We start from the raw sequence: 72,089 nt of genomic DNA on the forward strand, positions 1-72,089 counted from the left end.
ATGGCCCAATAAAGCCCATATACTCCCCGGCGAATTCCCGTAACTCTCTGGTACTCCAAAAAATACGCGAATCACTCGGAACCTTTTCGAACTCCGAATATAGTCGTCCAATATATCGATCTTTACGTCTCGACCATTTCGAGACTCCTGGTCATGTCCCCGATCTCAATCAGGACTCCGAACTCCTTCGGTACATCAAAACTCATAAACTCATAATATAACTGTCATCAAAACCTTAAGCGTGCGGACCCTACGGGTTCGAGAACTATGTAGACATGACCGAGACACGTTTCCGATCAATAACCAATAGCGGAACCTGGATGCTCATATTGGCTCCTACATATTCTACGAAGATCTTTATCGGTCAAACCGCATAACAACATACGTTGTTCCCTTTGTCATCGGTATGTTACTTGTCCGAGATTCGATCGTTGGTATCTCAATACCTAGTTCAATCTCGTTACCGGCAAATCTCTTTACTCGTTCCGTAATACATCATCCCGCAACGAACTCATTAGTTGCAATGCTTGCAGGCCTAAGTGATGTGTATTACCGAGAGGGCCCAGAGATACCTCTCCGACAATCGGAGTGACAAATCCTAATCTCGAAATACGCCAACCCAACATGTACCTTCGGAGACACCTGTAGATCACCTTTATAATCACCAAGTTACTTGTGACGTTTGGTAGCACACAAAGTGTTCCTCCGGTAAACAGGAGTTGCATAATCTCATAGTCATAGGAACATGTATAAGTCATGCAGAAAGCAACAGCAACATACTAAACGATCAAGTGCTAAGCTAACGGAATGGGTCAAGTCAATCACATCATTCTCCTAATGATGTGATCCCATTAATCAAATGACAACTCATGTCTATGGCTAGAAAACACAACTATCTTTGATCAACGAGCTAGTCAAGTAGAGGCATACTAGTGACACTATGTTTGTCTATGTATTCACACATGTATTATGTTTCCGGTTAATACAATTATAGCATGAATAACAAACATTTATCATGAAATAAGGAAATAAATAATAACATTATTATTGCCTCTAGGTCATATTTCCTTCAAGTGGAGCATAGCGAAACTTGGCAGCTTCTGGATGTGCCTGTAATCATATAGCACCACATGTTAATACCAAAACTGAAGCAACATGACTTGTTATTTAAGAAATTACATGAAAACAACAATAACTTTATCTCCAATGCCCACCACTCATTTGTAGATGCAATAGTGTGTGTATGCTCATCTCTTCCATAGCCAGATGCTTGCTGGATCAATGTCTTCCTTGTGTTGTACTTGCTTCTACATACACCCCACCTATTTTTGATTTGCTGGGTCGAATAGTTTCTTCCAGAGAGTACATTGAACTTTTTATGCAAATTAGCTTGTCCTATATCCGACAAATAACCACCGTTGCGGTTATTTGCTCGAACCTCCTCTACGCATGCATTCATAAAAATTGTATGAGCAGCACTGTCCCAATTTGCTTTGGGTTCTTTGACTTTCTCCATCTACCATTACCATTCACCATTATCACATTAGCATTCTACCATAAAATAAATGTAACAACATCTTCAGTAGCAATAGCACCAATACAACCATCCATCCATACAGTAGCAAGTAGCAAATACCATAGTAGCATTGACAGTAGCACACAAAAAAAATTAGCACCATCCATCCATCTACCAACATCAGCAATCAATCCATCCATCTATGTAACAAATCCGAGCATCAATCCATCTACCTATGCAACATAAATCACTCTAGCTATCCAATTTAGCATAAGAAAAAACAAGAACAGAGAGATAGGGAAAGAGGATGCCTCACCGTGGGTGTGGTCTGTTGATACGTCTCCAACGTATCTATAATTTATGAAGCATTCATGCTATTTTATTATCTGTTTTGAATGATTACGGGCTTTATTATACACTTCTATATTACTTTTGGGACTAACCTACTAACCGAAGGCCCAGCCCATATTGCTGTTTTATTGCCTGTTTCGGTATTTCAAAGAAAAGGAATATCAAACGGAGTCCAAACGGAATGAAACCTTCGGGAGCGTGATTTTTGGAAAGGATATGATCCGGGAGACTTGGAGTTCAAGCCAGAGAAGGTTCGAGGAAGCCAGGAGATAGGATGGCGCGCCCACCCCCTGGGCGTGCCCCCTGTCTCCTGGGCCCCTCGAGCACCCCCCGACCGACTTCTTTCACCTATATAATCCCATATACCCTAAAAACATCGACAACAAAGATAGATCGGGAGTTCCGCCATCACAAGCCTCTGTAGCCACCAAAAGTCAATCGGAACCCTGTTCCGGCACCCTGTAAAAGGGGGATCCCTCACCGGTGGCCATCTTCATCATCCTGGTGATCTCCATGACGAGGAGGGAGTAGTATACCCTCGGGGCTGAGGGCATGTACCAGTAGCTATCTGTTTGATCTCTCTCTCTCTCTCTCTCTCTCTCTTGTTCTCTCTATGGCACGATCTTGATGTATTGCGATCTTTGCTATTATAGTTGGATCTTATGATGTTTCTCCCCCTCTACTTTCTTGTAATGGATTGAGTTTTCCCTTTTAAGTTATCTTATCCGTTTGAGTCTTTAATGATTTGAGAACACTTGATGTATGTCTTGCGTGGGATACCCGTGGTGACAATGGGGTATTCTATTGATCCACTTGATGTATGTTTTGCTGATCAACTTGCGGGTTCCACCCATGAACCTATGCATAGGGGTTGGCACACGTTTTCATCTGGACTTTCCGGTAGAAACTTTGGGGCACTCTTTGAAGTACTTTGTGTTGGTTGAATAGATGAATCTGAGATTGTGTGATGCATATCGTATAATCATGCCCACGGATACTTGAGGTGACAATGGAGTATCTAGGTGACATTAGGGTTTTGGTTGATTTGTGTCTTAAGGTGTTATTCTAGTACGAACTCTTGAATAGATTGATCCAAAAGAATAACTTTGAGGTGGTTTCGTACCCTACCATAATCTCTTCGTTTGTTCTCCGCTATTAATGGCTTTGGAGTGACTCTTTGTTGCATGTTGAGGGATTGTTATGTGATCCAATTATGTTATTATTGTTGAGAGAACTTGCACTAGTGAAAGTATGAACCTTAGGCCTTGTTTCCTACCATTGCAATACCATTTACACTCACTCTTATCATTTGCTACCTTGCTGTTTTTATAATTTCATATTACAAATACCTATTTCTACCATCCATATTGCACTTGTATCACCATCTCTTCGTCGAACTAGTGCACCTATACAATTTACCATTGTATTGGGTGTGTTGGGGACACAAGAGACTCTTTGTTATTTGGTTGCAGGGTTGCTTGAGAGAGACCATCTTCATCCTATGCCTCCCACGGATTGATAAACCTTAGGTCATCCACTTGAGGGAAATTTGCTACTGTCCTACAAACCTCTGCACTTGCAGGCCCAACAACGTCTACAAGAAGAAGGTTGTGTAGTAGACATCAAGCTCTTTTCTGGCGCCGTTGCCGGGGAGGTGAGTGTTTGAAGGTATATCTTTAGATCTTGCAACTGAATCTTTTTGTTTCTTGTTTTATCACTAGTTTAGTATATAAAAGAAAACTACAAAAAAATGGAATTGAGTTTGTCTCATATGCTTCATCTTTTTAATATCTTTCATGAGAATGATGGTAAGGAAAATTGTGCTCAAGTGCTAGAAGAATAAATTTATAAAATTTTGTCACTAAATCTTTGAATGATGAGCATGAATGCAATGTTATTAGTATGAATTCCTTGAATACCCATGTTGCTAATTATATGCAAATCCACAAGCTTGGGGATGTTATATTTAATGAAGATGATATTTTTAGCATCACAAGTTTTGATATGCAAAGTTGTTATGATGAAAGCATGCCTCTTACTTATGATTATACTGATGAAAGTGGGTTTGGAAGAGTGTCAACTTTAGGAAGTAGTGATCCCGCTATTTTGGAGGATGTTGAATTTTATTGTGATGAATACGAAAGTGGATTTGGAAGAGTGTCAACTTTATTTAATGATTCCACTATCTTGGGAGATGTTTCAATTGATTATCATGAGAACAAAGTTGCTACTTATGATGATTATTGTGATGAAACTTATGCTATAGAAAGTAGTGATGATTATATTTATAAAACTTGTCATGATTATGATTACCCTTTTTCTGAACATTACTCTTTTAATGTGGAAACAATTTTTAGTGTTCAAGTCTCTTATGATACTCCAACCATTCCGAATGAGAAGAATTTTGCTTATGTGGAGAGTAGTATTTTTTCTATGCTTGTAGATCATAAAAAGAATGCTTTATGTGTCGGTTATATTGTTGAATTCATTCATGATTCTACTGAAAATTATTATGAGGGAGGAACATATGCTTGTAGGAATTGCAATAATATTAAGTTTCCTCTCTATGTGTTGAAAATCTTGAAGCTATGCTTTTTTTGCCTTCATATGCTAGTTGATTATTGTTCACATAAGTTGTTTTCTCACAAAATCCATATGCATAGGAAGTGGGTTAGACTTAAATATGCTAGCCATATTCTTCATGATGCTCTCTTTATGTTTCAATTCTTACCTTTTATGTGAGCATCATTGAAATCATCATGCCTAGCTAGGGGCATTAAACGTTAGCGCTTGTTGGGAGGCAACCCAATTTATTTTTGCTCCTTGCTTTTTGTTCCTGTTTAGTAATAAATAATTCATCTAGCCTCTGGTTAGATGTGGTTTTATGTTTTAATTAGTTTTTGTGCCAAGTAGAACCTTTGGCAATACTTGGGTGAAGTCTATATGATCTTGCTGTAAAAAAACAGAAACTTTAGCGCTGGCGAGATTAGCTGCCATTTTTTTACTGGAGAGTGCTTTTAGGTTGATTCTTTTTGCAGATGATTAATAGACAAATTCCTCAGGTCCACCAATTTATTTCAGAATTTTTGGGGTTCCAGAAGTATACGTATGATACAGATTACTATAGATTGTTCTGTTTTTGATAGATTCTGTTTTTTCTATGTGTTGTTTGCTTATTTTGATGAATCTATGAGTAGTATCAGAGAGTATGAACCATAGAGAAGTTGAAATACAGTAGGTTTAACACAAATATGAATTTAGAATGATTTCATTACAGTACCTTAAAGTGGTGATTTATTTTCTTACACTAACGGAGCTTACGTGTTTTGTGTTGAGTTTTGTGTGGTTGAAGTTTTCAAGTTTTGGGTAAAGATTCTATGGACTATGGAATAAGGAGTGGCAAGAGCCTAAGCTTGGGGATGCCCAAGGCACCCCAAGGTAATATTCAAGGACAACCAAGAGCCTAAGCATGGGGATGCTCCGGATGGCATCCCCTCTTTTGTCTTTGTTCATCGGTAACTTTACTTGGAGCTATATTTTTATTCGCCACATGATATGTGTTTTGCTTGGAGCGTCATTTTATTTTACTAGTATTTTCTTTCTGTTATTTAGAATAATGTTTTGCATCTTTATTTTCAATAGAAATGTCAAGGATAGCCTTTACCATCCTTATTTTGCAAGTATACATGTTGGAGTTTCAAAACAGAAAGTTTACTGTTGTTGCAAAAATTCCATAGAAAAGTCAGAGAGTGATATAATGTTGAATCTTTTTGCATATTGAGCTCTGATAAATCTTCTACATCATAGTATTTTTATAATTTTTGGAGTTAGGGAAGTATGATGAATCTTGCATTCTTTACAGACTATACTGTTTTGGCAGATTGTTGTTATGTTTGCATTGTTTGCATATGCTTGCTTGTTTAATGATCCTATTTTAGGATAGGAGTATTAAATATGCAGAGACATTTAGTATGCAATGTTGAATAATAATGTTAGTAATTTGTTACAGTAGAAAATGATAAGGTTTTTGCATTGTTTTATACTAACTTATCTCACGAGTTCTTGTTGAGTTTGGTGTGAATGAAGCTTTTGAAATTTAGGAAACCGAGATATAAAAGGAATTAAGGAGACACAAAACCTCAAGCTTGGAGATGCCCAAGGCACCCCAAGATAATATTCTAAGAAGTCTCAAGCACCTAAGCTTGGGGATGCCCCGGTAGGCATCCCACCTTTCTTCTTCAACAATTATCGGTTAGTATCGGTTGAACCTAAGATTTTGCTTCTTCGCATGAGTCGTGCTATCCTTGCAATGCCATTTTGTTTTGTTATGCTTCCTGCTTGAATAAAGTACTTAAGATCTGAAATACTTAAATGAGAGAGAGTCCTCACATAGTTACATAATTATTTAACTACTCATTGATCTTCACTTATATATTTTTGGAGTAGTTTGTCATTTACTCGTGTGCTTCACTTATATCCTATGAGCAAATGCTTTGAGTGATTTGAATGTCATAAATCTAAAATTATATATGTTTCATATGATTATCCCATGGGGAGTAATGACTTCACATATAAAAAGTAGAGGTTGTGAATTTATTGAAGGTTAGCAAACATTGTATTGGTCATTTGAACAATTCATGAAATAATATTGAAGGAAGATAGATTTCACATATAAATATACTATCATGGACATCTTTTGTAATTGTGAGAACTCATTAAAATATGACATGCTAAAAGGTTGATGTTGGACAAGGAAGACAACGTAATGGGTTATGTTTTCCTATAGCTGAAAAGTTATATTGTCTTGGATCATCCAACATGGTGAGCTTGCATTTCTCCCTCATGCTAGCGAAATTCTTTGCACTAAGTAGAGATACTACTTGTGCTTCCGAATATCTCTTAAACCAGTTTTACCATGAGAGTCCACCATACATACCTACGGATTGAGTAAGATCCTTCAAGTAAGTTGTCATCGGTGCATGCAATAAAAATTGCTCTCTAAATATGTATGACTTATTAGTGTGAAGAAAATAAGCTTTATAGGATCTTGTTATGGAAGCAATAAAAGCGACAGACTGCATAATAAAGGTCCATATACAAGTGGCAATATAAAGTGACGTTCTTTTGCACTAAGATTTTGTGCATCCAACCATAAAAGCGCATGACAACCTCTGCTTCCCTCTGCGAAGGGCCTATCTTTTACTATTTATCTTCTACCCTTGTACAAGAGTCATGGTGATCAACACCTTTCCTTTTTACATTTTTTTTCCTTTGGCAAGCACTTTGTGTTGGGGTGATCCAGATATATATATCCACTTGGATGTAGGCGTTCATAAATTATTATTGTTGACATTACCCTTGCGGTAAAGGTTGGGAGGCGAAACTATAAGCCCCTATCTTTCTATGTGTTCGATTAAAACTTTGGAGCCATAAATATCACGTGAGTGTTAGCAATTGTGAAAGACTAAATGATAGTTGAGTATGTGGAGTTTGCTAAATCAAAGCTCTGACATAGGCCCATATTGCTTTGTTTTATATGCATCAAATCAAAAATACAAAATATGTACAATGTGTGACTATGATTGAATAATTATATAGCAATGTGTGATTGTAATTGAATACAACCTCAGATGCCATATGAAGTTACCCCGAAAAAAGCACCCTATTATGTGCAGATTTTTTTCCACCATCACATGACCATTTAACAACAACATGCAACATGCAAAAGATAAATATGTGGTTAGATGATGGCAAAAGATAAATTTGTGAAGGGAAAAGGAAGAAGTTAGTAGGGATCCAGTGAAGGGGGGGGATATGCCATGAGGGCCGCTAAGGGCATGTGAGGAGATGGGTTGTCTCAGCCCGAGATGGGCGATACAGAAGGTCTGCGTCAGCGGAAGGGATTTCACAAAAAACAGGACATCAAGTCCAATCTCATGAAAAATCTTCTGTCTCTGATTGCAAAATTCCTAACTTGTGATTTCCCCCCTTTTATTCCCCCTTCCAAATTCCAACTTCATGAAAAACTAATATCATGTTGGTAAAATTTAACATGCTCCCTTTTAACTCCTCTTTTTACATGAGAGGTAAGAGTAGATAATAGATCTGAGCCCTTGATTTCATTAAGTAGTGGGTTAGAGTAATGAATAATACCTTTGGAGCACGGCATTCAGTGAGATGCAAATCCTTGCCGCTCGCTCCTGTTTGGATCTGTGCCTCACATTGATTGCAAACTTAGTGATGTTCACCATTGAAAACTACTCCATCTCACGTGATGATCGGACATGGTTTAGTTCATTTGGATCACGTGATCACTTAGATGATTAGAGGGATGTCTATCTAAGTGGGAGTTCTTAAGTAATCTGATTAATTGAACTTAAATTTATCATGAACTTAGTACCTGATAGTATTTTGCTTGTCTATGTTTGTTGTAGATAGATGGATCGTGCTATTGTTCCGTTGAATTTTGAATGCGTTCCTTGAGAAAGCTAAGTTGAAAGATGATGGTAGCAATTACACGGACTGGGTCTGTAACTTGAGGATTATCCTCATTGCTGCACAGAAGAATTACGTCCTGGAAGCACCGCTAGGTGTACCACCCACGACGGAAACTGTAGACATTGTGAATGCCTGGCAGTCGCGTGTTAATGACTACTCGATAGTTCAGTGTGCCATGCTTTACGGCTTAGAACCGGGACTTCAACGGTGTTTTGAACGGCATGGAGCATATGAGATGTTCCAGGAGTTGAAGTTAATATTTCAAGCAAATGCTCGGATTGACAAATATGAAGTATCCAATAAGTTCTATAGCTGCAAGATGGAAGAGAATAGTTCTTTCAGTGAACACATACTCAAAATGTCTGGGTATAATAATCACTTGATTCAACTGGGAGTTACTCTTCCTGATGATAGTGTCATTGACAGAATTCTTCAATCACTGCCACCAAGCTACAAGAGCTTCGTGATGAACTATAATATGCAAGGGATGAACAAGTATATTTTCGAGCTCTTCACAATGCTAAAGGCAGCGGAGGTAGAAATCAAAAAGGAGCATCAAGTGTTGATGGTTAATAAGACCACCAGTTTCAAGAAAAAGGGTAAAGGGAAGAAGAAGGGGAACTTCAAGAAGAACGGCAAGCAAGTTGCTGCTCAAGAGAAGAAACCCAAGTCTGGACCTAAGCCTGAGACTGAGTGCTTCTACTTCAAAGGGACTGGTCACTAGAAGCGGAACTGCCCCAAGTATTTGGCGGATAAGAAGGATGGCAAGGTGAACAAAGGTATATGTGATATACATGTTATTGATGTGTACCTTACTCGAAGTAGCACCTGGGTATTTGATACTGGTTCTGTTGCTAATATTTGCAGCTCAAAACAGGGACTACGGATTAAGCGAAGATTGGCTAAGGACGAGGTGACGATGCGCGTGGGAAATGGTTCCAAAGTCGATGTGTTCGCGGTCGGCATGCTACCTCTACATCTACCTTCGGGATTAGTTTTAGACCTGAATAATTGTTATTTGGTGCCAGCGTTAAGCATGAACATTATATCTGGATCTTATTTGATGCGAGACGGTTATTCATTTAAATCTGGTTGTTCTATTTATATGAGTAATATCTTTTATGGTCATGCACCCCTGAAGAGTGGTCTATTTTTATTGAATCTCGATAGTAGTGATACACATATTCATAATGTTGAAGCCAAAAGATGCAGAGTTGATAATGATAGTACAACTTATTTGTCGCACTGTCGTTTGGGTCATATTTGTTGGAAATATGCCCTAGAGGCAATAATAAAATGGTTATTATTGTATTTCCTTGTTCATGATAATTGTCTATTGTTCATGCTATAATTGTATTAACTGGAAACCATAATACATGTGTGGATACATAGACCACAACATGTCCCTAGTGAGCCTCTAGTTGACTAGCTCGTTGATCAATAGATGGTTATGGTTTCCTGACCATGGACATTGGATGTCATTGATAACGGGATCACATCATTAGGAGAATGATGTGATGGACAAGACCCAATCCTAAGCATAGCACAAGATCATGTAGTTCGTTTGCTAAAGCTTTTCTAATGTCAAGTATCATTTCCTTAGACCGTGAGATTGTGCAACTCCCGGATACCATAGGAATGCTTGGGTGTACCAAACGTCACAACGTAACTGGGTGGCTATAAAGGTGCACTACAGGTATCTCCGAAAGTGTCTGTTGGGTTGGCACGAATCGAGACTGGGATTTGTCACTCCGTATGACGGAGAGGTATCTCTGGGCCCACTCGGTAATGCATCATGATAATGAGCTCAATGTGACTAAGTAGTTAGTCACGGGATCATGAATTACGGAATGAGTAAAGTGACTTGCTGGTAACGAGATTGAACAAGGTATTGGGATACCGACGATCGAATCTCGGGCAAGTAACATACCGATTGACAAAGGGAATTGTATACGGGATTGATTGAATCCTCGACATCGTGGTTCATCTGATGAGATCATCGTGGAACATGTGGGAGCCAACATTGGTATCCAGATCCCACTGTTAGTTATTGGCCAGAGAATGTCTCGGTCATGTCTGCATGGTTCCCGAACCCGTAGGGTCTACACACTTAAGGTTCGGTGACGCTAGAGTTGTTATGGGAAATAGTATGTGGTTAATGAAGGTAGTTCGGAGTCCCGGATGTGATCCCAGACGTCACAAGGAGTTCTGACGGTGAAGATCGATATATTGGACGAAGGGTATTGGAGTCCGGAAGTGTTCCGGGGGTACCAGGCTATGGCCAGCATGACCGAAAGGTGTTTCGGGAGCCCCGGCAAGTGTTGGAGGGCCTCATGGGCCAAAGGGGAAGGGGGAAACCAGCCCACTAAGGGGTGGTGCGCCCCCCACACCCTTTCCCACATTATTTGGGGAGGTGGGGCGCCTCCACTTGGCTTGGGAGGCAATCCTCCACCTGCTTGGCTTGGGGGGCAAGTCTCCCTAGGATTTTCCCTAGGGAGATCCAATCTGCTTGGCCGTCGCCCCCTGGGGGAAACCCTAGGGCACCTCCACCTCTCCCCTTGCCCCTATATATAGTGGAGGGGTGGGAGGGCAGCCGCACCTCTTCCCTGGCGCAGCCCCTCCCTCCTCCAACACCTGCTCCTCCTCCGTAGTGCTTGGCGAAGCCCTGCCGGAGAACCACAAGCTCCATCACCACCACGCCGTCGTGATGTCAGAGTTCTCCCTCAACTTCTCCTCTCCCCTTGCTGGATCAAGAAGGAGGAGACGTCCCCGGGCTGTACGTGTGTTGAACGCGGAGGCGCCGTCCATTCGGCGCTAGATCGGATCTTCCGCGATTTAAATCGCCGCGAGTATGACTCCATCAACCACGTTCTTGTAACGCTTCCGCTTAGCGATCTTCAAGGGTATGAAGATGCACTCCCTCTCTCTCTTGTTGCTAGAATCTCCATAGATTGATCTTGGTGATCCATAGAAAATTTTGAATTTCTGCTATGTTCCCCAATAGTGGTATCAGAGCTAGGTCTATTGCGTAGATTCTATGCACAAGTAGAACACAAGTTGTTGTGGGAGTTGATTTTGTTCAATATGCTTACCATTACTAGTCCTATCTTGTTTCAACGGTATTGTGGGATGAAGCGGCCCGGACCGACCTTACATGTACACTTACGTGAGACACGTTCCACCGACTGACATGCACTAGTTGCATAAGGTGGCTAGAGGGTGTCTGTCTCTCCCACTTTAGTCGAATCAGATTCGATGAAAAGGGTCCTTATGAAGGGTAAATAGCAATTGGCATATCACGTTGTGGGTTTGGCGTAGGTAAGAAACGTTCTTGATAGAAACCTATAGCAGCCACGTAAAAACTTGCAACAACAATTAGAGGACGCCTAACTTTTTTTTGCAGCATATGTCGTGTGATGTGATATGGCCAAAAGGATGTGATGAATGATATATGTGATGTATGAGATTGATCATGTTCTTGTAATAGGAATCACGACTTGAATGTCGATGAGTATGACAACCGGCAGGAGCCATAGGAGTTGTCTTAATTTATTGTATGACCTGCGTGTCATTGAACAACACTGTGTAATTACTTTACTTTATTGCTAACCATTAGCCGTAGTAGAAGAAGTAATAGTTGGCGAGACAACTTCATGGAGACACGATGATGGAGATCATGATGATGGAGATCACGGTGTCATGCCGGTGACGAAGGTGATCATGCCGCGCTTCAAAGATGGAGATCAAAGGCGCAAGATGATAATGGCCATATGTCAGGACCCCGATCCTAAGTCACACCGATCTAGCATGTAACACATCATATCACTTTGCGGCCTCACGCACGGTATTCCCACGGGTGCCACCTTACCTGGCCCGGGACCGTTTGCGCCTTTTGGCTCACGTATATGATAGTGCCGCTAGCATCCATATGACAAAGAACCCGGGCTGACATGGCTAGTCGTGAACCCAAAGTGGCACTAACTTACAGGGACAGGCATACATTACCCAGCAACGAACGTGTCGGTCATCAGCGAGTGAATCCAGGCTGTACCACTAGGCTAGCAGGACTCCGGTGAACCGGGCTATAGCGGGCTAACAGGACTCTAGTATTCATCGCGTGACATTTCCCCGAAGGGACAGACACAGGAACGAAGAAGGACACATGCCGGCCAGCCTAAGTGTTCCGGAGCAGTAGCAAGCTACCATGGCTCAGTGGAAGCACTAGGAGACATTTCCCGGTAAGAGAGGCTACTAAGGATAAACAACTAGATAGTCAGATCCCACACATACCAAGCATTTCAATAACATACACACAATATGCTCGATATGTGCAAATACAACATGGCATCACAACATGACTCTACAACTCAAAGTATTATTCAATAGGCTCCGAGGAGCAAGATATTACAACATGGGTCTCACGACCCAACATTCAGAGCATACAAGTCAAAGCACATGCGGAAGCTTAACATGTCTGAGTACAGACATCTACAAATGAAAAAGGCTGAGAAGCCTGACTATCTACCAGATCCTGCCGAGGGCACAAGATTGTAGCTGAGGTAACAAGCTAAACATCGAAGTCCACGCGGTACTACTAGCGAGACTGAAGTCTCTCTGCAAAAACATAAATTAAGCAACGTGAGTACAAATGTACCCAGCAAGACTTACATCAGATCTAACTACATATGCATCATTATCAACAAAGGGGATGGTGGGGTTTAACTGCAGCAAGCCAGCTTTGACTCGGTGGCTATCCTAAACTACGACTGCAAGTAACTCTTTTGAGGTGGCGCACACGAGTCCACATATTCACCATATCAATACACCACTATGGATCCGCTCCCGTCTCCCTACGAGAACGCCATCCATAGCACTCACGCTTATCTTGCGTATTTTAGAGTATCCACTTTCACTTGTCTATGAACTGTACAGGCAACCCAGAAGTCCTTTACCGCGGACGTGGCTGTTCGAATAGATAATGTTAACCCTGCAGGGGTGTACTTCTTCACACATGCTCTCACCACTTACCGCCGTTTACACAACATGTACTCGGCAACCTTCAAGCGGAAGCCCAGCGAGGGTGTCGGCCACGACCTGACTAACCACACAAGTCTCTCGTCCAGGTTTATCGCCTATTCGGGTTCCATCCGCAAGGAGATCCGGCCGGGGTGTCGCTCATAGCCCCAAACGATGTGTGCAGGGTTCCCAAGTCCACCATCCGGGTGCCACTTGGTACACCGGTCCATTGTGCCTAGTCTGTCCCAAGCCCACCTGTACCGGGTGCCACTTGGTAGACTACTAACACTACCTACAAACACCAGAAACTAGGTGCAACTCCTGGACAGAGATCAAGTTGATTAATAAGTCGAGAGAGTCAATTAAGGATCCCAATGTGTGGTAGTAGCTGTTCATGGATCACAAACACAGAACTCAGTTCCTGAGGACGGCTGCAATGAGACAACCCACCATGTACTCCTACATGGCCTCTCACCGCTACCTTTACCAAATCGTGTTCACACACTTAGCTCTCAACAGTAGGACATGTTCACACACCTCCAATTCATTCCCGATGAATCAGACCTGACTCAACTCTAAGCAGTAGCAGGCATGACAAACAAGCATGAATTTAGTAGGCACATCAGGGCTCAAACAACTCCTACTCATGCTAGTGGGTTTCATCTATTTACTGTGGCAATGACAGGTCATGCAGAGGATAAGGGGGTTCAACTACCGCAGCAAGTAACAGTTGAATCGTTGTTGTCCTAATGCAGTAAAAGAGAGCAGGAGCGAGAGAGTGGGATTGTATCGGAATGAACAAGGGGGTTTTGCTTGCCTGGCACTTCTGAAGATAATATAGTTCTTCATCGGCGTCATCGATCACATCGTCGGTACACGTCTACTGAGAGGGGACAAGCACCGACAAACAAAGAAGAAACACAATCAATGCAATGCAACAATATGATGCATGAATGTGACATGGCAATATGATATGGTTTGTGCTAATGCAACTAAAACCAGATTAAATGAAGTTGGTTTGAATCCAAGATTCAAATTCAAACTCCACATGTGGTTATTTAAATGCCATTTAATTGAATTGTCCTAAACAGTAGTCATAAGTTGTTCTAACATGCATGAAAATGGTACAGATGGATAGATTGAATTTTTTTGATCATTTTTCATATATAAATTATTTGATTTGGAGCTACGGTTGAATTTCTATGAATTTTTAAAGTTTAAATCATTTTCTGGATTTTCCTGGTTATTTAGAAATAAAACAAATCCAAAAAATGACTTATTGCGTCAACATGACGTCACTGTGATGTCAGCAGTCAACAAGGTTGACCCAGGTCAAACCTGACGCGTGGGTCCTGCATGTCAGTGACTCAGGCTGGTTAGTCCCACAGACAGGTGGGTCCGGTTAACTGCCACATCAGCCAGTCAACCCTGACGCGTGGGTCCGCTGGTTTTGTTAACTAAACTAACTTAAAACTAATAGCAGTTTAATTAGGCAGTAGGGCCCACTGTCAGTGTCCAGGGAGTGGGGTTAATTAGCGTGTTTAGCTGCTAAAGACGTTGCCACGTCAGCCCATCGGAGTTTCACCGGCGGTGACCAAATCCGACGACGGGAACGCCACGGGAAAGCGCTACAGGGGATGGTTTCGGGCGTGGTTTGCGGCTATGGGTTGCTGGGCTTCGTGCATATCCAGGGGTGGCAACAGCTCGAGCTGGGGTGGCCGGAGCTCACCGGAATGGAGCTCGCGGCGGCGCCGGAGTTCGGGCAACGACGGCTACGGCACTACGGTGCACGGCAAGGCGAGCTAGCGGCTGAGTTCGAATTCTGGGAGCAACCCGAGCACGATGACGAGCTCAGGTGCAAGCTACGGCGAGCTTCGAGGCTCATGGGGATGGCATCTACGGCGAGAAGCAGACCACGGGGCCAGGGGAAACGGTGGAGGAGCTCACCGTGAACTCGAGGAGGGGCTCGGCTTGCTCGTGGACGACCTGGGGCAGACGAATCGGCCGGCGGCATCTCGGATGCCTGAGGTTGAAGAAGACGGCGGTGACGGCGGAGCAGGCCTCCCGGCGACGCTTGGAGCGGTGAGGAGGAAGAGTAGGCCGAGGCGGAGCTTTGGGACACGTCGGGGAGGTGAGGCGGTGGATGTGGCCGCGGTGGTACTCATCGGCGGCGACAGTTGCGCTCGGTGGTGAGAGGGAGAGAAAACAGAGGAGGGGAGAGGCACGGGAGAGAGTGAGAGAGAGAGAGGCAGGGAGGTGCGTGGCACCACCAGAGAAATCCAGGGCGTCGAGGGGAGCGGCAAGCAGGAGGTGGCGGCCACACACCCTCCTGCCCACTGGCAGGAGGTGGAAGACGACAGGGAGGAGCCCCTGGTGGGCTGGGCTGGTTTTGCCCGGCTGGGCTGCTACAGTGTCAGGCCAGGTGGGCTTTGCTAGGTAAGTGCCAGGTAAGTTCTCTCTCTTTCTCTTTTAATTCCTGTTTTCTATTTTTCTGCAGCTTTGTGGCTTTATTAAAAATACTAAATCAATCCCAAAAATCATGCAACTGCTCATGACCACTGTTGGAAATATATCCTACAGTAAACATTTCAGTTTGGGATTATTTGAGCATTTTAAATATTTTATAGTATTTAAATGCCCAAATGCAAATAAGTAATGGTTTAATTCAAAAATCCAGAATGGCCTAGGAAAATGTGCACCATTTTTGGGAGAGGTTCTAGACCAATCCAAAAATAATGAACTTTTCTGAAGAGCATTTTGAGAATATTTTTGTTTGAACCTAGTTGATTTGATCTGGTGCTAGGGTTTGAGCAATCCCCATTTCAAATTTCCATGAAAGTTAAACATGATGCAAGCAAGATGCAAGCACTAGGCAGCACCAGAAGCTAGGGATGTGACAACTCGCCCCCACTAAACAAGAATCTCGTCTCGAGATTCAAGCGTAGGGTAGGATGAAGGGGAACGCAAACTAACATAATCTTCACGATCCAGGTGGCACTTCATCAGAACGTTGAATCGATCACCATCTTTGACTCGATGTCTTCCTCTGAGAACTCCAACTAACATGACAAGAAGAGGAAAGGAAAACTCTAGAAGAATCGATCTTCTCGAAGATCGAACAACTCAGGATAAACTCACGGAATGAGACATAGAAATCTCTCTCGAGTTGAGACACGAAATATACGCCCGAAGGGATGGAGTGAAACAGATGACAAAGGTTCACTAGGTAGACAACAATTCCACACTTGAGGTGATGGTGAATGGTTTTCAAGACAGCGATGAGATAATTGCCATGTTTCCATAACGGGGCACCTTAGAGAAGGTGACTTGTAGAAATATCCCCTTAAGTGGCAAAAAGAATTACCTTTGATTTAGAGATCATTAAGATTCTTTATACCAACCTAAGGCAATTCTCAAGCGATCATTTGGAGGGGGTCGGTAGAATGGCATGCTTGGATTAGAATGGATGATGTGGATTACCTTGTTGAAGACAACACAAGGGATGACTTTAGTAACTGGGGAGAAGCTCAACAGTAGAGAGTGAGTCCACTGTTTAAGAAGTTATAGCATAACCGAGGAAGCTGAGAGCAAACCCAGTTAGTGCCGATGATAACACCTAGCGGTTGCGCGTGCTCTCGAGAACTTGAGCATTTCCATATTCATCAAGGTTTTACCAATATCCGTGTCAAGGATCATGGCAACACAACTTACTACCATGATGAATGGTGATGGAGGATGCAGATGCAAAGGAAGATAACACCTTCTCAGATTTCACCTTGGCGAGGCCAAGGAAACAAAATCTGGATGATCGACCGAGAGACATTTAGCACTCCGCTTCTAATGTTCTCCTTGATGTGCTAGCGTAACCCATTCATTAAGACGGTTTGATATCTAGAACATCAAGTAAAAGGTCGGACTTCGGGAACACAAAAATCCATAAGGAACAACTAGGAAGTAGATCCTACGAAATCCTTATGGGGAGGTGGCCAACTTCCTCAAACAAGATACTACAATAATAGGTCTTCCGGCTGGGTGTGTTGGCCATGACATCCACTTTACCGGTTATCAAGGGACCAATATTATAGTTCTTGGGAAATGTTCCAACCATCATATCTGCCTGAGATTCAGATCTGGCTGGTGTCAAGATATTCCAGACTCATCGAGTCTAGGAAGAAAAATAAAGTTTGCAACACAAATCGACGAAATGACGTTGCGAGATTCTCGGGAAATGAACTACGATAGCAAGCTCCAAAACATGAGCTGGTTCTGCTACACATGTGTGAACACGCTGTCTCAGACAAACATGATCACATGGTAGTCTTACAATAAAACACTACCAAGTTCTGGTAGGGAACCATCATTGAGGATATAGGAATCTTGTGCATGAACTAGTATTTGCATAGAAACTCCTTTTCCTTGAACAAATCAATCAGTGGCTTGGTGTGCTAGGGATACATATAGACTGAAGGTTGCAAATCTCCAAACCACAGAATACTTCGCACATGTGCATGACTGACTTGGGATGATTCCATAGGAAGCAAAACTAACTTTCTCAAATTCACGGCGGCAACTTTCACCAAATGCACGTGTATAAGAGGAAGTCACTCCTTTCATCAAACAAATACTTCATGAGCTAGCATGAAGAAAATGCTTTCAAAAGTTTCCAACACTAACTTATTGTCCAACAAGATCTTGGAGAAGATAAAATGATGTTGATGGGCTCAACAACAAATCATCGAGATTTCCATGAAGACGGAATTCCACGACTAGGTGAATAAGGTGATAGCATTGGTCAGACCAAAAGATGTAATGGTGTATGCCCGAGGATTCAACCACGAATAAGACAACATTACAAGCATCGTTGGTTCTGACTTGATTTGAGGATAGCCCACGCCCAAATCAAAGGTTGGACAAGACAATAGATCCAACAATTGACCATGAGGATCAACCAATGAAGATATCATCTTTCTTCAAACACACCAACACCAGGATATCCCTTTGAAACGAACTAAGTTAGGTAAGCTTTTATCTTCCAACTCTCCAAGTTGTCGTTTAGCTTAACCAACTAGCTCAGGGGTATCCAACACGGATTCTTGGAGAAAGGGTGGTTTCGAAAACCAACTTGGTCACGAGCTCAACATAGCAGTCAGGTGACCTGGTAACACTTCCGAGAAGATATTCGGAAAATTACGAACAACCGATATGTTACTAAGCTCGAGAACAATCTTGCTTTTCAGGGCAAGACGAGATGATCAAAAGAGCGAGGGACCGATACGATCCCAACTCATTGATCAAAGAGTGCACCCGGAAATAAGGACTAGGTAGCACGATCTATCTTAGAATGATGATTCAAGAACGAATACGCAAAGAATGAAATTATTGTCCTTTAACTACCAAGCAACGGGGTTGCTAGCAGTATTGATTTCACACATCAGGATTCACTTGTCGGCATTCTGATTCAACAACACGGGGACCGAGAAATGAATAATGATGGCGAGAAGTATCACTGCACCAAGAATTCATAAGATGGTGTGTAATTCCTATGACTTTCTTGACATAAAGAGGGTAATACTTCAGGGTAGAACAGAACAAAAACTGGATTAGTATTTGATCTGCGGAGTATGACTACTTTGACCCAATCCTAGATATGGATGAGGTACTGGAGTTCATTTCTCCTAGTCATTCTGGGATAGAATGGCTTGACAGAACACAAGAATAATAAGCATCGATGAACGATTGCATGCATACTCTTGACTATCAATTGGTAGACGAGGGTCGGAAGACAACTAAAGCGGGACAACTCAAAGGAACATACGTTTTCTGAGTAGTGGATGCATAGGTTAGTATGTCGAAACAAGTTCAACAAGTTTCTTCCGAATAACCCATGCAGAAAAGTAGAACTGGCAGAGTCGCAATATAGGATGGAGAACTCATCGAGGGCACTCCTGTTGTGATCTTTTGATCCAACAAACTTCTGCCATAAAGTGGTTCATAGTATTTGGAAGAAGGAAATACCACGAACTTCGAGGACTATTGCAAAGGTTGCTAATAACCTAAAGGAACGAGCAAAAACTATCAACATGAAGCAAGTAGGGTGAATCTCGGGTTCAAAACCCAGGAGTAGAATACCTACTACTAAGTGGCATCACGGGATGCTGTCGAGAATGATGGCCAGAATCATCACACTAGGAACATGGCTAGATTACTAGGTGATACTCTAGACACCTAGGGTCATAATAATAACTCCAACATATATGTCGAGGTAATAGAGTACCTCAACTCAGCAATTAGTGTGACTAACCTGGCCTAAAAGAACATCGAAACCAGAGGAAAAGGATTTTGCAAATGCATCAGACTATCTAGAAACCTGGGATGACTCGGACAGCATAACGACTGTAAATGCTCGAGAAGGATTTGAGACATCCTACAGAATGGTGGCATAACCACTTGATCATCATAATATCAAGGTTCTGAAATCAATAGTTAACATACAGAGGTAGTAGAAACTGAGCAGAGGCTTAAATCCAACAATCTTACAAGTCTACAGATGTCGGGGAAACTGATCCACGAACACCTATGGGACCGGCGGACCGAGCCCCTTTTGGTTCGGCGGGGGGCGGAGATCGCACGAAGAGCAGATCGAGGCGAAGCACACGAGCGGTTTACCCAGCTTCAGAGCTCTCCGGAGAGATAATACTCCTACTGCTGCTTGTCTGATTGTATTGAGTTCTTGCTCGGGAGCGCTGAGTGCTACAGTACACTAGCTGCTAACGAGACCGTGCGTGAGTGTTTTCTGGCTTCGAACCTTCCGAACCCCCCTCTACGTTGCGCATGGGCCTCCTTTTATATGCTCAAGGGGTCACCGACAGGTGGCAACGTAGACAAGGGTAAAAATGGAAAAGGACTTGCGGTTGGTACAACAACCTGTACAGTGTATCATACCTAACCCTGACGGCAGGGGACAAAGGCATTAAATGCCCGTCTACGTCACCCAAATAGTGCAAACAGGGACCGTCAGGGACGCCACCGCTCGCCACGATGGCAATCTTGTCAGCGCCGCTTGCCACCGCGCACCGCTGGCTGCACAGCCTCTCGCCACGCGCGCCTGGAAAGGCCCCAGGGCGACACGTTGGTGGATGCGCTGGAGCGTAGGTACAGGGTGGTAGCATGCCGCGGCAGGTGCCTTGCCGCGGTCGTTGTCTTGTCGCGTCCGGAAGCTTGTCGCTCCCCGGGCCTTGTCGGGACGCGTGGCGCGTCGCGGCAAATTCCTTGAGATGCCTTGGTGGGCCTTCCCGGCAAGCTCCTCTTGCCGGGGCCTTGTCTCCTTGGCTTGGATACTTTGTTCTTATGCCTTGGTTAGCCTTCCCGGCAAGCTCCTCTTGTCGGGGCCTTGTCTCCTTGGCTTAGATACTTTGTTCTTGAATGGCTCCACAGGAACCGCGGAGGACCTTGGCGGTCACCCGGCAAGCCTTGCCGCGGGTGGCTGCAACTGCCCGTGCACAAGTTCGGGATACTAGGGTACCCCTACTCTAGTACACCGACAGGAGCCCCTGGGCCTGGGCCACACACGGTGCCGAGCGCTGTTGGGCCAGGCCCAAAACAGGGCACGGGCACGCGCGGCCTGGGTTACGCCGTATCTTTCTCCGTATCCACCGCGCCCTCCCCCAACGGCACGCGTCGAATGCGGCGTCGTGGGGGAGATCGTGGGTGGTTTCTTTATTCAGAAGGACGAAACGTCCGCCCCCTCCCCCTTTATAAGCAGGGGAAACAGGGGTAGTTCGCCCATCTCGCCGGTTGTTACTCCAATTTCACAAGTCTCCGCCGCTCCCCTCTTCTTCTCGAAGCTGAAAGAGAGCAGCGCTCCGCCCCCATTGCCACTAGCGCCACCAACGCCGTCGATCTCCCCCACCACCTCCACCATGGCTCCGAAAGCCGACAAGGGGAAGGGCGTGAAATCGGTCGAGGCGCAGTGGCTCGCGGCGCTGTGGAAGGAGCGGGCCATCTTCCCCCCTCAGCTCGGTGCTAAGGAGCTGAGGGAGTACTACTACCTCTTCTGGTCGACGGAGACTCGAGCGCATCCGCGCACGAAGGTACTCCCCGCTGCTACTTCGGAACTGGCTCCGACCGGGTACCCCTTCTTCGCGCTGTTCTTCTACTGCGGGCTCTGCCCGCCCTTCTCTGAATTCTTCTGTGACATCATGAACACCTACGGGTTCCGCCTCCTTGACTTCACCCCCAATGCTGTTCTGACCATGGCAGTTTTTGCACATCTCTGCGAAAACTTTGTCGGAGTCCATCCAAACGTAGCTCTTTTCCGCCACTTCTTTATGCCCCGAGTCGAGAGAGGAGAGCCTTTAGCCGGCGGAATCGCCTGGATCTCGAGAGCTGGCAAGAAGGAGACTTATCTGGAGGGAGAGCTCCGCAGAAAGTGGGAGGAATGGAGAGCAGAGTGGTGTTGGATTGTTGAGGAGAACCCGCAGCCATTTACCGCCCTGCAACAAACCCCAATAGCGCGCGGCAACGATTGGAGCAACGTGGCCCCGGAAGATGATAGGATGAAGATTGCCGTCACCCGGATCCTTCGCCTCAGGCTTGCCGGGCTCACCGTAGGCGCCGTTGGCGCAGATTTTCTTCGCCGCCGCATCGCCCCCTTGCAGGAGAGGAGGAGACCCGCCTGGGAGTTCCAGAACTCGGCGGATATCATGAGGCTGCGCCCGGGCCTCAACTTCAACTTCACTGTCCTGGAGCTGGACGCGATGCTCCTGGAACTATTCAAGCGCGATCCTCGACATCCATTCATGTTGCCGAGGGGCGTCGTTCCACTGTGCAACAACTCTTTGCTCGACCGCATCCGTGCAATGATGCCGCTGTGCGACTCGCATGGAATTGTCCCAACTTGGCAAGAGCCGACAGACGTTGTCGTGCAGGAGTTCTTTGACAGCTTGGCGGAAGTGGCCATCCTCTCCGATGAACAGAAAAGCCTCACCCGCGACACCACCGATGCGGAGATGCAGCGCATCGCCACCAGGCTGGAAGAGGCGGCGGCAGCAGCTGCCGCGGGCGAGTTTGGATTCATCATGGAGGAGGCAGAGGCAGCAAAGGCGGCAAGCCTTGCCGAGCGCGAGGAGTTTGCCAGCGAGGAAGAGCTTGTCGGGCCCGAAGAGGATCCGAGCGAGCCCGGCGAGGGAGAGCTTGTCGGGCTCGAACCTTCAGGTAGCTCGTCGCAAGTAGAGCCCCCAGCTCCACAAAGAAGGCGTCTCCGCAAGGCCCGGGACGTAGCAGAGCGGCAGACGAGTCAACAGCCGTCGTGCCACGCGACACGCTCTACCGCGGCAATCACTGCTGCCGCGGGAGCGCCTCATGCCGCTGCGGCAACTGGGGCGGGGTCTTCCCGGTCCACCGCTACTGCTCCTGCCAAGCGGACAAGGGAACCTACTCCTCCGCCTCGTCGCACCGGAGGCGAGCCGGACTTCGATCTCTCCGAGCTCAGCTCCGACGAGGAAGAGGAAGAGTAAGATTCTTTGCTATACTTGTAGTTCTTCACTTTTGTTGTTTTGTCTTGTATCTGACTTGCTTCCTTCTGAACCCATTCCTTTTCAGGACGCTGGCCCAGAGAGCGGCGAAGAGAGCCAAGGTCCCGGTGATTGTCATCGAGGACGAACCCACTGCGCCAGCCTAGGGTGCGTCCGAGACCACCTTGCCGGACCCGGCAACTACTCCCCAGATCAGCCCCCAGCGCAGCCCCCAGCGTAAGTATATGGTTTACTTCTTGCTGTTAGGCGCACATGGGTGCTTTTTCTTTGTTGATATCTGACTTTGGCTTGTGTAGGAGCAGAGCAGCTTCACCAGGAGTGCCCGGAAGCCGCTCCCGAAATGCCTTCTGCTTCAACTACACCACCAAGGGAGAATTCTCCGGCAAGGGATCGCTCTCCGGCAAGGGAGAACTCTCCGGCAAGGGACAGTTCTCCAGCAAGGGACAGCACGAGCGACCCTCCGGTGGTTGAGACCACGACTGCAGGCCCTAGCACAGGTAATCCTCTTGCTTGAAAACTTCCCTTGGGTTCTTCTTCTTCTGGTTTTCTTTTTGAATGTTCGCTTGATTTCTCTCCCTTTTTCCGTTCGCCAGATCCATCTGCCACGGAGCCGATGGAAACCGAGGTCTCCGGTGAGGAGAACGCGTGCAGCAGCATTGACGACACCGTCACCACCGAAGGAGAGGCCGGTGCTGATGATCCTGCCGGCGAAGAGGCCGCCAAGGCTGCCTCCGCAGAAGCCGACAAGGGATACGGCAATCACACTAACGGCCCCGAGGCCGCAGGAGCGCCAGGCGCTACGCCGACTGCCGATCCCTCCGCCGCTGCTGTAGCGCCAGGCTCCGAAGAGCCCTAGCCCGGCGCCTATCTGAAGGCCGCCGATGGCATCTTCATCAAGCTCCCCTGGGCTTCAAGCTCCAGGGCGCTGGTCGAAGGAGAGATGCTGGACGGAGAAGTACTTGCCTCCGCTGGGCTGAAGATGGTTGACGCGCCAAGCAGCAGCAGCGACGAGCCTGAGGAGGAGCGGCTGCTGCGGAAGCTGTTGTCGCTCTACCGCGCTCGACAAGCCAAGCTGGTATCCCGAGAAGCGCTTGTCGTGAAGGCGGGAGTGGATATCGAGAAGCGCGCGGAGGAGCTCCAAGTTTTCAGGCGGGAAGTTCTCCAGGCTCTGGCAGAGGAGTGGGAACAAGTCGACAAGGAGCGGAAAGCCTTCCTCCTCGAGAAGGCCGAAGTTAAAGAGCAACAGCGACTTGCTGCCGAGAAGATATCTGCGCAGGAGGGTGAGTTGGCGCAGCGCAAGGTCAACCTTGACAGCCACAAGGAGGAGCTTGTCGCGCGCGAGCAAACACTTGGCGGCGCTCTCAAGGAGGCGAAGGATGCTACCGCAGCTGCCGAGGCCGCCAAGGAGGAGCTGGAGACGAAGGTGGCGCAGCTGGAGGCCGATCTCAAGGCGAGCGGCGAGGAGCTTGCCGCGCCCAAGCGCGAGCGCGAGAAGGACGCCGCCGCTCATGGCGAGCTGCAAGGTCGTCTCACTGAGAGGATCAAAGAGCTCAGCGCCGCCAAGGACTCCAATGCAGATCTGGAGTTGAAGCTGGCCACATTGACTCAGACGCTGGACGGCGCCAGGGAGCGGGAAGTGGCCTTGTCGGAGAAGATCAAGGCCGACGAGGCGCTACTGGCGAATGCTACTACCGCCCAGAACACTTTTAGGGAGACCGTGGAGCACTGGACCGAGAGTCTTGTGGATGCTGCCGCGGCCATCGACAAGGAGCTGACGCAGCTGGGGATGGAGGATTTCGGGTACTCCTTCGATGAGCACCTCCAGCCCAGTGCCAAGCTCAGCTTGTTCTTCGAAGGCGCGGCGACGGCTCTCCAGCGACTCCGGGAGAAGATCCCAAAGCAGCTGGCTGACGAGTCACGCAAGATCTGCGCGGGAGCTCTCCAAAAGGTGCTGGTGAAGGTGGCCTTTCGCAATCCAGGCCTCAACCTCACCAACGTCCTCAGGTCCTTGCCGCCGGATGCCGATCTGGAAGCGCTCAAGGCCCTTGTCGCACCCATTGTGGACAAGGTGAGCGGGATCAAGAGGGCTGAAGGCGATCGTGTAGATTAGGCCGCCCGTTTTCTCTTTTTCTTGTTGCTGCTGGTCATGTCATGAAAACAATCTATTAGAGGCGCGACAAGCTGTCTTGTAATATGACTCTATTTTGGGTGACAATTGCTATGTTATTTCCTTTACTTGATTCCTTCCTTTGTATGTTTTTGCCCTACGCTTTTAGGGAACTTGTCGGCGCAGGCACCTTTGCCGCGAGCGCTGAGTGCGGGACGTCAGTAGCCTGCTGGTGGTGCCGCTACCGACAAGAAACCTTGTCGCAACTAGTCGCAGCTCACTTAAGTTGTTGAGCGGACTCGAAACAAAGTAAGGGCGCAACTAGCTACGAGTTGGTTCCTCCGCGCACAGGTTTTCCATACAAATCAGGGTCGTTCGAGGAAGATAACTTAAAAAATTTAACTGATTGCTCAAACTTTGGCAACTTAGCTTTTCTGTCGTTTGCTTTCCAGCAAGGCGAAAACTTCCTTGAACGACGCCTGGTCCACACCATTATCTTCTCCTTCCCCCCCCCCTGGCAAACTTGTGTGCGAGGGAACCTTCCTTCCTTTGAGAAAAAAGAAAGAAGAGAAAATAATGATACGGAGCCTTACGGCTCGTTATTGCTTACCGGGGGTAGGTGCTGCACAAAGTGTCAGATACGTGCATGCAAAGAAAGGTAGAAAGCATGAAATTGACAAGATGTGCAGAGCACATGAGATTTACTTATGCACGGGGTCTGTGCCCGGCTTTGTACAAAGGATTACATGCAACATCGGCAAGACTTGTACAAAAGGTGGTTGCCGGAACAGGTTCCGGCAACCGCGCCTTACGGGTAAAACTTACGAAGATGCTCAATGTTCCAGGAGTTGCTCACCGGAATGCCATCTTCGGTCTCAAGGCGGACAGCGCCAGGCCTAGTGACTCGTTTCACCCGGTAAGGGCCTTCCCACTTTGGCGTCAACTTGTTGGAATTCTTGGCGGACTGAACGCGCCGAAGAACAAGGTCACCTTCCTCGAGACTTCTGGCGCTAACTTTGCGGCTATGGTAGCGGTGCAAAGCTTGCTGGTATCGAGCAGCTTGTACAGCGGCCAGAAGGCGATCCTCCTCGAGGAGCAGCGCGTCATCTTGTCGCAACTGCTCTTGCTCAAGCTCATCATAAGCGAGCACTCGAGGTGATCCGTATACGAGTTCTGTGGGGAGAACTGCCTCTGCTCCATAGACTAGAGCGAAAGGTGTCTGGCCAGTGGCTCGATTTGGCGTCGTCCTGACCGACCAAAGAACCACCGGCAGCTCCTCAATCCAGTTTTTTCCGCACTTGCGCAGCCTGTCGAAAGTCCTGGTCTTGAGCCCGCGCAGCACTTCAGCATTTTCCCTCTCTGCTTGACCGTTGCTTCTCGGATGAGCAACAGAAGCAAAGCAGATCTTGGCGCCAAGATCTTGGACTTATTGCATGAAGGTGTGGCTTGTGAATTGAGTGCCGTTGTCGGTGATGATCCTGTTAGGGATCCCGAAGCGGCAAACAATTGACCTGAAGAACTTGACTGCTGACTGTGCTGTCACCTTCCTCACTGGTTCCACTTCCGGCCACTTTGTGAACTTGTCGATTGCAACGTACAAGTACTCAAAGCCCCCGACAGCTCGGGGAAAGGGCCGAGGATGTCGAGCCCCCAGACCGAAAATGGCCAGGATAAAGGGATCGTCTGGAGAGCTTGAGCTGGCTGGTGTATCTGCTTGGAATGGAACTGGCACGCTTCACACTTGGTTACTTGTGCAGTTGCATCCTGGAGGGCTGTCGGCCAAAAGAAACCTTGCCGGAATGCTTTGCCGGCAAGTGCTCTTGCGCCAATGTGGTGACCACATATGCCTCCATGTATCTCTGCCAACAGCTTTTGTCCGTCTTCCCGGTGAATACACTTCAATTTCACGCCGTTGAGTCTTCTTCTGTACAGTGTGTTGTCGACAAACTGGTACATACTTGACTGCCGGGCTACTCTTTCCGCTTCTTCTTGCTCTTCGGGAAGTTCTCCTGTCTGAAGGAAACGGACAATCTGCTGTGCCCATGTTGGAGCTTGCGGCTCGACAACAAGGACTAAAGGCACATCTGCTGCTGCGGGAACATCCGCTTCTACGGCGAGAACCTGCGGCTCAGCCGGAGCTTGACGTTCCCCGGCAAGCTTGCCGGAGCAAAACTTGTCGGAAGCGTCTGCTTCAACGGAACAAACCCTAAGGCTTGCCGGAGCAGACTGCTCCTCAGCACACTTGGCGTCGATCTTGGGGACCTTCTTGGCGGCGGCTTCGGGGAGCTCTGCCGGAAAATAGTCGCCAAAATCAACTTCCTCTTCTTGCTCTGTCCAGTTGACGGTGTTACAGATGGTTGAGTCAGCTTGAGCACAAAGATCCCTGGTTCCACAGGTAATTTAAGTGCGGCGCACTTTGACAGGCCATCGGCAATGTCGTTCTGAGCTCTTGGAACATGTTCCATCTGTAGGCCGTCAAAGTGCTCTTCTAGCTTTCTCACTTCATCAACGTAAGCTTCCATCAACGGACTTTGATAATTCTTGTTCACTTGGCGGACGACAAGCTGTGAGTCACCCCTGACAATGAGCTTCTTGATCCCAAGGTCTGCTGCGATCCTGAGACCGGCAAGCAAACCTTCATACTCTGCGGTATTGTTCGTTGCTTGCTCCTTGGGAAAGTGCATCTGGACTACGTACTTGAGGTGCTCTCCGGTGGGTGCGACAAGTAGCATGCCCGCACCGGCGCCTTGCAGCGAGAAAGCACCATCAAAGTACATCAGCCACTCTTTGCTTGCTTCCTTGACGGGGATGCTTGTCTCCGGAATTTCTTCATCTTGTGTTGGCGTCCATTCTGCTATGAACTCTGCCAACGCTCTGCTTTGGATAGTTGAAGTGCTCTCAAACTTGAGGCTAAAGCTTGACAGTTCCAGTGCCCACTCGACAATCCTGCCTGTTGCTTCTGGATTTTGCAGTATCCTCTTCAGCGGAAAACGAGTGAAGACTGTGATCTCATGTGCTTGAAAGTAATGGCGCAGCTTTCTCGAGGCCATGAGAAGGCCGAAAAGCAATTTCTGCACAGTAGAGTACCTTGACCTAGCCCCCTACAAAAGGGAACTGACAAAGTAAACCGGGCGCTGCACCATTCTTTTCCGCATCTTCTCATGCGCCTGCGCAGATCTATCTTTGTCGGGACCAGAGCTTGCCGGTGAAGTCCTCTGCTTGTCGCTAGATGCATCTGCCACGGTTGCTGGCTCATCATCTGCCTCCCTCTCTGCTACTAACGCAGCACTAACCACTTGATTGGTTGCCGCTATATATGGCAGCAACTTCTCTTGTGGCTTAGGTGCGACAAGTGTTGGAGTGGAGGACAGGTATCTCTTTAAGTCCTGTAGTGCGGCCTCTGCTTCCGGAGTCCATTTCATTGGACCTGCCTTTTTCAATATTTTGAAAAATGGCAGGGCGCGCTCAGCAGACCTAGAGATAAACCTGCTGAGAGCAGCTATGCAACCGGCAAGTCTTCGTACATCCTTGACGCGCTTTGGTGCTTCAATCTGCTCAATGGCCTTGATCTTGTCGGGATTGGCTTAAATTCCCCGCTGAGACACGAAGAACCCGAGAAGATTGCCGGAGGGGACTCCAAACACACACTTCTCGGGGTTAAGCTTGAGGTTGATCTTGCGCAGATTTGCAAAGGTTTCATCTAAATCTTGAATCAGAGTTGCCTTGTCCTTGCTCTTGACCACTATGTCATCCATGTAGGCTTCCATATTTCTGTGCATTTGTGGCTCAAAAGCGTAATGGACTACCCTTGCAAATGTTGAACCAGCATTCTTTAAACCAAAAGGCATCCGTACAAAACAGTATGTGCCACATGGGGTAATGAATGCGGTCTTCTCCTCATCCTCTTCTGCCATGAAGATCTGATGGTATCCTGAGTATGCATCAAGAAATGAAAGCAAATCACATCCGGCCGTGGAGTCAACAATCTGGTCGATGTGTGGCAAGGGAAATGGGTCTTTGGGACAAGCTTTATTGACATCGGTAAAGTCGATACAAAGCCTCCATTTCCCGTTCGCCTTGCGCACGACTACAGGGTTGGCCAACCACGTAGGATGGAGCACTCCTCTGACAAGTCATGCTGCTTCCAATTTCTTGATTTCTTCTGCGATGAATTCTTGGCGCTCCACTACTTGCTTCCTAACTTTCTGCTTGACGGGCCGCGCATGAGGACAGACGGCAAGATGGTGCTCGATTACTTTCCTGGGAACATCGGGGATGTTAGACGGTTGCCACGCAAACACATCGATGTTCGCCTGCAGGAAAGCAAAGAGTGCGCTTTCCTATTTAGGGTCGAGAGTGGCATTGATGGTGAAAGTACCACCAGTGCCGTCCTCCTTGGCGGACACCTTCTTGGTCTCTGGTGGAGCTGCCATTGCCTTCTTACACTTGTCGGTGGAGCTCGATGGTGCGTCCTCGACGGTAGCGCAGCACTCCGAAGAGGTGCGCTTGCCGGAGTGGGCATCAGAACTCTTACCGGACTAGGTCTTCTTCTTCGCCCCGGGAGCTTCAACGGCAAGTGGTTTGCGATCCGCTGCGGCTGCTGCTTCCCGGTAGATCTTGTCGGCGCAGATAAGGGCATCCTTCTTGTCGCCAGGGACAGAGATGACACTTATCGGGCCTGGCATCTTCAGCATGTTGTATGCATAGTGAGAGGCTGCCATGAATTTGGCGAGTGCTGGACGGCCGAGTATCCCATTGTAAGGCAATGGAAAGTCAGCAACGTCAAAAGTGACCCTCTCAGTCTGAAGTTCAACTCGCTGCCAAATGTCACCGGCAACGTGATCTTTCCCTTCGGCTTGCTCCTTCCCAGATTGATTCCTTGGAACGTGCCGGTCTCTTCGAGCTCGCTATCAGGGATCTGGAGTTTCTGGAGTACCGCGGAGGAGATCAGGTTCAAGCCGGCCCCGCCGTCAACTAGCATCTTAGTGACCTTGAGGTTGCGGATAGTTGGTGAAACCAACATCGGCAAGCACCCGACCGCAGTTATGCGATCAGGGTGGTCCTCAATATCAAAGATGATAGGCGTGCTGGACCATTTCAGAGGCCTGCATGACTCGACGGGTGGTTCTACTGCGTTAACTTCCCGCATCCACTGCTTGAGCTGGCGGTGGGAAGTATGCAGAGAAGCACCGCCGTCAACGCACAGGACCTCTGTGGCTTTCTGGAACTCCTGCTCATCGGTCTCGTCATCATCCATATCTTCATCCTCGTCGTCATCTTCATCCTTGTCGCGGCCGCGGGGAGGTCTGTCTCCTTGCCGCTGTTTGGCCTTGCCGCGGCGTCCTCCTCGGCCGGGGCGTTTCTTGCCGGCTCCTCCAGCACCTTCCTGGGCCTTCTCCTTGTCGCGTCGCTCGTATTCAGCCTTTTGCTGCTCGACAAGCTGCTCGACCTTCTTGCAGCTCTGGAGGTCATGGCCCTTGGTGCGGTGGATCTTGCAGTACTGCTTGTTGGTGCCGTCCTGCTTGTCGGCGACCGCCACAGCCTGGTAGTTGTTGCTGTCGGAGCTACCAGCTTTGGCTTTCTTGGCGCCACTTCCGTTGCCGGACTGCTCAACGACTAGCACATCTTTGCCTTTCTTTTTCTTGTTGTTCCGCCGCCAGTTTTTCTTTGCCGGAGCGGTCCCCTCACTATCTGATCCTGCTGCTTCTGTATTCTCTCCGGGGAGTTTCCTCCCCTCCTCAGCACGCGCACACTTGTCGGCCAGGGCATATAGCTCACTGACGTCTTTGATCTTGCACATCGCCATCTCCTCCCGCATCCTGCGGTTTCGCACGTTCTGATGGAACGCGCTGATTACCGCGGTAGGGTGGCCATCTAGGATGTTGTGCTGTACGCGGCTGAATCTCTGAATGTACTTGCGCAGGGGCTCTCCTTCCTTCTGGGCGAGCAGATGAAGGTCACTTTCTTGGCCAGGAGGCTTGTGGCCGCCTGTAAAAGCGCCGACAAACTGATGGCATAGGTCTGCCCAGGAGGATATGGAGTTGTTTGGCAAGTGCATGAGCCAGGATCTGACATTGGGCTTGAGTACCAGCGGGAAGTAGTTGGCAAGGATCTTGTCGTCCCGTCCCCCAGCAGCTTGCACCGCGATGGTGTAGATGCTGAGGAACTCCGACGGATGCGACTAGCCGTCGTACTTCTCGGGCACGTCTGGCTTGAAATTCTTCGTGCTGGGCCACTGGACCTGCCGCAGCTCACGAGTGAACGCAGGGCAACCTACCGCGTACGGCAAGTCACCTGGTTCCCCTGGCGCATGCATGTCGACAGAGGGCCCAGCGCGCTGGTCTGATTGACGCCGCGCTTCTCTTTGGCGCTCGATGCGAGTTCGAGCGTCTTCTTGCTGTCGTTCGTGAAGAACTTGGCGTTGATCGCGACGAGCTCGTGGATCTGATGATGCGGTGGAGTCGCTGTCGAGGTGGATCCGGCGAGTCGGCGATCTTGGCCTTCTGGGTGGAGAGTGCTTGGTGGTTGCACCCCCACCGGTTTCGTCGCCATCGGCTCGCGCCCGGTAGTCCTGCCGTGGTAGCAATGTACTCGGCTGCCGTGGAGTATCGCCGTTGGCAAAGCCGATGAGACTCTGAATGGTGGCCCTCCATTCATCGATCTTGTCTGCCGTCGGAGGGTAATCCAGGAGCAGTTGAGCTCGCGCCAAAGCTTCTGCTGGAGTGGTGGGCGGCAGTGGCGAACGGTGCGAGGAGCGGGATATGCTCGGACTTCTAACTATGTTAGAAGGAGCAGTAACCCGTCCAGGCGACCGTGCCTCGCTCGTGCCAGCATGTTGGCGTGCATGCTGGTCTCGAGCGTCCCGAGATCCACCAGCTCGATCTTGGTCCAACAAACGTATGGCACTGCGAATACCATGACGTTGTCGGTCCTGCGCCTCCTGAGATGGGCGCGGTACATGTACGGACGCCGAGGTCTGTGCAGCCTTGTCCTTGGACCTGGCAGCACCGTGGGTTTCCTCGTCGATCTCCGTTTTTCCACCGACGTCTACCCCACCACCCGTTTGCTCCGGTGGTGGTGGGATCGACGTGGACGGAACAGCTGCCGCCGAAGTCTTCTTCTTCGGTGGCATGTCAATGAAGAAGATGAAGATCTAGCTCGTGTGAACACCGGATCAGGTTGACACAACCTCGACGCCCCCTACCTGGCGCGCCAAAGATGTCGGGGAAACTGATCCACGAACACCTATGGGACCGGCGGACCGAGCCCCTTTTGGTTCGGCGGGGGGCGGAGATCGCACAAAGAGCAGATCGAGGCGAAGCACACGAGCGGTTTACCCAGCTTCGGAGCTCTCCGGAGAGATAATACTCCTACTGCTGCTTGTCTGATTGTATTGAGTTCTTGCTCGGGAGCGCTGAGTGCTACAGTACACTCTAGCTGCTAACGAGACCGTGCGTGAGTGTTTTCTGGCTTCGAACCTTCCGAACCCCCCTCTACGTTGCGCATGGGCCTCCTTTTATATGCTCAAGGGGTCACCGACAGGTGGCAACGTAGACAAGGGTAAAAATGGAAAAGGACTTGCGGTTGGTACAACAACCTGTACAGTGTATCATACCTAACCCTGACGGCAGGGGACAAAGGCATTAAATGCCCGTCTACGTCGCCCAAATAGTGCAAACAGGGACCGTCAGGGACACCACCGCTCGCCACGATGGCAATCTTGTCAGCGCCGCTTGCCACCGCGCACCGCTGGCTGCACAGCCTCTCGCCACGCGCGCCTGGAAAGGCCCCAGGGCGACACGTTGGTGGATGCGCTGGAGCGTAGGTACAGGGTGGTAGCGTGCCGCGGCAGGTGCCTTGCCGCGGTCGTTGTCTTGTCGCGTCCGGAAGCTTGTCGCTCCCCGGGCCTTGCCAGGACGCGTGGCGTGTCGCGGCAAATTCCTTGAGATGCCTTGGTGGGCCTTCCCGGCAAGCTCCTCTTGCCGGGGCCTTGTCTCCTTGGCTTGGATACTTTGTTCTTATGCCTTGGTTGGCCTTCTCGGCAAGCTCCTCTTGCCGGGGCCTTGTCTCCTTGGCTTAGATACTTTGTTCTTGAATGGCTCCACAGGAACCGCGGAGGACCTTGGCGGTCACCCGGCAAGCCTTGCCGCGGGTGGCTGCAACTGCCCGTGCACAAGTTCGAGATACTAGGGTACCCCTACTCTAGTACACCGACAACAGAGTAGTAACACGTGATCCTGATAGAAAGAGGAGATAGCCTAGTTCCTTAACCCCGTAGGAAAGGTAAGATGACTCAAATCAGAGGGCATAAGGTATAAGGAGTAAAAAGAGCCTTACGTTCCATCCCAAAATCAATTCCCTTATATAACTAAAGAATTTCTAGACTTAAATTCGACCAGTTTGGCTTGGTAATCCTACAGGCAGTCAAGCTCTGATACCAAAGCTGTCAGGACCCCAATCCTATGTCACACCGATCTAGCATGTAACACATCATATCACTTTGCGGCCTCACGCACGGTATTCCCACGGGTGCCACCTTACCTGGCCCGGGACCGTTTGCACCTTTTGGCTCACGTATATGATAGTGCCGCTAGCATCCATATGACAAAGAACCCGGGCTGACATGGCTAGTCGTGAACCCAAAGTGGCACTAACTTACAGGGACAGGCATACATGACCCAGCAACGAACGTGTCGGTCATCAGCGAGTGAATCCAGGCTGTAGCACTGGACTAGCAGGACTCCGGTGAACCGGGCTGTAGTGGGCTAACAGGACTCCGGTATTCATCGTGTGACATTTCCCCGAAGGGACAGACACAGGAACGAAGAAGGACACATGCCGGCCAGCCTAAGTGTTCCGGAGCAGTAGCAAGCTACCATGGCTCAGTGGAAGCACTAGGAGACATTTCCCGGTAAGAGAGGATACTAAGGATAAACAACTAGATAGTCAGATCCCACACATACCAAGCATTTCAATAACATACACACAATATGCTCGATATGTGCAAATACAACATGGCATCACAACATGACTCTACGACTCAAAGTATTATTCAATAGGCTCCGAGGAGCAAGATATTACAACATGGGTCTCACGACCCAACATTCAGAGCATACAAGTCAAAGCACATGCGGAAGCTTAACATGTCTGAGTACAGACATCTACAAATGAAAAAGGCTGAGAAGCCTGACTATCTACCAGATCCTGCCGAGGGCACAAGATCGTAGCTGAGGTAACAAGCTAAACGTCGAAGTCCACGCGGTACTACTAGCGAGACTGAAGTCTCTCTGCAAAAACATAAATTATGCAACGTGAGTACAAATGTACCCAGCAAGACTTACATCAGATCTAACTACATATGCATCATTATCAACAAAGGTGGTGGTGGGGTTTAACTGCAGCAAGCCAGCTTTGACTCGGTGGCTATCCTAAACTACGACTGCAAGTAACTCTTTTGAGGTGGCGCACACGAGTCCACATATTCACCATATCAATACACCACTATGGATCCGCTCCCGTCTCCCTACGAGAATGCCATCCATAGCACTCACGCTTATCTTGCGTATTTTAGAGTATCCACTTTCACTTGTCTATGAACTGTACAGGCAACCCAGAAGTCCTTTACCGCGGACACGGCTATTCGAATAGATAATGTTAACCCTGCAGGGGTGTACTTCTTCACACACGCTCTCACCACTTACCGCCGTTTACACGACATGTACTCGGCAACCTTCAAGCGGAAGCCCAGCGAGGGTGTCGGCCACGACCTGACTAACCACACAAGTCTCTCGTCCAGGTTTATCGCCTATTCGGGTTCCATCCGCAAGGAGATCCGGCCGGGGTGTCGCTCACGGCCCCAAACGATGTGTGCAGGGTTCCCAAGTCCACCATCCGGGTGCCACTTGGTACACCGGGCCACTGTGCCTAGTCTGTCCCAAGCCCACCTGTACCGGGTGCCACTTGGTAGACTACTAACACTACCTACAAACACCAGAAACTAGTTGCAACTCCTGGACAGAGATCAAGTTGATTAATAAGTCGAGAGAGTCAATTAAGGATCCCAATGTGTGGTAGTAGCTGTTCATGGATCACAAACACAGACCTCAGTTCCTGAGGACGGCTGCAATGAGACAACCCACCATGTACTCCTACATGGCCTCTCACCGCTACCTTTACCAAATCGTGTTCACACACTTAGCTCTCAACAGTAGGACATGTTCACACACCTCCGATTCATTCCCGATGAATCAGACCTGACTCAACTCTAAGCAGTAGCAGGCATGACAAACAAGCATGAATGAGTAGGCACATCAGGGCTCAAACAACTCCTACTCATGCTAGTGGGTTTCATCTATTTACTGTGGCAATGACAGGTCATGCAGAGGATAAGGGGGTTCAACTACCGCAGCAAGTAGCAGTTGAATCGTTGTTGTCCTAATGCAGTAAAAGAGAGCAGGAGCGAGAGAGTGGGATTGTATCAGAATGAACAAGGGGGTTTTGCTTGCCTGGCACTTCTGAAGATAATATAGTTCTTCATCGGCGTCATCGATCACATCGTCGGTACACGTCTACTGAGAGGGGACAAGCACCGACAAACAAAGAAGAAACACAATCAATGCAATGCAACAATATGATGCATGAATGTGACATGGCAATATGCTATGGTTTGTGCTAATGCAACTAAAACAAGATTAAATGAAGTTGGTTTGAATCCAAGATTCAAATTCAAACTCCACATGTGGTTATTTAAATGCCATTTAATTGAATTGTCCTAAACAGTAGTCATAAGTTGTTCTAACATGCATGCAAATGCTACAGATGGATAGATTGAATTTTTCTGATCATTTTTCATATATAAATTATTTGATTTGGAGCTACGGTTGAATTTCTATGAATTTTTGAAGTTTAAATCATTTTCTGGATTTTCCTGGTTATTTAGAAATAAAACAAATCCAGAAAATGACTTATTGCGTCAGCATGACGTCACTGTGATGTCAGCACTCAACAAGGTTGACCCAGGTCAAACCTGACGCGTGGGTCCTGCATGTCAGTGACTCAGGCTGGTTAGTCCCACAGACAGGTGGGTCCGGTCAACTGCCACGTCAGCCAGTCAACCCTGACGCGTGGGTCCGCTGGTTTTGTTAACTAAACTAACTTAAAACTAATAGCAGTTTAATTAGGCAGCAGGGCCCACTGTCAGTGTCCAGGGAGTGGGGTTAATTAGCGTGTTTAGCTGCTAAAGACGTTGCCACGTCAGCCCGTTGGAGTTTCGCCGGCGGTGACCAAATCCGACGATAGGAACGCCACGGGAAAGCGCTACAGGGGATGGTTTCGGGCGTGGTTTGCGGCTATGGGTTGCTGGGCTTCGCACACATCCAGGGGTGGCAACAGCTCGAGCTGGGGTGGCCGGAGCTCACCGGAATGGAGCTCGCGGCGGCGCCAGAGTTCGGGCAACGACGGCTACGGCGCTGCGGTGCACGGCAAGGCGAGCTAGCGGTTGAGTTCGAATTCTGGGAGCAACCCGAGCACGATGACGAGCTCAGGTGCGAGCTACGGCGAGCTTCGGGGCTCATGGGGATGGCATCTACGGCGAGAAGCAGACCACGGGGCCAGGGGGAAACGGTGGAGGAGCTCACCGTGAACTCGAGGAGGGGCTCAGCTTGCTCGTGGACGACCTGGGGCAGACGAATCGGCTGGCGGCATCTCGGATGCCTGAGGTTGAAGAAGACGGCGGTGACGGCGGAGCAGGCCTCCCGGCGACGCTTGGAGCGGTGAGGAGGAAGAGTAGGCCGAGGCGGAGCTTTGGGATGCGTCGGGGAGGTGAGGCGGTGGCTGTGGCCGCGGTGGTACTCATCGGCGGCGACAGTTGCGCTCGGTGGTGAGAGGGAGAGAAAACAGAGGAGGGGAGAGGCACGGGAGAGAGTGAGAGAGAGAGGCAGGGAGGTGCGTGGCACCACCAGAGAAATCCAGGGCGTCGAGGGGAGCGGCAAGCAGGAGGTGGCCGGGGCGCGTGTGCGTGCACGGCGGCCACACGCCCTCCTGCCTAGTGGCAGGAGGTGGAAGACGACAGGGAGGAGCCCCTGGTGGGCTGGGCTGGTTTTGCCCGGCTGGGCTGCTATAGTGTCAGGCCAGGTGGGCTTTGCTAGGTAAGTGCCAGGTAAGTTCTCTCTCTTTCTCTTTTAATTCCTGTTTTCTATTTTTCTGCAGCTTTGTGGCTTTATTAAAAATACTAAATCAATCCCAAAAATCATGCAACTGCTCATGACCACTGTTGGAAATATATCCTACAGTAAACATTTTAGTTTGGGATTATTTGAGCATTTTAAATATTTTATAGTATTTAAATGCCCAAATGCAAATAAGTAATGATTTAATTCAAAAATCCAGAATGGCCTAGGAAAATGTGCACCATTTTTGGGAGAGGTTCTAGACCAATCCAAAAATAATGAACTTTCCTGAAGAGCATTTTGGGTCCATTGAGAATATTTTTGTTTGAACCTAGTTGATTTGATCTGGTGCTAGGGTTTGAGCAATCCCCATTTCAAATTTCCATGAAAGTTAAACATGATGCAAGCAAGATGCAAACACTAGGCAGCACCAGAAGCTAGGGATGTGACACCATATCATGTCACTTTATGATTTGCATGTGATGTTTATCAAGTTTACATCTTATTTGCTTAGAACGACGGTAGCATAAATAAGATGATCCCTCACTAAAATTTCAAGCAAGTGTTCCCCCTAACTGTGCACCGTTGCGAAAGTTCGTTGTTTCGAAGCACCACGTGATGATCGGGTGTGATGATTCTAACGTTCGCATACAACGGGTGTAAGCCAGATTTACACACGCGAAACACTTAGGTTGACTTGACGAGCCTAGAATGTACAGACATGGCCTCGGAACACAAGAGACCGAAAGGTCGAACATGAGTCGTATAGTAGATATGATCAACATGGAGATGTTCATCGATGATGACTAGTCCATCTCACGTGATGATCGGACATGGCCTAGTTAACTCGGATCATGTATCACTTAGATGACTAGAGGGATGTCTATCTAAGTGGGAGTTCATTAAATAATTTGATTAGATGAACTTAATTATCATGAACATAGTCAAAAGGTCTTTGCAAATTATGTTGTTGCATACGCTTTAGTTCTACTGTTTTAGATATGTTCCTAGAGAAAATTTAGTTGAAAGTTGATAGTAGCAATTATGTGGACTGGGTCCGTAAACTGAGGACTGTCCTCATTGCTGCGCAGAAGGCTTATGTCCTTAATGCACCGCTCGGTGTGTTGAACCTCGAACGTTGTTTGTGGATGTTACGAACATCTGACATACACGTTTTGATGACTATGTGATAGTTCAGTAATGTTAAACGGTTTAGAATTGAGGCACCGAAGACGATTTTGAAACGTCGCGGAACATATGAGATGTTCCGAGGGCTGAAATTGGGATTTCAGGCTCGTGCCCACATCAAGAGGTATAAGACCTCCGACGAGTTTCTTAGCCTACAAACTAAGGGAGAAAAGCTCAATCGTTGAGCTTGTACTTAGATTGTCTGGGTACAACAGTCACTTGAATCGAGTGGGAATTAATCTTCCAGATGAGATAGTGATATTTCTCCAAAGACATTGCCACCAAGCTACTAGAGCTTCGTGATGAACTATAACATATCAGGGATAGATATGATGATCCTTGAAATATTCGCGATGTTTGACACCACGAAAGTAGAAATCAAGAAGGAGCATAAATTGTTGATGGTTAGTGAAACCACTAGTTTCAAGAAGGGCAAGGGCAAGAAGGGATACTTCATGAAATGGCAAATTAGTTGCTGCTCTAGTGAAGAAACCCAAGGTTGAACCCAAACCCGAGACTAAGTGCTTCTGTAATAAGGGGAACGGTCACTGGAGCAGAATTACCCTAGATACTTGGTAAATAAGAAGGCAGGCAAGGTCGACAGAAGTGTATTAGATATACATATTTATTAATGTGTACTTTACTAGTACTCCTAGTAGCACCATGGTAATAGATCCCGGTTCGGTTGCTAAGTGTTAGTAACTCGAAATAAAAGGCTACGGAATAAACGGAGACTAGTTAAAGGCGAGGTGGTGATATGTGTTGGAAGTATTTCCAAGGTTGATGTGATCAAACATCGCACGCTCCCTCTACCATTGGGATCGATGTTAAACGTAAATAATTGTTATTTGGTGTTTGCGTTGAGCATAGACATGATTGGATTATGTCTATCGCAATACGGTTATTCATTTAAGGAGAATAATGGTTACTCTGTTTATTTGAATAACACCTTCAATGGTCTTGCACCTAAAATGAATGGTTTATTGAATCTCGATCGTAGTGATACACATGTTCATGCCAAAAGATATAAGATAGTAATGATAGTACCACCTGCTTGTGGCACTGCCATTTGAGTCATATTGGTATAAAACGCATGAAGAAGCTCCATGTTGATGGATCTTTGGACTCACTCGTGTTTTTTTTTGAAAAGTTTGAGACATGCGAACCATGTCTATTGGTATGTACGCATGAAGAAACTCCATGCAAATGGATCGTTTGGACTCACTTGATTTTGAATCACTTGAGACATGCAAATCATACCACATGGGCAAGATGACTGAAAAGTCTCATTTTTAGTAAGATGGAACAAGAGAGCAACTTGTTGGAAGTAATACATTTTGATGTGTGCAGTCCAATGAGTGTTGAGGCACGTAGTGGATATCGTTATGTTCTTACTTCACAGATGATTTGAGTAGATGCTGAGTATATTTACTTGATGAAACACAAGTCTGAATTATTGAAAGGTTCAAGTAATTTCAGAGTGAAGTTGAAGATCATCGTGACAAGAGGATAAAATGTCTATGATATGATCATAGAGATGAATATCTCAGTTGTGAGTCTGGTACACAATTAAGACATTGTGGAAATTGCTTCACAACTAAAACCGCGTGGAACACCATAGTGTGATGGGGTGTCTGAACATCATAGATGCACCCTATTGGATATGGGGCATACCATGATGTCTCTTATCGAATTACCACTATTTTTTATGGGTTAGGCATTAGAGACAACCGCATTCACTTTAAATAGGGTACCACGCAATTCCATTGAGACGACACCGTATGAACTATGGTTTAGAGAAACCTAAGTTGTCATTTCTTAAAAGTTTGGGGTTGCGACGCTTATGTGAAAAAGTTTCATCCTAGTAAGCTCGAACCCAAAACGTATAAATGCATCTTCATAGGTCACCCAAAACAGTTGGGTATACCTCCTATTTCAGATCCGGAAGCAAAAGTGATTGTTTCTAAAATGGGTCCTTTCTTGAGGAAAAGTTTGTGTCGAAAGAATTGAGTGGCAGGATGGTGGAGACTTGATGAGGTTATTGAACCATCACTTCAACCAGTGTGTAGCAGGGCACGTGAAGTTGTTCCTGTGGCACCTACACCAATTGAAGTGGAAGCTGATGATAGTGCTCATAAAACTTCGGATCAAGTCACTACCAAACCTCGTAGGACGACAAGGACGCGTACTGCTTTAGAGTGGTACGGTAATCTTGTCTTGGAGGTTATGTTGCTAGACAACAATGAACCTACGATCTATGGAGAAGAGATGGTGGGCCCGGATTCCGACAAATGGCTAGAGGCCATAAAATCCGATAGAGGATCCATGTCTAGAAACCAAAGTGCGGACTTTGGAAGAACTACTTGATGGTCGTAAGGCTATTGGGTACAGATGGACTTTAAAAGGAAGACGGACAATGATGGTAAGTGTCACCATTAAGAAAGCTCGACTTGTCGCTAAGATGTTTTCCGACAAGTTCAAAGAGTTGACTACGATGAGACTTTCTCACTCGTAGTGATGCTAAGAGTCTGTTGGAATTATATTAGCAGTTACTGCATTATTTATGAAATCTTGCAGATAGGATGTCAAAACATTGTTTCCTCGACGATTTTCTTGAGGAAAGGTTGTATGTGATACAACCAGAAGGTTTTGTCAATCCTATAAGATGCTAACAAGTATGCAAAGCTCCAGCAATCCTTCTAAGGACAGGAGTAAGCACCTCGGAGTTGGAATATATGCTTTGATGAGATGATCAAAGATTTTGGGTTTATACAAAGTTTATGAGAAACTTGTATTTCCAAAGAAGTGAGTGGGAGCACTACAGAATTTCTGATAAGTATATGTTGTCGACATATTGTTGATTGGAAATGATGAAGAATTTCTGGGAAAGCATATAGGGTTGTTTGAAATGTGTTTTTCAATGGAAAACATGTATTAAGCTACTTGAACATTGAGCATCAAGATATATAAGGATAGATCAAAATGCTTAATAATACTTTCAAATGAATACATGCCGTGACAAGATTTTGAAGGAGTTCAAAATAGATCGGCAAAGAAGGAGTTCTTGGCTGTGTTATAAGGTGTGAGTATTGAGTAAGAATCAAGACCTAACCACGGCAGAAGAGAGAGAAAGGACAAAGGTCGTCCCCTGTACTTTAGACGTAGGCTCTACAGTATGCTATGTCGTGTACCGCACCTGAAGTGTGCCTTGCCATGAGTCAGTCATGGGGTACAAGAGTGATCCAGGAATGGACCAGAGGACAGCTGTCAAAGTTATCCTTAGTAACTAATGGACTAAGGAATTTTCTCGATTATGAAGATGGTAAAAGAGTTCGTCGTAAAGGGTTATGTCAATGCAAACTTTGATACTAATCTGGATGACTATGAGTAGTAAACCTGATTCATATAGTAGAACAGTTATTTGGAATAGCTCCAAATAGCGCGTGGTAGCTGCATCTACAAGATGACATAGAGATTTGTAAAGCACACACCGATCTGAAAGGTTCAGATCCATTGACTAATAACCTCTCTCACAAGCGAGATATGATCAAACCCCATGGGTGTTGATTCATTACAATCACATAGTGATGTGAACTAGATTATTGACTCTAGTGCAAGTGGGAGACTGTTGGAAATATGCCCTAGAGGCAATAATAAAATGGTTATTATTGTATTTCCTTGTTCATGATAATTGTCTATTGTTCATGCTATAATTGTATTAACTAGAAACCATAATACATGTGTGAATACATAGACAACAACATGTCCCTAGTGAGTCTCTAGTTGACTAGCTCGTTGATCAATAGATGGTTATGGTTTCCTAACCATGGACATTAGATGTCATTGATAACGGGATCACATCATTAGGAGAATGATGTGATGGACAAGACCCAATCCTAAGCATAGCACAAGATCATGTAGTTCGTTTGTTAAAGCTTTTCTAATGTCAAGTATCATTTCCTTAGACCATGAGATTGTGCAACTCCCGGATACCATAGGAATGCTTTGGGTGTACCAAACGTCACAACGTAACTAGGTGGCTATAGAGGTGCACTACAGGTATCTCCGAAAGTGTCTGTTGGGTTGGCACGAATCGAGACTGGGATTTGTCACTCCATATGACGGAGAGGTATCTCTGGGCCCACTCGGTAATGCATCATGATAATGAGCTCAATGTGACTAAGTAGTTAGTCATGGGATCATGCATTACGGAATGAGTAAAGTGACTTGCCGGTAACGAGATTGAACGAGGTATTGGGATACCAACGATCGAATCTCGGGCAAGTAACATACCGATTGACAAAGGGAATTGTATACGAGATTGATTGAATCCTCGACATCGTGGTTCATCTGATGAGATCATCGTGGAACATGTGGGAGCCAACATGGGTATCCAAATCCCGCTGTTGGTTATTGGCCAGAGAACGTCTCGGTCATGTCTGCATGGTTCCCGAACCCGTAGGGTCTACACACTTAAGGTTCGGTGACGCTAGAGTTGTTATGGGAAATAGTATGTGGTTACGGAAGGTAGTTCGGAGTCCCGGATGTGATCCCGGATGTCACGAGGAGTTCCGGCGGTGAAGATCGATATATTGGACGAAGGGTATTGGAGTCCTGAAGTGTTCCGGGGGTACCAGGCTATGGCCAGCATGATCGAAAGGTGTTTCGGGAGCCCCGGCAAGTGTTGGAGGGCCTCATGGGCCAAAGGGGAAGGGGGAAACCAGACCACTAAGGGGTGGTGCGACCCCCACACCCTTTCCCACGTTATTTGGGGAGGTGGGGCGCCTCCACCTGGCTTGGGAGGCAATCCTCCACCTGCTTGGCTTGGGGGGCAAGTCTCCCTAGGATTTTCCCTAGGGAGATCCAATCTGCTTGGCCGCCGCCCCCTGGGGGAAACCCTAGGGCGCCTCCACCTCTCCCCTTGCCCCTATAAATAGTGGAGGGGTGGGAGGGCAGCCGCACCTCTTCCCTGGCGCAGCCCCTCCCTCCTTCAACACCTGCTCCTCCTCCGTAGTGCTTTGTGAAGCCCTGCCTGAGAACCACAAGCTCCATCACCACCACGCCGTCGTGTTGTTGGAGTTCTCCCTCAACTTCTCCTCTCCCCTTGCTGGATCAAGAAGGAGGAGACGTCCCCGGGATGTACGTGTGTTGAACACAGAGGCGTCATCCGTTCGGCGCTAGATTGGATCTTCCGCGATTTGAATCGCCGCGAGTACGACTCCATCAACCGCGTTCTTGTAACGCTTCCGCTTAGCGATTTTCAAGGCTATGAAGATGCACTCCCTCTATCTCTTGTTGCTAGAATCTCCATAGATTGATCTTGGTGATGCGTAGAAAATTTTGAATTTCTGCTACGTTCCCCAGCAATATTGGTGTAAAGCGCATGAAGAAACTCCATACTGATGGGCTTTTGGAATCACTTGATTATGAATCACTTGGGACTTGCGAACCGTGCCTCATGGGCAAGATGACTAAAACGCCGTTCTCTGGAACTATGGAGCGAGTAACAGATTTGTTGGAAATCATACATACTGATGTATGTGGTCTGATGAATATTGAGGCTCGCGGTGGGTATCGTTATTTTCTCACCTTCACTGATGATTTGATTAGATATGGGTATATCTACTTAATGAAACATAAGTCTGAAACATTTGAAAAGTTCAAAGAATTTCAGAGTGAAATGGAAAATCATCATAACAAGAAAATAAAGTTTCTACGATGAGATCGTGGAGGAGAATATTTGAGTTACGAGTTTGGTCTACATTTGAAACAATGCGGAATAGTTTCGCAACTCACGCCACCCGGAACACCACAACGTAATGGTGTGATCTATGATGTCTCTTACTGATTTACCGCTATTATTTTGGGGTTATACTTTAGAGACGGACGCATTCATGTTAAATAGGGCACCATCAAAATCCGTTGAGACGACGCCTTATGAACTATCGTTTGGAAAGAAACCAAAGTTGTCGTTTCTTAAAGTTTGGGGTTGCGATGCTTATGTGAAAAAACTTCAACCTAATAAGCTCGAACCCAAATCGGATAAATGTGTCTTCATAGGATACCCAAAGGAGACTATTGGGTACACCTTCTATCACAGATCTGAAGGCAAGACTTTTGTTGCTAAATTCGGATCCTTTCTAGAGAAGGAGTTTCTCTCGAAAGAAGTGAGTGGGAGGAAAGCAGAACTTGATGAGGTAAATGTACCTGCTCCCTTATTGGAAAGTAGTTCATCAGAGAAACCGGTTCCTATGACGCCTACACCAATTAGTGAGGAAACTAATGATATTGATCATGAAACTTCAGATCAAGTTACTACTGAACCTCGTAGGTCAAGCAGAGTAAGATCCGCACCAGAGTGGTACAGTAATCCTATTCTGGAGGTTATGTTACTTGACCATAGCGAACCTACAACTATGAGGAAGCGATGATGAGCCCAGATGCCACAAAGTGGCTTGAAGCCATGAAATCTGAGATGGGATCCATGTATGAGAACAAAGTGTGGACTTTGGTTGACTTTCCCGATGATTGGCAAGCCATCGAAAATAAATGGATCTTCAAGAAGAAGACTGACGCTGATGGTAATGTTACTGTCTACAAAGCTCGACTTGTTGCTAAAGGTTTTCGACAAGTTCAAGTAGTTGACTATGATGAGATTTTCTCACCCGTAGCGATGCTTAAATCAGTCTGAATCATGTTAGCAATTGCTACACTTTATGATTATGAAATTTGGCAAATGGATGTAAAAACTGCATTCCTGAATGGACTTCTGGAAGAAGAGTTGTATATGATGCAACCAGAAGGTGTTGTCGATCCAAAAAGTGCTAACAAAGTGTGCAAGTTCCAGCGATCCATTTATGGACTGGTGCAAGCCTCTCGGAGTTGGAATGAACGTTTTGATAATATGATCGAAGCATATGGTTTTATACAGACTTTTGGAGAAGCATGTATTTACAATAAAGTGAGTGGGAGCTCTGTAGCATTTCTGATATTATATGTAGATGACATATTATTAATTGGAAATGATATAGAATTTCTGGATAGCATAAAAGGATACTTGAATAAAAGTTTTTCAATGAAAGACCTCGGTGAAGCTGCTTATATATTGGGCATCAACATCTATAGAGATAGATCAAGACGCTTAATTGGACTTTCACAAAGCACATACCTTGATAAAGTTTTGAAAATGTTCAAAATAGATCAAGCAAAGAAAGGGTTCTTGCCTGTGTTACAAGGTGTGAAGTTGAGTCAAACTCAATGCCCGACCACTGCAGAAGATAGAGAGAAAATGAAAGATGTTCCCTATGCTTTAGCCATAGGCTCTATCATGTATGCAATGATGTGTACCAGACCTGATGTGTGCCTAGCTATTAGCTTAGCAGGGAGGTACCAAAGTAATCCAGGTGTGGATCACTGGACAGTGGTCAAGAATATCCTGAAATACCTAAAAAGGACTAATGATATGTTTCTCGTATATGGAGGTGACAAAGAGCTAGTCGTAAATGGTTACGTCGATGCAAGCTTTGACACTGATCCAGACGATTCTAAATCGCAAACCGGATATGTGTTTATATTGAACGATGGAGCTGTCAGTTGGTGCAGTTCTAAATAAAGCGTCGTGGCGGGATCTACATGTGAAGCGGAGTACATAGCTGCTTCGGAAGCAGCAAATGAAGGAGTCTGGATGAAGGAGTTCATATCTGATCTAGGTGTCATACCAAGTGCATCGGGTCCAATGGAAATCTTTTGTGACAACATGGGTGCAATTGCCTTGGCAAAGGAATCCAGATTTCACAAGAGAACCAAGCACATCAAGAGACGCTTCAATTCCATCCGGGACCAAGTCCAGGTGGGAGACATAGAGATTTGTAAGATACATACGGATGTGAATGTTGCAGACCCGTTGACTAAGCCTCTTCCACGAGCAAAACATGATCAACACCAAGGCTCCATGGGTGTTAGAATCATTACTGAGTAATCTAGATTATTGACTCTAGTGCAAGTGGGAGACTGAAGGACATATGCCCTAGAGGCAATAATAATGTTATTATTTATTTCCTCATATCATGATAAATGTTTATTATTCATGCTAGAATTGTGTTAACCAGAAACATAATACATGTGTGAAAACATAGACAAACATAGTGTCACTAGTATGCCTCTACTTGACTAGCTCGTTGATCAAAGATGGTTGTGTTTCCTAGCCATAGGCATGAATTGTCATTTGATTAACGAGATCACATCATTAGGAGAATGATGTGACTGACTTGACCCATTCCGTTAGCTTAGCACTTGACCGTTTAGTATGTTGCTATTGCTTTCTTCATGACTTATACATGTTCCTACGACTATGAGATTATGCAACTCCCGTTTACCGGAGGAACACTTTGTGTGCAACCAAACGTCACAACGTAACTGGGTGATTATAAAGGAGCTCTACAGGTGTCTCTGAAGGTACATGTTGAGTTGGCGTATCTCGAGATTAGGATTTGTCACTCTGATTGTCGGAGAGGTATCTCTGGCCCTCTCGGTAATGCACATCACTATAAGCCTTGCAAGCATTGTAGCTAATGAGTTAGTTGCAGGATGATGCACTACATAACGAGTAAAGAGACTTGCCAGTAACGAGATTGAACTAGGTATTGAGATACCGATGATCAAATCTCGGGCAAGTAACATACCGATGACAAAAGGAACAACGTATGTAGTTAATTGTGCGGTTTGACCGATAAAGACCTTCATAGAATATGTGGGAACCAATATGAGCATCCAGGTTCCGCTATTGGTTATTGATCGTAAACGAGTCTCGGTCATGTCTACATAGTTCTCGAACCCATAGGGTCCGCACGCTTAAAGTTTGGTGACGATCGGTATTATGAGTTTTTGTGTTTTGATGTACTGAAGGTAGTTAGGAGTCCCGGATATGATCATGGATATGACGAGGAGTATAGAAATGGTTGAGACGTAAAGATCGATATGTTGGATGACTATGTTCGGGCACCAGAATAGTTTCGGGTGGTTTCAGGCATATACCGGAGTACCGGGGGGTTACCGGAACCCCCCCCCCTCGGGGGGGGGGGGGGGGGGTTTATTGGGCCTAATGGGCCCTAGTGGAGAAGAGGAAGGGCGGCCAGGGCAGGACGCGTGCCCCCTCCCCCTCTAGTCCGAATTGGACAAGGAAGGGGGGGCGACGCCCCCTCCTTTTTCCTTCCTCTCCTCTCTCCCTTCCTTCCCCCCTCCTACTCCAACTAGGAAAGGAGGGAGTCCTACTCCCGATGGGAGTAGGACTCCTCCCTTGGGCGCGCCTCCTCCCCTCGGCTGGCCCTCTCCTCCCCTCCTTTATATACGGAGGAGGGAGGCACCCCATAGACACAACAATTGATCATTGATCTCTTAGCCGTGTGCGGTGCCCCCCCCCCCCACCATATTCCACCTCGGTAATATCATAGCTGTGCTTAGGCGAAGCCTTGCGCCGGTAGCATCATCAACACCGTCATCATGCCGTCTGCTGACGAAACTCTCCCGCAAAGCTCTGCTGGATCGGAGTTCGTGGGACGTCATCGAGCTGAACGTGTGCTGAACTCGGAGGTGTCGTACGTTCGGTACTTCGATCGGTCGGATCATGAAGACGTACGACTACATCAACCGCGTTGTGCTAACGCTTCCGCTTTTGGTCTACGAGGGTACGTGGACACACTCTCCCTGCTCGTTGCTATGCATCACCATGATCTTGCGTGTGCGTGGGAATTTTTTTGAAATTACTGCGTTCCCCAACAAGATCTACTATTACTCCCTTGACTCTAAGTGACTCCATTTGTAACTGTAATCAAATTTTCTCACGAAAATTATGTACTATCTTTCTGGAGTATCCGTTCAATGCCACCATACGTCGATCATAAAAGTCACCATATCTGACTACACTAATTTATCATCATCCTGGTAGCTTCTTTCTTGATCTGCATGAGAGAAAATAACTCGCATATTTGATGCCACATATAAAATTTTGTAACTCACCATTCTCGCTATTGTTGACTGCGTGTATGAACTCGAAAGAATTTTCTGTTGCTCTTTAGTCACCTCGAGTCAAATTCGCAGTTGCCTCATTCTTTTTTGGACTATCTTTTACATACCCCCACAGTTGTAGCACTCTACCTTCTTTTGCATTTTTCATCCGCAGTTTGCAATGTGGACCGAACACCATAGAATATATGACAACGTACTCTCCAAGATTTTGACATTTGGAATTTCTGCCACTTGTGCAGATTCTTCATGGTCAACTCTAATCCATCTTTAGATGCGTCCACCTGACCATGAGTGTCTTGGCCAGTCGCCGCATCCCATGCTCATAGTACTCCTCGCGGCTCGTGTTGAGTCTCTTCTGTCCTGGGCGACTATACTGGTTCACGAACACACACCACCACAACCCCATGCCAGAGAACCACCGACATCATCGACTGATGTCGAGTGTAACATAGTCTCAACAAGAACAACATGTCACTCCCTTTTCCCATTGAAATAGGCTTCAACTCTCCTTTCACTTACGTTGTAGCCCCTCCATCAACATGAATGAAATCATTCATCAGACACCCCAACTCCATATTAACAAGACTCCATGTAGCTGGTCATGCTACCCTGTGCCAATTGATTTCAAGCTCCCATGTGTGCATCGTGTTGAATCAACCCGCACCAACGCCATGATGATGTTGGAAATATGAGCAATTTACCGAATGATTTTATTAATAGAAATACTAGATAAAGCATGACTAGTATAGCAGTGACAAAACAAGTCATGCGATTTGACAAAGAGAAGGTAAATAGCATCTTCATATATGAACTATAACTAAACATATTTAGAGCAAACAGTATAGCAAGTTGCATATATGAAATAGAGCCTAACATATCTTAAGGCAAACACTAGAACAAAAAACTGTAGCAGGGCCTCTAAGAGCAACAACACGTACGGGACAACAGCAACAACAGGAGCACTGGACTTGGGGTCGACATCCTCGCTAGCCATGTCGTCGAGGAGGTTGTGGACCTTGGGGAAGAAGTTGTCGGAGTCCAGGGCGTCCGTGACGAAGGAGTCAGTAGTCGCGCATAGCGCTCCCCAAAAACCTTATCACCCTTCTCCCGTATAGGAATCAAAGAGGTGCGGTTTCGGAAGCCTACTTTCCCGACTCGCGGTGCATGCCACAAGCCGGGATGAGGAAGACAACAGTAGCTTAGCGACATGAACCACTGGCGAGAGGAAGAAGTAGTTCTGGTGCGTCTCTCTGAGAGGAGCGACCTCCCTTTTATAGGTGCAACTGAAGGAGGCAAGAGGAGACGAAACGAACAGACTTCAGCCGAAGACGGACACAGACTTCAAACAACTATTACAATTGTTTTACGTATTTTTAAGGGATAAGTATATTTTTCGTCCTCAAACTCTTTCGAGAATTTAGAAATCGTCCCTCAACTCCAAACCGGATAGTTTTCGTCCCTCTACTAGCAAAACCAGATAGTTTTCATCCCTCGTGCCGTTTCAGGCGGTTTTCGTCTGACATGAACAGTAAACCGGTGAATAGTAAATTTGTAACAAAAATAAAAAAAATCTGAAAATTTGTGGGATCAAAGTTCCTCGGGTGCGCAAGGTGCATACCAATTTTGGTGCTATTTAGAAATTCCAGGAGCTTGTGACAAAGGAAAAACCATAAATATGTACTTTGATGAACAGTAAATTCGAAAAAAGTAGAAAACAAATCCAAAAAAAATATGAAAAATGTTGGCATCCAAGATGCTTGGGTGCTCAATGTGCCTGCAAAATTTCATGGTGTTTGGACATTGTGGGAGCCCGTGGCAAAAAAAAACAAAAATTGGCTGGGAAAGAAACTTTGAAAAAGTGAACTATTCTGTTTTTTCTTGCTAGAGCTCCTCATATGTCATTTGAGCACGAAAATTTGCAAACACCTTGCACACCCAAGCATCTTTGATGCCAAAAAATTTCATACTTTTTTTATTTTTTTGCTATTTTTTTCTAATTTACTGTTCACTACTGTACATATTTACTGTTTTTTGTTTGTCATGAGCACCTGGAATGTCCAAACAATATGAAATTTTGTACGCATACGCACGTGAGGAACTTTGATCTCACAAAATTTCAGATTTTTTGCTATTTTTTTTGAAATTACTGTTCATGCCGGACGAAAACTGCCCGAAGCGGTGTAAGGGACGAAAATTATCCGGTTTTGATAGTTGAGAGACGAAAACTATCCGATTTTGAGTTAAGGGACAATTTTTAAACTCTCAGAAGAGTTTGAGAACGAAAAATATACTTATCCATATTTTTAAACACCTATTTACACATTTGTTTTGGCATGGTTCCCGCAGCAACGCGTGAGGCGTCATAGTTCTAAAAAATGAAGAAGCTGCAATCTGTATGTGCGCGCGCGTCTAGATCAGTACTTGTGTGTTTAAAAAAGAAAACAAAAGGGCAATTAACTAGAGCAATAATTATTGCTCATTGATGATATGTTTTTTTGCACGAAAACTTCTAATCTATTCATCTTCAATCATGGTAATACAACGAACACCTAAAATAAAAATTACATCCAGATTTATAGACCACCTAGCAACGACTACAAGCACTAAAGCGAGCCGAAGGTGCGCCGCCGACATCGCCCTCCATCACCGGAGTCGGGCACACCTTGTTGTAGTAGATAGTTGGGAAGTCATCGTGCTAAGGCCCCATAGGACCATTACCCCAGAATAGCAACTGCCGCCAATGAAAAATAACGTAGTTCGGAAGGATCCAAACCGAGGACACACGAACGTAAACGAAGAACGACGAGATCCGAGCAAATCTACCAAAGATAGATCTGTCGGAGACACACCTCCACATGCCCACCAACGATGCTAGACGCACCGCCGGAATGGGGGCTAGGCGGGAGACCTTTATTTCATCTTCAGGGACCCGTCGGCGTCTCGTCTTCCTGAGCAGGACACGAACCCTAGCAAAATTGTAAAAAATGACTAAAAATGGAGCCCTCCTACCGGCCCATGCCAGGATCCACCACGCCTTCATGGCCCTAGGGCCACCAGAGACGAGACGGACCTACGTCGACGCCGGCGAGAGGCACAAATCCTAACTTTCTTTCTTGAAGGAGGAGGAGACAGCCAGACAAAAATTATTGATGATATATATTAATACGAAGAGTACATGTTTGTCACAAAGAAAACGACTATTAGGTTGTTTGCTAAAAACGAAAAGAGTAGTACTGGTTACGAGGATTCAAATGTGGACACGAAAATAACAACGACGTACGGCTTGAAAGCAAATAATTTTTATTTTTTTAGAATCTGAAAGCAAATCTTATTCGGCGCCCGTGCAGCAGTACGCATCCGTCAATGGGATGGGCAAGTGAACTCAGACGGGCACGTCTTGCCGCAGTGGTTGAGGAGGAGCCTGATGTCCACAGGCACGTTGAGGTGGATGCCGAGGACGTTGGCCCTGACGGCGGTGCACAGGCAGACGGCAGCGTCAAGGTCGACCAACCCCTGAAGCAGCTGGCAGCACTCGTCGTGCGCCGGAACACCGACCTTGAGGCTGAGCAGGCCACCGAGAACGTTGGCGCACACCCTCAGCTTTAGCGCGTCGATAGAGCACTGCCCGTCGTGGCCGTGCGCTCCTCCTCCGTGGTACGTCGGCGGAACGACAACGGGCGGCGTCGGCACGACGACTGGAGGCTGGCAATAGGGTCCGCAGCCGTGCGTGGCGACCGCGGAGAGGAGAAGGCTCAGAGCAACGAAGATGGCAGTATTGGATGTCATCGTGAGCGTGTGCTTGAGTCGGGTGCATGAGAGCTTGGAGAGAGTGTTGTATTTATAGCCGGGGATATTGGATGCGTGCTTGCATGGGATCGAGCTGTTTGGTGTAGTAGCTTAGGCATGTATGCATGATCGATCATACGTGGCCATGTGCGATTCCATCGGCTTGGAGACTGCTAGGTTGTCATCCGGGTGTATCATTTGTTTGATACGGCAATATTTTAGCATGATCAGGAACTGATGGTTTTGGAATATTAATCCTGAAGATACGGCAACAAGTTGAGCAATACCCTTGCATGTTCATTCATGTTAGCCATAGTTTTAAGTTTTTTGGAGAGAAATTTCCAATTTAAGTATCATCAATCAGCAATACAGAGAACACAAGTGGTAATAAAAATTACAACCAGGAGATCTATAGACCACCTATCGACGACTACAAACACTAGAGCGAGCCAAAGGCGCACCGCCATCTTCTCCCCTCCCTCAGCGGAGCCCCGCAAATTTTGATGTAGTAGACAGTCGGGAAGTCATCATGCTAAGGCCCCAAAGGACCATGGCACTATAGTTTTAAGTTAATCAACCCACAATACATATCCCGCGATACCAAAATACCGGGGGTTTCCTGCAAAAGTGATAGTTTTAACCCTTTTTTTTGCGGGATAAACTTCCGATCTATTCATCTTCGATCATGGTAGTACAACGAACACTAAAAATAATACAAATTACATCTAGATCCATAGTCCACCTAGCGACGACTACAAGCACTAAAGCGAGCCGAAGGCGCGCCGCTGTCATCACCCTTCCTTCGCCGGAGCCGAGCAAACCTTGTTACGGTAGACAGTCTGGAAGTCGTCGTGCTAAGGCCCCGTAGAACCAACGCACCAGAACAGCAACCGCCGCTGATGAAGAGTGTAGATAAGAAGGATCCAACCTGAAGACGCATGAATAAGGACGAACGACGAACAGATTCGAGCAAATCCACCAAAGACAAATCCACCGGAGACACACCTCCACACGCCCACCGACGATGCTAGATGCATCATCGGAACGGGGGCTAGGCGGGAAGACCTTTATTCCATCTTCAGAGAGTCACCGCCGTCTCGCCTTTCTGAGTAGGACACAAACCCTAACAAACCTAAAAAAAATCTAAAAACGGAGCCCTCCCGCCAGCAAGGGCCGGGATCCACTCCGCCCCCATGACCCTAAGGCCACGGGAGACGAGACGGACCGGCGCCGGCGGGAGGCAGAAGAACCCTAGCTTTTTGGGTAGACGGCGGCTGGCTAGGGCGTCTTATCCTTTGCGGTGATGTGCATGACAAGTGATAGTTTTAACTTAATCAACCTGCAGTACATATCAAATGATTTTAAAAAATATTCATATATTTTAAATCCTAACTCCAAATATAACATGTTATATATGAAATTTGATTAGAAAAATATGCAGAATCTGAATATGATGTTATTACCTGCTAACCATTTAAAAAATCTGAATATAATGACAACACAGACGGGATGCCATGTGTTGAAATAAATGACGTGGATCTATTGAAGTCTTGAGTCATGGTTATTGGGCCAGGAGTGTGAACTATTATTTTTTTCGTTGCAACACACACTCTTTTGCTAGATGAAAGTTTGTTTCAAGAAACCGAAGACGATCGTGGTTTGTGAAAGTTTGATCCGGACAGCGCAGATCGGTAGGTCAAGTTGCCTGAGAATATTTCAGATGTGAACAAACAACTTTGTGTGTGTACCAGTGTACCTGCATATATGACCTTATGACCCACTGGGCGCTCACTAGAAACAAGAGATTATATTAGACAGACGCGATTAAGTCGATGGAATCATGCATGGCCATGGTCGGGAAGCCAATTATTTAGCTCCCGTTCGGCGCCCGTGAACCCGATGATGCGCACAAATTTGTCGCGCGTTTCGTTTCACTTGCTCTTGTTGACCCATTCTTAGTTTGCTGAGCATGAAAAAAAATTGCTCCCCACAAAAAGGATTAAAGGAAAATGTATAACGTGTCAATCTCATCGAGTCACGGACACGGAAATAGATTTCATAAGATAAAAGTAGGGCCTATATAGGTATAGTTTTCTTGATCGAGGTTGTTAAATCTCAGTCAGATTTAACAAAGTCTTAGTCGATATATATTCGTCAGATTTTACGTGGAGATCGTGTAAAGTTTTCTTTAAAAAAACATTTCTTCTTTTTATAGGTTCTGTCACTTGACTGAGACTTTGTTAAGTCATAGTCGACTGAGATTTAGCCACACTCTTTCTTGATAATTCGCTTTGATATGGTAATTAGATTGCACCTATATAGGCAGGCAGCATGCTGGGATTAAAAATTCTGTTAAAGTTAGGTTTATTAGACAGAAAAACTGTTAAGGTTTCATAGACCGGCACACTGAGTACTTGAGTTGAGGCCTAGCTAGGACACACACAAATTAAGCCTACTAGCTTATTCTATGAAAAACGTTTCCTTAAAAAGGAAATCAGCCAAAGTTCTCACTAGTATCATATCAAAAAGACAGTGATGAGCGCCTGATTAATCTTTGTCATTTGATAATCAATCCAGATGACTATCAAAGCATGTACCTGTAGAGCCCACATCACACTGATGGTACTATCAACGATGAACACACGGTTCTAGCTGGCTCAATATTGGTCTCACATGGAGGTAGGCAGGTACTAGCTAGCATAACCCTCGGTGTCGGCTTACCTTCCGGTACGGTGGCTATGCGCGCCCATATGCATATCATTATGGACTCCACTACCAATCTGATTTCAGATTTTTTACCATGGTAAATCAAACATTTTTTATGGCAAATAGTGTTCTTCGAGGATGGCAAGTTTTAGTTGGCAAGCATGTCAAATCCATCCCAGTTTATTTTACTAAAAAATTGCCGTGTTTTGCAAACTAAATTTGTCATAATTGCACAATATAAATTGCCATAAAAATGTCAGATTTGTCATGCCTACATTTCTAACATCAAATTTTTAGTGTTTCCAATTATTATTTCCTTGTCCATTGCGCCGCGCGCGCATCGCTAATGAAGTCCAAGCGCTCACACCGCATGGTTTAATTCTCAACTTGCTTGCATAATCTTGTCCTTTTTACTCTAAAATATGTTGTGTAGCATGACAAGGTTGGCTAACATGCATGAACATGCAAGGGTATTGCTCAACTTGTTGCCGTATCTTCAGGATTAATATTCCAAAACCATCGGTCCCTGATCATGCTAAAATCTCGCCGTATCAAACAAATGATACACCGAGAGGACAACCTAGCAGTCTCGAAGCCGATCGAATCGCACATGGCCACGTACGTCCGATCATGCATACATGCCTACGCTACTACGCCAAACAGTTCGATCCCATGCATTGCATGCACGCATCCACATCCCCATGGCTATAAATACAACACTCTCTCCAAGCTGTCTGCATCCCAAACCCAAAGCACCAGCTACATATCCTACTCAAGCACACGCTCACGATGGCATCCAGAGCTGCTACCTTCGTCGCCCTGAGCCTCCTCCTCTCCGCGGTCGCCACGCACGGCTGCGGACCCTATTGCCAGCCGCTAGTCGTCGTGCCGACGCCGTCCGTTGTTGTTCCGCCGACGTACCACGGAGGAGGAGCGCACGGCCACGGCGCGCAGTGCTCTATCGACGCGCTAAAGCTGAGGGTGTGCGCCAACGTTCTCGACGGCCTGCTCGGCCTCAAGGTCGACGTTCCGGCGCACGACGAGTGCTGCCCGCTGCTCCAGGGGTTGGTCGACCTTGATGCCGCCGTCTGCCTGTGCACCGCCGTCAGGGCCAACGTCCTCGGCATCCATCTCAACGTGCCTGTGGACATCAGCCTCCTCCTCAACCACTGCAGCAAGACGTGCCCGTCCGAGTTCACTTGCCCAGGCCATTAACGGACGCTTACTACTGCACGTACGGGCGCCGAATAAGATTTGCTTTCGATCCGTACTTCATTGTTATTTTCGTGTCCACATTTGAATCGTTGTTACCAGTGCTACTCCTCTTGTTTTTGGCAAACAACCATGTACTCTTCGTATTGATATATCATCAGTGAGCAAAATTATTGCTCTAGTTAATTGTCCTTTTTCTTTCTTTCTGAAACACAAGTATGATCTAGACGCGCGTGCACACATATGCATACACACGTAGCTTCTTCGTTTTTAGAACTATAGTAGATGACACCCCATCCGTTGCTGCGGGGGCCATACTAAAACAAATATGTAAATAGGTGTGGTAAAATAATGAAAAACAATTGTAATAGTTATCTGTTTACATCTACTTGCCGCAAACGGGCGGCAAACATGGCGAGACCACGCGCAGGCTTGGCTGGCTGAGTTGTGCAATGGCCACATGCATATGGTGCGAGCTATATACGGGATTTATTGTGACAAAAAAGAAATTGGAACTAGTCCTGAGAAAGCAACAAGCATAGAGACCAAGAGACACAAGGCTAGGAAAAGATACGGCAGCATGTATGCTACGCATGGGCGTCGTCCGTCGTGTGTGCATGTGATTGATTGAATATTTGATTAATTCGAAATCACTAGTTAAGGAGTATTGATCATTTCAATTCTCCAGGTTGCAACAAGTGGTGCGTTGTATGTACGCCACTTGTCGCAACCTGAGAGTTTTCCCTTTTTTTCGTAAATCCGTTTATTCAAAACGTTTTATCTCTTAAACCGTGCGTCCAAATCTCGAACTGCTTTCGCCGTTGGATTCCTCTTGTCGAGATCTTCAAAACTAGATCCCATATTGATAGGTTTTGACGAACACATTTTTTTCACGAAAAACGGACGAAAAAACTGAACCAGGAGCACGGGTTTCCCTTTCCGAAAGAGGCACGCCCATGCCTCTGATGAAATCACAACCGTGCCTTTCGCGGAAGCAAAATCGTGACTCTTGCGAAAGAAAGAAATATAGAAAATACGTTTTTTCGTTTCCGAGGAGGCACGGCCGTGACTCTCACAAAAGCACAACCGTGCCTCTCGGGGAAGCAAAACCGTGACTTTCATGAAAGGAAAAAAACAGAAAACGTGTTTTTTTTTCTTCCAAGAGGCAGGTCCGTGCCTCTCGCAGAAACAAAACCGTGACTCTCGCGAAAGAAAAAAAACGTTAATTTTTTTTTGGTCGAAAAGCTAGGGAAGACCAGTGGAAAACCAAAACATCGAAAAAACCCGGAAAAAACGTTTAAAAGCCGAAAATGCGTGCGAAAAAATAAAAAAAATAAAATTCAGAGGGAGCACCTAGAGGGCGACACGTGGCGAATCGCTGAGAGCGCGTCAAGTGGCGCTGATTGTTGTGAGGCTCCCGAAAGAGCGCTCTTTAATTAGTTGCTCTTTGATTAATTGGTACACACACATGAGAAGGCTACGTAGGTTTGTGAGGTGCATGGGCATGTATGTTTTTGCTGTAGCGATCTGTTTTTTAACACAGTACAGACGTAAGCGCTCATATACACGCGCATACACTCATCTCTATGAACACATACACGCACACCCTACCCTTATGAGCACCTCCGAAAGACTGGGCTGGTATATCATCTTGAAATTTACGAAGTCACTGTGGGGCCTCGTCATCGACGGGAACGTCTAAATGCGAGCACCAGGACTTGAACCCTGGTGGGCTGGGGATACAATAGTCCCTCTAACCATTCAACCACAGGTTGGTTCGTGTAGCGATCTGATTCTGAAACATGTGCTCACACGGGCAAATTTGTATATCAAGAAATAAGAATAGAAGCTCTCCTTCCGGCTCCTCAGCGATTTGGGCTTCCTGGCCGTTGGATCGAGTGGCTTGATCGGATCTGGGCCGTCGGATCGACCCCTGGAACGACCTTGTCTGTCGGATCAAAAAAAGTTACTGCTGGAATGAATAGTTACCGTCTCGTTCGTGCCACCGCGCGTAATTATGCTGCCCCGCCGAGGGCATTTTAGTCATTTCGCTCAAAGGGGGTATAAAAGGGTCGGCCCCATGGTGAACCCTAGACTCCTCCTCTCCCCGCACTCGCGCCCCCTCCCTCGACCCGCCACCTCGCCCGCCCCGCCCCGACGTCCCGCTCGCCATGGCCGTGGCCGATGACCACGACCACGCCGTCCCGCCTCGCCCGCCCGCCCCGCCCCGCCGCCTCGCCCGCCCCGCCCCGACGTCCCGCTCGCCATGGCCGTGGCCGATGACCACGACCACGCCGTCCCGCCTCGCCCGTCCCGCTCGCAGTGGCCGATGCCCGGCGGCCTCGCCAGCCCGCCCCGTCCGTCCCGCTCGTCGTGGACGATACCCCGCCGCCCCGCCCCGCCCCTCCCGCTCGCCGTGGCCGATGACCACGCCACCAGGGACCACGGCCACTCGCTGCCCTCGGCCTCCTCACGCCGCCGCCGCTCGTCCTCCTCGACTTCCCCCGTGTGCGTTCTCCTCTTCGTCTCCCTCTGCGCCACACCGGCGGCGGTGGGGAGCAGCAGCCGCAGGCCAAGGCGGCGGGGAGCAGTAGCAGCAGGCCAAGGCGGCGCAGCAGCGGAGGGAGGACGCAGAGCACGACGGCGGTGGCGGGGAACAGTGTAAGCGCCGCCAGGGGCTGTGCTGGAGCGGCTCGACGGCTGCTAGCAAGGTGAGCCCCCTTTGCTTAGATTTGGACAATGGTGCTCCGATTTGGTCCCTATGGTAGTATCTTCCCTTGGTCTCCCAACTTTAATTTATAAATTTATGCTTTGATATGTTGACTTGACATAAATTGAGGTCTATTGTTACACCATGGGATGTGTAGTGTTAACGGTTTCCTACTGGGCAGCTCCAGGCCTGGAACATTTACATAGGAGGATTTTAGGTGTCCACGTGAATGGAGCAATATCTGGTTCTGTAGTTGGAGCATAGCCTCATTATATTTCTGCATGAATTTGGGGTAAGTTCCTGGTGGTCCTATTTCGGATCGGTACCTTTACTTGCCTGCTAACCTTCTTTTCCTTCTTCATCAGGTTTTGCTCTCCCCCTGTGTGCTGCACATTTCTTCTTTCTCCGGTAGGTACAGTCAGTATGAAACAGGAGTAAGACATCCTGGACTCGGCTCTCCGTTATAAGAATTTGGTTGCTACTTCCTGCTGATCAGTTACAAAGTATTAATTCGAGCAGTTTGTTATGTACAATTTCTCAAGGGCAATGCCAATGGGATGTTAATCTGCTATGAGCAGCGGCGGTGCATCAAGGTGCAAGGCAGCAGCAACGTGTTCATAGTACGCTAAAGGATGAGCTCCTACTTTTTCTGGTGCTAGCTCATTGCTGCAGGTGAGCTGCCACCTTCTCCCCCATATGTTAGTGTTGTGGTTTGCAAACGGAATGTTTTAGCATATTATTTCAACCAAACATGATGTGATATTTTAGACTTTTACAATGATGTGAAGCTCATAGCTATCATGAACCGGCAAGGTTATAGATAATTAAGTAACCTCTATAATGAATTGTGATCCTCATTAGTATTTATAGACATTGGCCATTGCCCATATTTGTTACAAAAGAGTGATGTGCTATGCATATGCATTTGCAACTTTGAGCTTTCAAAAAATGAGTTGATATGTGACCCTCCCTTTCCTACTTTGAGATAGAAGTAACATCGAAAAGGTCATCCTGGGTGACAATTGATGTATCTCATTGCTTACAGATATACATGCCTGCTTATATCACCCAAGATCTCCTTCTCCTGGTCAAGACAATTGCACATGAGAAGCCACTCATTTTAGGTCAGTCCATGGCATCTGTGTCTATTTCCCGTAGATGGTCCTCCAGTGCGACGGTTGAAAAACATAAGGTTTGATGTGTGATATTGCTTTCTTTGGTGTGGTTGTATACCATACTGTAAGCAATCAGGACCAAAAATAGGAAGACTAATTTTTCACAAATTGATACTTTGTATTTTCCAGAAGTATGTGTTGGAAATATGCCCGACAGGCAATAATAAAATGGTTATTATTGTATTTCCTTGTTCATGATAATTGTCTATTATTCATGCTATAATTGTATTGACCGGAAACCGCAATACATGTGTGAATACATAGACCACAACATGTCCCTAGTGAGCCTCTAGTTGACTAGCTCATTGATCAACAGATGGTCATGGTTTCCTGACCATGGACATTGGATGTCATTGATAACGGGATCACATCATTAGGAGATTGATGTGATGGACAAGACCCAATCCTAAGCCTAGCACAAGATCCTGTAGTTCGTATGTTAAAGCTTTTCTAAATGTCAAGTATCTTTTCCTTAGACCATGAGATTGTGCAACTCCCGGATACCGTAGGAATGCTTTGGGTGTACCAAACGTCACAACGTAACTGGGTGGCTATAAAGGTGCACTACGGGTATCTCCGAAAGTGTCTGTTGGGTTGGCACGAATCGAGACTGGGATTTGTCACTCCGTGTGACGGAGAGGTATCTCTGGGCCCACTCGGTAGGACATCATCATAATGTGCACAATGTGATCAAGGAGTTGATCGCGGGATGATGTGTTATGGAACGAGTAAAGAGACTTGCCGGTAACGAGATTGAGCAAGGTATCGAGATACCGACGATTGAATCTCGTGCAAGTACTATACCGGTAGACAAAGGGAATTGTATACGGGATTGATTGAATCCTTGACATCGTGGTTCATTCGATGAGATCATCGTGGAACATGTGGGAGCCAACATGGGTATCCAGATCCCACTGTTGGTTATTGGCCGGAGAGTTGTCTCGGTCATGTCTGCATGGTTCCCTAACCCGTAGGGTCTACACACTTAAGGTTCGATGACGCTAGGGTTATAGGGAATAGATATACATGGTTACCGAATGTTGTTCGGAGTCCCGGATGAGACCCCAGACGTCATGAGGAGTTTCGGAATGGTCCGGAGGTAAAGATTTATATATGGGAAGTCCTGTTTGGGTCACCGGAAAGGTTTCGGATGCTATCGGTAACGTACCGGGACCACCGGGAGGGTCCGGGGGTCCACCAGGTGGGGCCACCAGCCCCAGAGGGCTGCTTAGGCCAAGTGTGGGAGGGGACAAGCCCCAGGTGGGTTGGTGCGCCCCCCCCCCCCACCAAGGCCCAAGGCGCAGGGAGAGTGGGAGGGGGCAAAACCCTAGGTCCAGATGGGCCTTAAGGCCCCCCTAGGGCACCCCCCTCTCTTTCCCCCCTTGGCCGCACCCTAGATGGGTTTTGGGCTGCCGCCACCCCTAGGGAGGGAACCCTAGATGAGGGCGCAGCCCCTCCCCTTCCCCTATATATACTTGAGGTATTGGGGGCTGCAAAACACACGAGATGAACTCTCCCAAGGCGCAGCCCTACCTCTCTCCCTCCTCATCTCTTGCGGTGCTTGGCGAAGCCCTGCTGGAGTGCCAGGCTCCTCCATCACCACCACGCCATTGTGCTGTTGCTGGACGGAGTCTTTCCCAACCTCTCCCTCTCTCCTTGCCGGATCAAGGCACGGGAGACGTCACCGGACTGCACATGTGTTGAACGCGGAGGTGCCGTCCGTTCGACATTAGGATCTTCGGTGATTTGGATCACGACGAGTACAACTCCCTCAACCCCGTTCTCTTGAACGTTTCCGCTTGCGATCTATAAGGGTATGTAGATGCAATCCTCTCTCTCGTTGATAGTCTCTCCATAGATAGATCTTGGTGACTCGTAGGAAAATTTTGAATTTCTACTACGTTCCCTAACAGTGGCATCATGAGCTAGGTCTATTGCATAGATTCTATGCACGAGTAGAACACAAGTTGTTGTGGGCGTTGATTTTGTTCAATATGCTTACCGTTACTAGTCCTATCTTGTTTCGACGGTATTGTGGGATGAAGCGGCCCGAACCGACCTTACACGTACACTTACGTGAGACAGGTTCCACCGACTGACATGCACTTGTTGCATAAGGTGGCTAGCGAGTGCCAGTCTCTCCCACTTTAGTCGGATCGGATTCGATGAAAAGGGTCCTTATGAAGGGTAAATAGAAATTGGCATATCACGTTGTGGATTTTGCGTAGGTAAGAAACGTTCTTGCTAGAAACCCATAGCAGCCACGTAAAACATGCAAACAACAATTAGAGGACGTCTAACTTGTTTTTGCAGGGTATGCTATGTGATGTGATATGGCCAAAAGAATGTGATGAATGATATGTGATGTATGAGATTGATCATATTCTTGTAATAGGAATCACAACTTGCATGTCGATGAGTATGACAACCGGCAGGAGCCATAGGAGTTATCTTTATTTATTGTATGACCTGCGCGTCACTGAATAACGCCATGTAATTACTTTACTTCATTGCTAAACCGTTAGCCATAGTAGTAGAAGTAATAGTTGGCGAGACAACTTCATGGAGACACGATGATGGAGATCATGATGATGGACATCATGGTATCATGCCGGTGACGATGATGATCATGGAGCCCCGAAGATGGAGATCAAAAGGAGCAAAATGATATTGGCCATATCATGTCACTATTTGATTGCATGTGATTTTTATCATGTTTATGCATCTTATTTGCTTAGAACGACGGTAGTAAATAAGATGATCCCTCATTAAAATTTCAAAAAAGTGTTCCCCCTAACTGTGCACCGTTGCGAAAGTTCGTTGTTTCGAAGCACCACGTGATGATCGGGTGTGATAGATTCTAACGTTCACATACAACGGGTGTAAGCCAGATTTACACACGCGAAACACTTAGGTTGACTTGACGAGCCTAGCATGTACATACATGGCCTCGAAACACAAGAGACCGAAAGGTCGAGCATGAGTCGTATGGTAGATACGATCAACATGAAGATGTTCACCGATGATGACTAGTCCGTCTCACATGATGATTGGACACGGCCTAGTTGACTCGAATCGTGTAATCACTTAGATGACTAGAGGGATGTCTATCTGAGTGGGAGTTCATTAGATGAACTTAATTATCCTGAATATAGTCAAAAGGTTTTTGCAAATTATGTCGTAGCTCACGCTTTAGTTCTATTGTTTAGATATGTTCCTAGAGAAAATATAGTTGAAAGTTGATAGTAGCAATTATGCGGACTGGGTCCGTAAACTCAGGATTGTCCTCATTGTTGCGCAGAAGGCTTATGTCCTTAATGCACCGCTCGGTGTGCTGAACCTCAAACGTCGTCTGTGGATGTTGCGAACATTTGACATACACGTTTTGATAACTACGTGATAGTTTTGTAATATTAAACGGTTTAGAATTGAGGCACCGAAGACGATTTCGAAATGTCGCGGAACATATGAGATGTTTCGAGGGCTGAAATTGGGATTTCAGGCTCGTGCCCATGTCAAGAGGTATGAGACCTCCGACGAGTTTCTTAGCCTACAAACTAAGGGAGAAAATCTCAATCGTTGAGCTTGTATTCAGATTGTCTGGGTACAACAATCACTTGAATAAAGTGGGAGTTAATCTTCCAGATGAGATAGTGATGTTTCTCCAAAGACATTGCCACCAAGCTACTAGAGCTTCGTGATGAACTATAACATATCAGGGATAGATATGATGATCCTTGAAATATTCACGATGTTTGACACCGCAAAAGTAGAAATCAAGAAGGAGAATCAATTGTTGATGGTTAGTGAAACCACTAGTTTCAAGGACGGCAAGGGCAAGAAGGGGCACTTCATGAAATGGCAAATCAGTTGCTGCTCTAGTGAAGAAACTCAAGGTTGAACCCAAACCTGAGACTAAGTGCTTCTGTAATGAGGGAACAATCACTGAAGCATAACTACCCTAGATACTTGGTAGATGAGAAGTCTAGCAGGGTTGACAGAAGTATATTGGATATACATTAAATTAAATGTGTACTTTACTAGTACTCCTAGTAGCACCAGGGTATTAAGATACCGGTTCGGTTGCTAAGTGTTAGTAACTCGAAATAAAAGGCTACGGAATAAACGGAGACTAGCTAAAGGTGAGATGACGATATGTGTTGGAACTGTTTCCAAGCTTGATGTGATCAAGCATCGCATACTCCCTCTACCATCGAGATTGGTGTTAAACCTAAATAATTGTTATTTGGTGTTTGCGTTGAGCATAGACATGATTGGATTATGTTTATCGCAATACGGTCATTCATTTAAGGAGAATAATAGTTACTCTGTTTATTTGAATAATACCTTCAATGGTCTTACACCTAAAATGAATAGTTTATTGAATCTCGATCGTAGTGATACACATGTTCATGCCAAAAGATATAAGATAGTGATGATAGTACCACATGCTTGTGGCACTGCCATTTGAGTCATATTGGTATAAAACGCATGAAGAAGCTCCATGTTGATGGATCTTTGGACTCACTCATTTTTGAAAAGTTTGAGACATGCGAACCATGTCTATTGGTATGTGCGCATGAAGAAACTCCATGGAGATGGATCGTTTGGACTCACTTGATTCTAAATCACTTTAGACATGCAGATCATACCACATGGGCAAGATGACTGAAAAGCCTCGTTTTTCAGTAAAATGGAACAAGAGAGCAACTTATTGGAAGTAATACATTTTGATGTGTGCTGTCCAATGAGTGTCGAGGCACGCAGTGGATATCGTTGTGTTCTTACTTCACAGATGATTTGAGTAGATGCTGAGGATATTTACTTGATGAAACACAAGTCTGAATTATTGAAAGGTTCAAGTAATTTCGGAGTGAAGTTGAAGATTGTCGTGACAAGAGGATAAAATGTCTATGATATGATCATAGAGATGAATATAGGAGTTACGTGTTTGGTACAAAATTAAGACATTGTGGAAATTGTTTCACAACTAATACCGCCTGGAACACCATAGTGTGATGGTGTGTCCGAACATCATAGATGTACCCTATTGAATATGGGGCATACCATGATGTCTCTTATCGAATTACCACTATCGTTCATGGGTTAGGCATTAGAGACAACTGCATTCACTTCAAATAGGGCACCATGTAATTCCGTTGAGATGACACCGTATGAACTATGGTTTAGAGAAACCTAAGTTGTCGTTTCTTGAAAGTTTGGGGCTGCGACGCTTATGTGAAAAAGTTTCATCCTGATAAGCTCAAACCCAAAGCGGATAAATACATCTTCATAGGACACCCAAAACAGTTGGGTATACCTCCTATTTCAGATCCGGAAGCAAAAAATGATTGTTTCTAGAAATGGGTCCTTTCTCGAGGAAAGGTTTCTCTTGAAAGAATTAAGTGGGAGGATGGTGGAGACTTGATGAGGTTGTTGAACCATCACTTCAACTAGTGTGTAGCAGGGCACAGGAAGTTGTTCCTGTGGCACCTACACCAATTGAAGTGGAAGATGATGATAGTGATCATGAAACTTCGGATCAAGTCACTACCAAACCTCGTAGGTCGACAAGGACGTGTACTGCTTCGGAGTGGTACGGTAATCCTGTCTTGGAGGTCATGTTGCTAGACAACAATGAACCTACGAGCTATGGAGAAGTGATGGTGGGCCCGAATTCCAACGAATGGCTCGAGGCCATAAAATCTGAGAGAGGATCCATGTATGAAAACAAAGTATAGACTTTGGAAGAACTACTTGATGGTCGTAAGGCTGTTGGGTACAGGTGGATTTTAAAAGGAAGACGGACAATGATGGTAAGTATCACCATTAAGAAAGCTCGACTTGTCGTTAAGATGTTTTCCGACAAGTTCAAGGAGTTGACTACGATGAGACTTTCTCACTCGTAGAGATGCTAAGAGTCTGTTGGAATTATATTAGCAATTACTGCATGATTTATGAAATCTTGCAGATAGGATGTCAAAACATTGTTTTCTCGACGATATTCTTGAGGAAAGGTTGTATGTGATACAACCAGAAGGTTTTGTCAATCCTGAAAGATGCTAACAAGTGTGCATAGCTCCAGCAATCCTTCTAAGGACTGGAGTAAGCATCTTGGAGTTGGAATATACGCTTTGATGAGATGATCAAAGATTTTGGGTTTATACAAAGTTTATGAGAAATTTGTATTTCCAAAGAAGTGAGTGGGAGCACTATAGCATTTCTGATGAGTATATGTTGCTGACATATTGTTGATTGGAAATAATGTAGAATTTCTGGACAGCATATAGGGTTATTTGAAAAGTGTTTTTTTAATGGAAAACCCTGGATTAAGCTACTTGAACATTGAGCATCAAGATCTATAAGGATAGGTCAAAAACGCTTAATAATACTTTTAAATGAATACATACTGTGACAAGATTTTGAAGGAGTTCAAAAATAGATCAGGAAAGAAGGAGTTCTTGGCTGTGATATAAGGTGTGAATATTGAGTAAGACTCAAGACATGACCACGGCAGAAGAGAGAGAAAGGACGAAGGTCGTCCCTTATGCTTTAGACATAGGCTCTATAGTATGCTATGATGTGTACCGCACCTGAAGTGTGCTTTGCCATGAGTCGGTCAAGGGGTACAAGAGTGATCCAGGAATGGATCACAGGACAGCGGTCAAACTTATCCTTAGTAACTAGTGGACTAAGGAATTTTCTCGATTATGGAGGTGGTAAAAGAGTTCGTCGTAAAGGGTTACACCGATGCAAACTTTGACACTAATCCGGATTATTCTAAGTAGTAAACCGGATTCGTATAGTAGAACAGTTATTTGGAATAGCTCCAAATAGAGCGTGGTAGCTGCATCTAGGAGATGACATAGAGATTTGCAAAGCACACACGGATCTGAAAGGTTCAAATCCGTTGACTAATAACCTCTCTCACAAGCAAGATATGATCAAACCCCATGGGTGTTGATTCATTACAATCACATAGTGATGTGAACTAGATTATTGACTCTAGTGCAAGTGGGAGACTGTTTGTAATGGAAGGTAGCACCTGGTGGCATGTTGCTATTTTCACTTTGCTCTGAACAAGGCATGTATAGACTTTAGATATTGATTCATATCTCTCTGTCGTAAAAAGTAATGTATGATCTTGTGTTTTATCTCTATTCAAATGAAAGCACCGAGCTTGATTCTGTCTTATAATCTGATATTCATCTTCAGTTTTATTATGTTTTGTTTCTAACATAATTGATTGGCTGCACATGCTATATCTGGGTTCCTACCGACAAATTGTTACACGTTTTGTCAAAACATTGTGACCGGCACCCTCGCGTCAAGGCGCGAACCCGATCTAGTTGACTAGGGACAAGTAGAAAGGACGACGATGTGCGCATACGACTAGGTTGAGCATGAAGTGCGTCACAGAGAATCATGTTCTACAAGGCGTTGAGCAATGCATTGTTATATGCTGGGTTGATACGATCCGTACGTCGTTGATATTTTCGCGTCCACATTTGAATCCTTGTAACCAGTACTACTACTATCGTTTTTGGCAAGCAACCATGTGCTCTTCGTATCGATATGTATCATCAGTGAGCAATAATTGTTGTTGTAGTTATTTGCCCTTTTTCTTTGTTTCTGAAACACAAGTGTGATCTAGATGCCCGCACACACAATAAACACATTTAGGCTTGTCATAGTGAGGAGTAAGACCTCTTCCAATGCAAAGGTGCTTAGATGAGGTGCTAAGTGCATTAAATACCTTAGCAACTCAATTCCTCAATGCATAGGTGCTTAACTTGTTGTTGCTAAGCTCACTTTATTAATGATTTAGCATCTAAACTCTCTCATGCATTGGCCAGCTTCTTTTATTTATGTGGTTTGTCTAGGTTCACGCGCTTGGCATTGGTTCTTCCTGGGGTCATCAAAGTGTTCTCTCTTCTTTTTAATTGTTGTGCCATGTCATTTTTTAGCTTATATGGCATGCTTAGCACATGTCCAACATGTAGCGCTGGGAAGGGCCTAACATACACTAGTGTCATACATATGACACTAGTCTATGTTAGAAGTAGTGTCATAGGTGGTTGTAGTTATTAGCTTGTAGACTCATTTTGCCTTGGGAAGTGCTATGTGATGGTAACATACTCCCTCTATTTCTTTTTAGTCTGCATATAAGATTTGGTCAAAGTCAAAATTTGTAATGTTTGACCAACTTTATAGAAAAAATTATCAACATCTAAACCACTAAAGCTATATGGTATGAAAATTAATTTTATAATGCATATAACAATATTGATTTCATATTGTGAATCTCGATATATTTTTCTATAAACTTAGTCAAAGTTAACAGAGTTGACTTTGACCAAATCTTATATGCAGACTAAAAAGAAACGGAGGGAGTATTATGTTATTCTAAACACCTCTTTCGTCATTAACTACATGCCATATAGACAAGATTATCTTGGGGTGTGTTAAGTTACTAGCTAAGTTACTCCCACTATGACCAGCCTGGCGCGGTAGAAAGGTGACCAACCAGGTACGCCATGTGGCGCATGATGAGCCCTTCGGGAGGACCCTCGAATAGCTCTTCGGGCAAAAGATCGAACCTATGACCTCTCTACTGGGTTGCACACATATGGTGTTAGCTATCCGTCAGGGCTTCGCCATCAAAAACTAGTTCCCGCCGGAACCTAGACAACCTTTCGGCTCTACGAAACTATTTGGTGGGAGAGAGAGAAGAAAGTCAGATCATGCATGGCACTGTATATGAGAGAATTTATGTATGTGGAGAGCTCCCCCCCCCCTTCCCTCCCTCCCACCTTTATTTATAGGGTGAACAAGAGATAGAGGCCATGAACATGAAAATACCAAGGGGCTTGGACATTTCACTATACCACATAAGGAGGGCTTGATCTTCTCCACCAAATGGTGGAAGGAAGCCCCATGGGGCCCCTCAAGCCATGAACGAAATTGGCTACCCCTTTGGGGGCCCACCACCTTTTCATCCACTTTTTTCTCTCTCCAAAATAAGGAACCGTTCTAGAAGAAAACCCCATTAAAACCAACACATAAAGTACTTTTCACTATTTTTGACGACATTTTTCTGTGTCCATTAAATTCGAAAATATTTCTGTTGTGCTTTCTTTGAAAATTTATCCATGACAACAAATATGTTATCCCTCCCCTTCTTTGTTCGAGGTAAACCTAAAAAAGGTCCACAAATATGTCCACCCATGAAACATTAGGTACATGCGAAAGCATATATAAATCACGAGGATTGAGTCATGACTTAGTTTTTTAACAACGCTAACATCGCTTAAAAATTCTAAGTTCATCCATTATCAACATATATTTACATAAAGTAGATAACTACTAGTAGCTTTTGAAAGGCGGCATCCAAAGGAGGCGTACCATTTCATATCCAGGGCTCTATCGATCGATGGTATGACATGAAGTGATGTGGTACGGTGCAAGGAGAAGAATCGTGCTGCTACGATGGTGATCATCCAACCAATGCTGCTACGCACCCATCTCATCAGCCATCCAAATCGGATCTATTGACACATGGAACCTGAGTAATAACCCTGCATATATATATGGCAGGCTTCGATGCACGGTAGCTCTTTTCGTATTGTCCGTAGTAAGTAAAATCACTAAGAACAACTCCAACATGCCGTCTAAACGCACGCACCTTTTGTTCGATTTTTGTCCGTTTGAATCGGTAGCCCGCTCGTCGTCCGCCTCCGTTTGTGTCGGCCATGCACCCAACGCGTACACCCATTTCATTCATGTTCGTACAGACTTTTAAAAAGGTCCGCAGACATAGATCATGCCAACGGCCATGCCATCGCCCAGAGTTCATGCCGGTCCCATGTCTGCCATACATGCCAGCCTTCAAAAAACCACCACACAGTTCATGCTAACGCCCTTGCCAGCACACAAAAAAGGGACGGGGGTTCAACCACGCCATCTTGGCCATGGTCATGCCAGCGGGCATTTCCTCCGGCCTCTGGAGGATAATCCACCCGCCACAGGTGTGGCGTTGAGGTCGATGACCATGGACGTGAGCATGGACGGCGCCACCATGCTCACCTACGGTGACCATTCCCCGGAGAAAACAGGAGGCTTGCGGATAGGGATGAAAGCCGGGAATCGGAGGCATGGCAGACGTGTGCGGCGACTCCGGAAGTGCCACACGAGGAAAGGCCGATGAGCCCTTGCCAGCCGCGGCCACAACGGCACTGACGAACCCATGCTAGCTTGGGTTTAACCCTAGGAAGAGCAGGGCTTGACTCGTTGCCGCGGCGACTTTGACATTGTTTTCCTCTTGCTGTGCGGCAGCGGCGGACGCGACTTCAGGCTTGCGGTCCTTCGTGTGCCTTCGATCCTTCCTCTTGGCCGATTGCACGGCCCCACTGCTCGAGCGTCAACGACTTCTTTTTGGGCGGGGCCGCCATCTTGTGGGTGGCGTGAGGCTTGCCTTTGCCGGTGGCAACAGAGGTGAGGCCGGAGGCGAGGCCGATGGCGGTGTCGAGGATCGGCACGTCGTCCATGGCGAGCGACACGGAGTTTTTTGGGGAAAGAGGGGAAAATGGGGGTGGTTGTGCCGCCGACTGGCGGGCCGGGGGAGGAATAGGCGGGCGTCGCGCGCGTCCATTTTGTGTACACGCCGATACAAATGAGGCCTAAATTTGGATCGGAAATGGATCGCCAGGCAGACAAAAAGCGGACGAGCGTCCGTTTGGGTCGGCGCGTTGGGCCGACTTTTTTGTCTGTTTTGATTCAAACAAACGCGCGCGAAAAAAATGGATTGGCGCGTTGGAGTTGCTCTAATGCAAGCATAGCAACATGTACCATGCATGAACAAACCCTTACGGACCTATGCATAGACGGGCTCAAACCCGGGTTTGACCGAGAAATACTACTACGAGGGACAGAAATACTACTACCCGGTAAAAAAAATTAAAAAAATATGCACTAGATTTTCGGACAGAGGGAATAGCAAAATAGGCAAATTTATCAAAAAAGAAGGGCGGAAAGAGGGAAAATCATGGAAAAGATAAGAGAACCAGCATCACAGGAAAAATGGAGAAAAAATATACAGTAAACTGAACATGCGGGATTAAAATTCCTGTAAATTTCTTGTGGGAAGGCTGCCGTTGTAAAGGAATTTTCAATAAACAGTAAGTTCAACATCATGGAAAAGTTTCTGTTTCTCTTGCAAAATTCTAAACACGAGGAAAAGGTTCCTTCTCACTTCCAGAAATTCCAGCCTCATGAAAAACTAGGTCCAAACTCATGAAAGAAAAGATCATTCTGTATCAAGATTAGGTCCAAAGTCACGGAAGTTTCAGAAACATCTCTCTAAATTTCTGCAAAATCCATGAAATTTCCAAAAAGACATTATGTTGTTTATTTCCCTGTAAGATTGCGCATTGCATTCCTATAGTATAACCAGCATATATCTTCAGTAAAAGCCTCGCCGCTGCCGCTCCTTGGCAACCTCCACTAGCAGGGTACGTCCCTCAAGAATCTGCACAAGATTCAAAGTGAAAACCAGATCTCTGAACTGAATGGCGACCCAAACTGGCAGTTGACGCTTGAACACTAACCTGTTTGTTCAGGGCATAAACAGCGTCATAAGTTTCCTCCTCTGTCGCCATCGTGACAAAACCAAAACCCCGCGAACGCCAGGCCCCTCCTCTGCGCTCGTACACGATTCTTGCATCGAAGACATCGCCGTGCTCACTGAACAGCTCCTCCAACCAAGAGTCGTCCACCTGCCACGGCAGATTGCCCACGTAGATTCCGAACCGATGCCAAGATCGGCGCCGAGGAGTTTCCACCCTTGATGATCTTGGTGTTGCTGCCTTGCTTGCGGAATGACGGTGAGGGGTGTCCATACGGAAGCCTCTTGATTTAGGAGTTGCATTGTTCACAGGTCGAGGGCAAGGGGTGTCCATTCGGAAGCCTCTTGATCTAGGAGTTGCATTGTTCACACACCGACGTGGAGTTTCCACCCTTGCACCTCTAGGTCTATGAGTATGAGCTGCCTTATGCACGGTCAGACGCCTGCCGCACACTTCCTGTCCACATGAAAGGTTAGT

The 72,089-nt window shown here is 46.4% G+C and overlaps 3 protein-coding genes across 3 annotated transcripts in view; 1 reads left to right on the plus strand and 2 right to left on the minus strand.

The window, feature by feature from the left end:
* Positions 1-51,534: 51,534 nt before the first annotated feature.
* On the minus strand, positions 51,535-52,197 carry LOC123093507 (cortical cell-delineating protein). The gene has a single exon (XM_044515489.1). The coding sequence runs from the start codon at positions 52,183-52,185 to the stop codon at positions 51,760-51,762; it is 426 nt and encodes a 141-aa protein (XP_044371424.1). The 5' UTR covers positions 52,186-52,197; the 3' UTR covers positions 51,535-51,759.
* A 3,445-nt stretch (positions 52,198-55,642) lies between these two features.
* LOC123093508 (cortical cell-delineating protein) lies at positions 55,643-56,289 on the plus strand. The gene has a single exon (XM_044515490.1). The coding sequence runs from the start codon at positions 55,681-55,683 to the stop codon at positions 56,104-56,106; it is 426 nt and encodes a 141-aa protein (XP_044371425.1). The 5' UTR covers positions 55,643-55,680; the 3' UTR covers positions 56,107-56,289.
* A 14,970-nt stretch (positions 56,290-71,259) lies between these two features.
* LOC123093509 (protein elav-like) overlaps positions 71,260-72,089 on the minus strand; it is a 5,836-nt gene continuing 5,006 nt past the window's right edge. Inside the window, exons 7-8 of the mRNA XM_044515491.1 lie at positions 71,595-72,068; positions 71,260-71,515 (exon numbers count right to left, since the gene is read on the minus strand). Of these exons, the coding sequence (XP_044371426.1) occupies positions 71,450-71,515; positions 71,595-72,068 (540 nt within the window). The 3' untranslated portion in view covers positions 71,260-71,449. The remainder of the gene's footprint in view (positions 71,516-71,594; positions 72,069-72,089) is intronic.

Source organism: Triticum aestivum, chromosome 4B (genome assembly GCF_018294505.1).
Source record: "Triticum aestivum cultivar Chinese Spring chromosome 4B, IWGSC CS RefSeq v2.1, whole genome shotgun sequence".
NCBI lineage: Eukaryota > Viridiplantae > Streptophyta > Magnoliopsida > Poales > Poaceae > Triticum > Triticum aestivum.

Bases quoted from the DNA above. Each gene is read 5' to 3' on its own strand.
- LOC123093507 (XM_044515489.1), bottom strand. From the start codon at position 52,185: ATGACATCCAATACTGCCATCTTCGTTGCTCTGAGCCTTCTCCTCTCC.
- LOC123093508 (XM_044515490.1), top strand. From the start codon at position 55,681: ATGGCATCCAGAGCTGCTACCTTCGTCGCCCTGAGCCTCCTCCTCTCC.